The 72,089-nt window shown below is 40.2% G+C and overlaps 1 protein-coding gene across 1 annotated transcript; it reads left to right on the plus strand.

Moving 5' to 3' along the window:
• The first annotated feature begins 10,686 nt into the window (after positions 1 to 10,686).
• On the plus strand, positions 10,687 to 44,514 carry LOC138829680 (zinc finger protein 717-like). Its single transcript, XM_070026154.1, has 5 exons — positions 10,687 to 10,798; positions 12,779 to 12,837; positions 28,633 to 28,759; positions 37,997 to 38,086; positions 39,609 to 44,514. Exons 1-5 carry the CDS (start codon positions 10,792 to 10,794, stop codon positions 41,063 to 41,065), a joined length of 1,740 nt encoding a protein of 579 aa, XP_069882255.1. The 5' UTR covers positions 10,687 to 10,791; the 3' UTR covers positions 41,066 to 44,514.
• The last annotated feature ends 27,575 nt before the right edge of the window (positions 44,515 to 72,089 follow it).

The following is a 72,089-nucleotide window of genomic DNA, read 5'->3' on the forward strand; positions in this document are numbered from 1 at the left end:
TACTCAAGCTGATTCAAAACTTTGGGAAAGTAGCAGGTTATAAAATTAACCCCCAAAAATCAATGGCTTTTCTATATGCCAACAATGAGAAAAGTGTGGCTGAAATTAGGAAAGCAACTCCATTTCTAATAGCCCCACAAAAAATAAAATACCTAGGAATTAACTTAACCAAAGAAGTGAAGGACCTCTATGATGAAAACTTTAAAATCTTGAAAAAGGAAATCAACACAGAACTTAAAAAATGGCAAAACCTCCCATGCTCCTGGATTGGCAAGATTAACATCGTGAAAATGGCAATACTTCCCAAGGCTATCTACAAATTCAACGCGATACCTATCAAAATTCCACCCTCATTCTTCAAGGAAATAGAGGAGGCAATCCAAAAATTCATATGGAACAATAAAAGACCCCGAATAGCAAAAACACTCCTCAACGGAAAGAACACTGCTGGAGGAATATCAATACCAAATTTCAAACTCTACTATAAAGCCATAGTAATCAAAACAGCTTGGTATTGGCATAAGAACAGACCTCAGGACCAATGGAATAGAATTGAAAACCCAGAAATGAACCTACAGACCTATAGCCATCTAATCTTCGATAAGGAAGCTAAAACAATAGAATGGAAGAAAGACAGCCTCTTCAGTAAATGGTGCTGGCAAAATTGGTTAACTACATGTAGAAAACTAAAGCTAGATCCTTATATATCACCCTGCACCAGAATCAACTCCAAATGGATCAAAGACCTTGAACTCAAAGCAGACACTCTGAAAACATTACAGGATGGAATAGGAGAAACCCTAGGTCTCCTTGGCTCAGGTCGAAATTTTCTGAATAGAGACCCGGAAGCACAACAAATCAAAGAAAGGTTGGACAAATGGGATTGCATAAGATTGCAGAGCTTCTGCAGGGCAAATGACATAGCTGGCAAGATCAATAGAAAGCCCACCGATTGGGAGAAGATCTTTACTAGCCATACAACGGACAAGGGTCTCATATCTAAAATATACTTGGAACTCAAAAAATTAAACCACCCAACAACAAATCCTCAAAGAAACAACTGCCCAATAAATAAGTGGGCGAAAGACTTAAAGAGAAGCTTCTCTGAAGAAGAAAGAAGGATGGCCAATAGACACATGAAGAAATGTTCAACATCCCTAGCCATAAAAGAAATGCAAATCAAAACAACATTGAGATATCACCTCACTCCAGTTAGAACAGCAAAAATCAAGAACTCTAACAACAACAGATGCTGGAGGGGATGTGGACAGAAAGGAACCTTACTTCATTGTTGGTGGGAATGTAAACTTGTTCAACCACTTTGGAAAGCAGTATGGAGGTTCCTCAAAAGACTTCACATAGATCTCCCCTATGATCCAGCAATCCCACTTTTGGGCATTTACCCAAATGTTTACAAACAAGACCACACTAAAGCTACCAGCACAACTATGTTTATTGCAGCATTATTTACCATAGCTAAGATATGGAACCAACCCAGATGCCCCTCAGTAGATGAATGGATCAAGAAAATGTGGTATATATACACAATGGAATTCTATGCCTCCATCAGAAAGAATGACATTTCCCCATTTGTTAGGAAATGGAAAGGTTTGGAAAAAATTATATTAAGTGAAGTAAGCCAGGCCCAAAGAAGCATAGGTCCCATGGTTTCCCTTATTTGCAATATCTAGTATAGGTATGAGTCAAGCGGAAAAGGTCAGATAATGTGATGTTAGGAAAATGAACCCTTAAATATGTATTTTAATGTTTTTTTTTCTTTCATGCATGTGTTTCTAACGCATTTATAAGATTATTTCTTTGTTGCTTTGTATGTCCCTCCCCCACAGTGTAACCCCCGCTTTCACTATATTTGATGTCAGTATAACATGTGGAGGAGATGGGGACAAACAAGTCGTTTAAGGATTCAGGTGGACCTGTTGCAACAATGAGAAGTACAAAATGTCATGTCAAAACCAGCTTTACAATGTCGGTGTGGGGGGGGAGGGGGGTAAAATTGGGTGGGGGGAGGGGGGAGGCGGGGAAGGGAAGTGAAGGGTAAACAAAGGAGGAGGCTGCAATGCTTGGTAAGAAATGTATGCATTATCCTGCCCATGTAATTGTAGCCCCTCTGTACAGTATGTTCTCAAATAAAATAAAATACAATTAAAAAAAAAAAAAAGAAAACTGGAAGTGGCACTGTAGCTCAAGTGGTAGAGCGCTCGCCTTGAGCTGAAGAGCTGAGGGACAGTGCCCAGGCCCAGAGTTCAAGCCCCATGACCAACAAAAAAGAAAAAAGAAAAAGAAAAGAAAAAGCTGGAAGTGGTGCTGGGGCTCAAGTGGTAGGGTGATAGCCTTGAGCTGAAGAGCTCAGAGACAGTGCCAAGGCCCAGATTTCAGGCCCCACAACCAACAAAAAAATATGGATCCCTGAGTTCAAACCTGAGGACTTCTAACATGAACAATACAAACAATAAAGTCTTGAAAATATTCTATATGGGCATCTGAATATGGTTTATGGAATGATAGAAAAATACACCTTTCTTCTGAATTGATACTGTGTAGATTATAATATGATGGCGGGATGTACTGTTCTGTTCTGGTCTATTTGGGCTTCTAAAAGCTGCTTGTATCTGAATAGGCCTATCTTTGTGCATGTTTGGGAAGTTCTCTGCTAGGATCCTATTAAACAAATTTCCTAGACCATTAACTTCTGCCTCTAGGTGCTCCTCTACACCCATTATCCTGAGATTAGGCCTTCTGATTGTGTCTTCCAAATGTTGAATAGATCATATTTCTTGGATTTGTCTTGGACAATTGTATGTTCTTTCTCGATAATATGTAGGCTGGGGGCTGGGAAAGTGGCTCAGCGGTAGAGTGCTTGCCTTGCATCCATGAGGCCCTGGGTTCAATTTCTCAGCACCACATAAGCAGAAATAGCTGGAAGTGGTGCTGTGGCTCAAGTGGTAGAGCGCTCACCTAGAGCTGAAGAGCTGAGGGAGAGTGCCCAGGCCCAGAGTTCAGGCCCCATGACTGACAAAAAAAAAAATCTAGGCTGTCTTCAATCCCTGAGATTCGATCTTCTGCATGATCTAACCTACTATCAAGACTTTCCACTTTCTCCCGTTCATGCCATTCTTGTAGTTCTCTTTGAGTGTTCTCAGCCTGTTTACGCCATTCCTGCCTTAATCTTTGAGTATTCTCCAGCTGCTCAGGCAAATCCTGTATCAGTTTTTGAGTAACTTCCTCACGCTCATGATATTCCTGTATAAACCTTTGGATTGCCTCCTCTCTCTCCCTATCACGCTCATACAGAGTCCTTTGTATATTTTCAATCTTTTCATTTATCATGTTTGCCAGCAGTGTTTGTAGAGCTATTTGGGAACTCTCCTCTGGATTATTCATTATCTGTTCTGTCCCCTGATTATCATGGGTAGGAGTTGAGATACCCGGACTTGCCATTTCTCTTGTGTTTTTTTGGCTTACTCTGCCCATTTGGGATGAAAATAACACCAGTTTTGTGCTAGAACACTACCTTAAGGCAAGCATCAACCAAAGTCTGGATTTGCACAGTTAATAGTCTGCAGATACAATCTAGTTCAACAGATACACTCTATTCAACATCAAGCAACTATGGATTAATGGGCTAAGAACAGCAAAGAAGAATTTGGAAAACCAGAAATTATTAGGTTTAGTGAGAAATGTGGCGGGAAATAGGATGAGAGGGATGTGGAGAAGTAAAAGGAGAGTGAATTTAACCAAGTCCTAATCTCAGAGAGGAAAACGGATTGGACAGAATGATAGGAGTGAGATTTAAAAAAAAAAAAAACATGAAAAAAATGGAAAAAGAAAAATTTATAGTTAAAAAGTAAAACATTGAAAAAGTATGTAAGTTTAAAGAAATGATATTGAGAGAAGAAGGATGGGATGAGAGGAGGGGAGGGATAGAAAGGAGACATGAAAAACTAAAAAATAAAAATTCTTAAATTTAGTTACTTGAAAATTTTAAAGAGATAATGCTGCTATGAAAGAAGTTAAGCCTAAGAGGCTATGAACTGAGTAATACATTTCTGCATTAAGTGTGTACACAATGGGGTATGAGGTCTAATAATCGACAGTATATATCTGGGGATGTGCAAAACAGCAATTAAGTATTGTAGGGGCAGCAGGGAAATGGGAAGATCCTGTATTTCCCCTGTGTCCGTAACCAGTCTCTTGCTGGAGTCTCTGGTCTGCTTGTGGAGTTTGATTTTCCTGTGGCTTGATTGGTTTCTTAAGTCAGTTTGTTTGAGCAGGCATAAAAATGCTCTGCATTACCCAAGATTTTGTGATCCTCCTCCCAGGCTACTTCAGTGGGAGGGAGATCTGCTTTGAGTATCACAAAAGAGGGAAGATGGTTGTTTCCTCTAGTTTGGAGATGCTGTGATGAGGCTAGGTTCTGGGCAGGTTTGAGGCCTCTCAACAGACAGTAGCTTTTCCCTGAGGGGCTAGTTCTTGAGACACTCACAGAGCCCAGCCTGGAGCCATTCTCTGGGTTTATGTTGACTGAATTTCAATTGATGTCTAGGCTGCTGTAGGAAGGGGCAGCCTCTGGATCTGTTTACCCAGTGAAGAAAGTCACTCCTCTGGGGGTGGAGCTTTTCTGCTTGGGCGGGGTGACTTTCCCCTGGTGGAACTGAGCCTGGCAGGTCAATTCAGGTTCCTGTGACCTGCTAAATGGCTCTTTTATTTTCTTCCAAGGCCTGAGTTGGAACTAGCTGCTCAGCCAGGCCTTTGTCAGTATCAAAGATGGAGATCTCCTCTGCTGTGGGAGGGCCGGCCTTCCCTCCTCTGCTTGCTGAGGAGTGAGGATGCCAGGGTTCTACTCATGCCAGAGTCTTGGTTCCTGGGCTGTCACTGGTCTGCTCCTTGTCAATTCTTGCTGGTGTTGAATAGAATCCGCTCCCACACTGTGTCTGGCACCTTTGTCCCAGACTTCTCTCTGTTGTAGGTATTGCGGCTATGCCCACCACCCCTGCCGCCTCAGACACCTCAGACACCGCTACTTACAACTGCTCAGGTCTGTCTCCTTGCCTGGATTTTTCCCTCTCTGGCCAACCTCTCTGTACTGTGATGGCATACTTGATGTGATTCTCTAGCCTAGGACTGTTCACTGGAACACTAAAACTGCTTTCTATGCTAGAGCTTTTAGCCTCCAGCTTCTCTTCCACCATCTTCCTCCAAACTCCATGCCTCATATTTCAAATATACTTAGAGCTCAAAAAATTATGCCCTCTCAAAAACATATCCTCAAATATTCAACAACCACATTACTAAAAGGGCTAAGAGAAAACATAGGAGGAAATGTACTACATCTTTGACCATAAATGAAGTTCAAACCAAACAACATGAGTCTGACAATGTGGCCTAGTAGTACAGTGCTTGCCCACCATACATGAAGCCCTTGTTTAGTGTTCAGTACCACATATACGGAAAAAACTAGAAATGGCCCTGTGGCTAAAATACTAGAGTACTAGTCTGCGAAGAAGCTTAGGGACAATGCCCAGGCCCTGAATTCAAGCCCCAGGACTAGCAAAACAAAACAAAAACACAAAATAAACACTGAGATTCCATCTCACTATAGTTACAATGGCCATTATCAAGAAATCAAATAACATATGCTAGCGGGGATGTGGACCAACGGAAATGCTACTACATTCCTGATGGGAACATAAACTTATTCAACCATGCTGGAAAGCAGCATGGAAGTTCCTCAAAAGGCTAACTGTAGGGCTTCCATATGACCCAGGAATCCCACTCCTGAGCATTTACCCAAATGACCACAACCAAGGGCATACTAAAGCTACAGTACAACCATGATCACTACAGCATTACTTATTATAGCTAAAATATGGAATAAATCCAGATGTCTCTCCTTAGATGAGTTCATTAATAATTGTGGTATATATACACAATAGATTTCTATGCTTGCATCAGAAAGAATAACATTGCTCATCCATAGGAAATGGAAAGAATTGAAAACAATTATACTGAGGGAAGTAAGCGAGACCCAAAGAATCACTGGGTGCGTGCTTCCACTTATTAGTAATAATTAGAATATATCTAGGATATAACGGTCCTGTCTTTCTATTGTCACTATACTCCCTAAATTTCCAGTCAAGCAATATCATTTCAAACATTTACTCAACAATTATGGATAAATATTCCATTCAATGCCAGGTACTACTCTCATACTAGAAGACAGAAAAACACATTTAAAAAATAGACCTGGGGGGGCTGGGAAGGTGGCTCAGTGGTAGAGCGCTTGCCTTGCATGTATGAGGCCCTGGGTTCAATTTCTCAGCACCACATAAGCAAAAAGAAAAAAAGCCGGAAGTGGTTCTGTGGCTCAAGTGGTAGAGCGCTGGCCTTGAACTTAAGAGCTGAGGGACAGCGCCCAAGCCCAGAGTTCAGGCCACACAACTGGACCACCCCCAAAAAAATTAGACCTGGGAGCTTATCTCAGAGTAGCAAGAAGTAAGCAACCATTATACCTGCTCTGGCTTATGAAGGTCCAAGATAAGGGACTCTTTCCCCCTGAAATGACTCAGTCCTGCATTTCCCTGTTGAGGTAGGAAATATCAGTAGGTTAGTAGTGGTCGGTGTGGAGTTTATGAAATACATGGGGCATACCACAATATTTATACAATACCAGAAATACCATTTATTGCCAGGGAGTAACCTAAGGACATACAGCAAAAGAAGAAAACACTAAAGCTTTGTAAGAACTCCTGAGTTGTTTAAGAGCATTTAAAGAACATAATGGAAAACAAAAAAATCATTTATGCAACAGAAATAACCACTTATATTCTCCCTCTTCAGAAATTCCACAGAGCAGTGGGAGATAGGTCCAGAGGCTTATCCTCCCCATATCTGCAATTGTACAAATGTCTGCCTGCCAAGAGTGGGAACAGGTATCTCTCACCTTCCTAGGCCCCCATTTTCTCTCACAAACAATAATCAGCTAGTGTTAGTGGAACTTCTCAGTGTGCTGAGGGCAATAGAAGCAGCAGCTTGCCTGGTAAACCCTGAAGAGCCTGTGTACATGTTCAGGTTTGGCCCTGGAACAGCTCTGTACAAAAGCAGAATTCTCCAAGAGTCTTGATGTAAGCAGAGAAATAAACAAGTGCTATCCACAGTTGCTACACTATGTCATTTCATTTTTATTAAAAATAATGAGATATGCAAAGTGTCAGTAAGCGTGACAACCAGGGAAAAAAGTAGCTGTTGTTAGAGGATCCAAACATCAGATTTGAAAGAAAGATTTCAAAGGAAAGAAAAGACAATAATAATCACATACAGGAAACATAGTCTCAGTGAGAAGATGAGCTCAGTGGTAGAGTTAGGGAAAATGGTGAGAGTGATTGAGTGTAAAATGGATATATAAAAATATATATATGAGCCACCATGTTCTGGTGTCTCATGTCATAATTCTAGCTCTTCAAGAGGCTGAGATCTGAGGATCGGGGATTATAGCCAGTCTACCCAGAAATCTAAGACACCCTAATCTCCAATTAACTAATCCAAGTGCTGGAGGTGGAGGTGAGATCGAAGTGGTAGGCAGCAAGACTTGAGGGGGATAAAAAGCTCAGAAATACTGCCAAGACTAGAACACAAGAAAATGTATACATTCTACTATACTTCGGATTGCATTATGATATTTGCATAAATGTTTATAATCTATTCTATTCACCATCACCCCAATGTCATTTTCCCTGCATCATCTGGTAATTTTAATATGTTTCATTGTTATATTTTCATATATTCAAATGATCAATATCAACTGTTTCCTTTCTTCCTGTCAAAGTACTGTATAAGCATATAAATAAGCAGATCAATGAAAGCTATTGAAATTATTTTAGGAAAGAGAGGGGATGAGAAAGAATAATTGAGTGAGTTCAATAAAGTTATATTCTTGTATTAAATTTTCAACATGAATCTCCCCTATGCAACTAAAATATGTTAATAAAAACACTTGGTTTTACATGAGTAGTTGATAGCCAGTATCCTACTTAATGGTGAAATCATGTGTACTTATAGTCTAAGATCAGCCAAAAGATAAATACATCTACTCTCACCACGTTTAACTTGCACTGTACTGCAGTTGCTAGCAAGGTCAATTTGACAATACAAACACAAGTATCTATGTAAATAGGAAGGGGTGTTATTATCTTTATGTGCAGGTAACATTAACTTTCTATTTGTGCCATCCTGGGGTTTTAAGTCAGGGACTGTGTGCTGTCCCTGTGCTTTTTCACTCAATGCTAGAGCTCTACCACTAGAGCTGCAGCTCTACTTCTGGCTTTCTGATGGTTAACTGGCAATAAGATTCCCATATACTTCCATGCCCAGGCTAGCTTCCAAGACCAAAGCTCTGAAGTCAGACTGCTGAGTAGCTAGGATGACAGGTAGCAGTCAGCTTTGGGAAAAGCTGACATTATTTTTAATTAGAAAATCACAAGAATACACTGAAAGTTATTGTAGTCACCAGTGGAGGTCAATGCACTAACAGCATATAATTTTTGTATAAAAATAATTGGACATATATGTGAGCAATGAACAATTTTAAATTAATGTAGGAAATCAAGACTATTTATACTACTTTAAAGAAATGAAAAATGCATTTATGGGTTGGGAAGGTGGCTAGAGGTAGGGTGCTTGCTTAGCATGCATGAAGCCCTGGGTTCAAGTCTTCAGTACCACATCCACAGAAAAAGCAGAAAGCACTGCTATGACTTAAATTAGTAAAGTGCTAGTCTTGAGCAAAAGAAGCTCATAGACAGTGCCTGGGCCCTGAGTTGAAGTCCTAGGACTGGTAAAGGAAAAGAAAAAAAGAAAGAGAATAAGAGATATTGATCAGAAATATAACCTTGAACAATGAAAAGTACAGGACAAAGCTAGTCTTGGAAGCACTCCCCTTTTTACTTGATCCTTATCGCCTTGCCTCTGAAGGATTGACTTTTACAGAATATATTTATTGGTTTTTCTTTATATTATTATATATGCTCCTCAGTTGAAGTCCATACACCTATTTATGTTCTATGATCTCCACTTTCACGAGGAATAACTCAGGTCTACTAAAGAGGCCTGGAGAACCCAAACACTGGAGGACTGAATATTAGGCACAAAAGTTTCCTCCCAAACCTTGCCTGAACCAATGTACAGGTTCAGCAAATATCACAGTAAACCTTTAAGAGAGATGAATAGGATCTCAGATATGAGGGAAGGAGACAACAGATGTATTCCACAGTCTAATGGATAAGGTCTGGGAAGACCAGTCTGAGGTTTCCTAGGTATGCAGCCTTGAGTTACCTAGAGGAACATTTAGGATCACAGAAGAGATAGCAATTCAAAACGAAGGATGGAAACTCGGAAACAGACTGGTTTGGGGCAAATGATCAGGCATCCCATCAACACAGACCTACCTTAAACTTCACTCCTCTACCCAAACCCACATTGATCCTGATCCTCCAAACCACCATCTCTTTGAAGAGTAAGGGAGGTGTGGATCCATGGTCTAAGAAAGCCCTGTGAGGGAACGTGTCAGGAGTTACCTGAATAAACTATTAAAGAAAAAGTAAGGGGGCTGGGAAGGTGGCTCAGTGGTAGAGCGCTTGCCTTGCATGCATGAGGCCCTGGATTCGATTCCTCAGCACCACATAAACAAAAAAAAAAGCCAGAAGTGACACTGTGGCTCAAGTGGTAGAGTGCTAGCCTTGAGCTGAAGAGCTGAGGGAAAGAGCCCAGGCCCAGAGTTAGGCTCCACCAGCAGACCCCCCCCCCAAAAAAAAAAGAAAGAAAAAGAAAAAGAAAATGGAGCATAGCAAAAACTCACAGATGGTGCCCAAGCTCTGAGTTCAAGCCACAGGACCAACAGCAAAAAAGGAAAAGAAAATAAAAATTTCTTAACGGAAAGACAAAATTCAGAAACAAACAACCAAAAACTCCTTAAGATTTCATAGGTGGAGTTTGGGAGTTTCAGGGAAATCAATTTTGAGAAATCCAAGTTGAGAAAAGAATTATGTTGCCTATCTACCTATTTTATTCCATTACATTACATTTATTACATTCCATTACATTTATTACATTACAGCAGTGTAAAATGGTAGGGGCTGCGAATACCGTTTTAAAGTGAGAGGAGAGATATTCAAAAACTGAAGGCAAAACGGAGATGTAACATATATTCAGGAGAACATAAGAGAAGAACAAAACGAAAACAACAACCCAGTCTCATCACCTCAACTGCATGATTAGAACTAAGAATTAAAAAGCCAACTTATGCAATGCTCCTAACACATTTCCATCTTCGGATTGGTCGTTGAATATTTCAGGAGCCAGACAGTGATTTTCAGGAAGGAACTCGCATTTGCTCCCTGGGCTTGGAGAGGAAGGTCTGCAGACTTACTCGGAGTCCTGGGAACTGGGATCTGGCACTGGTCGGAATCCCAGAATCAAGCCCACTTCCTGCACATGGCGCCTTGCATTGTGGGAATTGTAGTCTGCGTTGGGGCACAGATCCTTGGAAAGTGATGGTTTGGGGGAGGAGGCGGGAAGTTCTTTCTGCGCATGCGCCTCTCCACCCACTGTTGATTTTTTTTCTGTCGGCTAATTCCGGGTTCTTTCCTTCCGCTTCTGCGGGAAGTGCTTGGAAGTTCGGTGTTGCTTTCCCGAGGTCTGAGCCCCGAGGCAGGCGCCCAGCTGCTCTTCAGGGGACCTTGGGAGCTGTAACTTGAAGGAATCTCAGGCTGCGGAACCATGTCAGGTATGAATGCAAGCTGGGTGCAGGACGGAGTCAGCCCCACGTGTGCCTCCTGTCTGGGCTTGGTGATTTGTTTGGGGTTCGGGTGTTTGTGCTGCCATTGGCCCGCGAGCCTCCAGAAGCCGGACACTGGCTCCCGGAACCCCAAGAGCAAGCTGGGTGGCTCTCCAGACGAGGAGAGCCGGGAGCTGTGCGTGTGAACGCCACGACTGAGAGATGCTGCCGGCACCCACGCCACCTGATTCACTTTGCCCAGCTGTAAGCTGAGCACGGAAACGGTTGGGTACTCTCTCCCCAACTCTCTCAAATCATTTGGTGGTGTTGGAAGATTTCGACCCTCTTTCAGGAGGGGACGGCATCTGGATTGAGGATTAAGCCAGAGCCTAGTGATCAGAGGGGGCATGAGACTATGTACTGATCCCTAATCCTAGTCTCACTGGTTTATTCAACCTCTTCCCACTGTCAGTTCTAGTATGGGATCCCTCAGACTTATTCTAGATGTCGCATCAATGGATTTCCTGACGCTACTTCTAACATGTTAGTTTTTCCTGGCCGTTTAGGAAGTGCTGATCTAGAAAAAAGTTGGAGGGAATGTATATTGCTCAAGGATATATGATGCATAGATATAACCTGTCCTGAAGATTTAGCTAGTGTTACCCGTTTTGTCACAATCTGCTCAAAGAAGTATTATTTTACATAGAAAATTCTTTTTGCCATTTGAAGTCAGTGAATCATAAATAGTCCTTTAAAATATCAAATAGAAAAATGTTGATCCTATTTTCATCCTCTTCACGTCCTATGGCTTCTGCAACTTCAAAATGTTATGGATATTCCCCACTTGATTTGTTTCTGAGAAATTGCAATTTCTCTATATACTAATGAGTCTATTTTACATCACTTAAAATGAGAGAGACTGCCTAAACATGCATTCCTAAAAACTTGATAGATCATTTAATAATATAGAAAATTAAGTTAATATATAATCTATTAATATAATTTAAACGCAATTCTACATAATTGTGCAAAGAAACAAAAGAGCTGTGGATAATAGCATTTCCTGTGTAAGAAACCAACCAGCAAGTACCAGCCAAATCACATAGCTATTTGATTTAAGTTTTGTGGATCTACATTTTGGGGTGCCTTCAACTTGCTATTTTGTGTTAATATTGTTTAAATCACATATAAGACTTTAATCTTCTAATTCCTTCCCTGAGGATAGTTGATTGGAATTGTGTCTCTCCTATGACCCAGTATTTTATGTTCATCTTATTAGGCCTTGTACCTTCAGCATTATGGCCAAGGTTCTTCATATGACTGTTTAGGAAAGTGAGCATTACTGACATAAGATCTTTAGTGATGTCTATTTGGCCAAAGTAGGTTAAATGGCAAATTGCAAGTCCTTGCATAAGGGTGCTCTGAGTATTTGGATACAAGGAAATGTGTCATTTCACAACCATTATTGAAACATTATAGCACTAGAAACATGCATTGCATATGTGCTTCCTGTATAACTTTTGTGAAAAATGCTGAGCTATACTATACATGTAAATATGGAAATGAATGAGGGGGAGTACAAATGCCCAGTGGAGTGCTAGGATCCCTTTGCATTAAAATAAACATAGTTCATGCATCCCTAAGTGTATTTCAGTAATGAAATACATGAATGAATACATACCACATTAATGAAATGTGGTATGTTTTTATTTTTCAATTATTTTTGTGGGATGTTAGTTTTTTTAGTACTACATGTATATTAACCTAGAAATGAATTGCTTTTATACTATCTATCTACCAATTAATCAACTATAGATTCATCTTTAGTGGAGTGTTTGATTAATGCTCTACTTGAGACATAAAAGATACTGGTTCTCCCATAAGAAGGCTTTATGCTTTTCCAGCCCATGTATAATGTTTTAAGCAGGAAAATCTGGGGCAAAATCCCATAGGTTCTTTCCTGACTATCTCATTTGCCTTGTCTCCCAGCCATGCTTCCAGAATCTTCTGTCCATTGTCAACAACAAGAAAGAATGAAAGGATCTCTGGTGAGTTGCTTTTGATTTCTCTGTTTTACATTCCATTTCATGAACCTAATAGTGGACAAGATTGAAAAACAGAAAAACAGATTCAACTTCAGGAACATGCTCCTGAATCAGATAAAGATGGCTTGTAGACTTTGTACATTCTAAATCTGACATTCTGGCTGAGTTGAGTAGAGATTTGCTTCAGTTTGTTTCTAGTTTTTCTGATGTTGTTAGAAGTAGTCAAACTTGTTAAGGGATTCACTGACACCAAGGAGGTGACTTCTCATGGAACAACTGGTCAGAGATCACATCCCCGTGAATAACATTAAACTGTCCTAATAAAATTTTTACTATAGTTGCTAAAAAGTGTGGTCACTTATACCTTCAACTATTGAAGAGTACTGAGTAAGGTATGTGTACTTACATTACTCTTCATACATACTTATTGGACTGCTTCATAGCCTTTTTCTACTTGAAACTTAGGCTATATATGACCATATATATAGTCTATGTCCTTTCTAGAAATCCCCTCTATGTTTCTCAAAGGTCTCCTGACTAGCTTTTTTTTTTTCTGTATTTTTTTTATTCTTTCTGTTTCTTGCTTACTAGCTTTCTTTCTCTCTTCTCTCTGTTTTCATCTGTTTTACTCTCTCTTTTTATCATTGTTTCTTTCAGACCCTCCTCCCTCCAAAAATTTCTCTTCCTTTTTTCCTTGCTTCACATGCTCTTATCTGGGAGCTAGTATTTCTTTTTTTCTTTTTCTTTTTCTTTTTTTTTGTCCATTGTAAGGCTTGAATTCTTGGGCCTGGGTACTGTCTCTCAGCTCTTCAGCTCAAGGCAAGTACTCTACCACTTGAGCCACAGTGCCTTGTCCAATTTTGTGGTAGTTTATTGGAGCTAAGAATCTCACGTACTTTCCTGCCCAAGCTGGCTTTGAACCGTGATCCTCAGATCTCAGCCTCCTGAGTAGCTAGGATTCCAGGCATGAGCCAACAGGACCTAACTAGAACTAGTTTTTCGTACTGATCACTTTTCCTTTGCTGACATGGCTCTTAGAATTGACATTTTTACCCATTATATAGGAAAATTGTTGCTAAATGTAAGCCGAGGTACTTCTATGAAGAGTCCAGAGCTAAAGAAAATTAGAAAAACACAAAAACATAGACAGATAGGGAGAAGGAGAGGTGCTAAGGCTCACTGCCAGTTGGGCCCCGAGTTTCTTCAACTAAGCATTTTTATTTGGGTTCCCACAGGGAAGGTTACCATGAGTACATGCAAAATAAATAAATAAAAGTAAAACATCTCTATTAATATTACAATCAGAACCAAAAAGAGTTTGTGAAAGACACTTGTTGCCTTATTCTTTTGAGACAGGAGACTGTAGCCCAGACAAAGTTCAGACATGAAGTCCATCTTACCTAGCCTTCAAGGTCAACAGCATCCAAAGTTCATTCAGCTCCAGCCTTTCTAGCACTAAGGCAGGGGGTTGGCACTCCAGTCTCTTAACCAGCTCCAGAGTTGTCTGTTTTAAGTTTTCCATGGCCAGCTCTCAGTGTACTAAGTGTAGTGTGGGTGGAGTTCCAACCTCTCAAACCTTTTCCACTTTCAGCTCAGCTTCCCTACAGATAATTAAAACCTTATACCCATCAATACACAGCAAAAAAAAAAAAAAATTGATGAGCCTGATCCTATTGCCTTTATCTGATCTAACTTCATATGATATGGTGGTGTAGTTTTATATTTTCTTCTTGCTCCATTTGAATAGTTTCATTCACTGCCAGTATTAGATAGAAGCTGGTTTTTATAATAAACAATACAGTGACCAGGTTTTTTACATTTGAAATATCACTGGTAGCAAAAGGTGACCAACATCTGCTCAGTGATAGACTTTGATCTCTGAAGAACTCCCTACTCGGTAATATATTTGGAAAATATTCTTGGGAATCCACCTGGAGAACTAATTCAGCACTATGTGATACACTTGAAAAATAGTCAGTGAAAAGATATACAAAAATTGAAAGTAAGATGCACAGATTAGAATAATTTGCATTTTTGTACAGGCGCCAGTCGCTCAGGCCTGTCATCCTAGCTACTCAGGAGGCTGAGATCTGAGGATCATGGTTCAAAGACAGCCAGAACAGGAAAGTCCATGAGACTCTTATCTCCAATAAACCACTCAGAAAAACGGAAGTGGCACAGTGGCTCAAGTGGTAGAGCATTAGCCTTTAGTTGAAGAGCTGAGGGACACTGCCCAGGCCCAGAGTTCAAGCCACACAACCAACAAAAAAAAAAACATGAATACTTTGCATTTTTGGTCCATGTATGTTTGTTATTAATGCTATTTGCTAAAATGTGGTTTAACATTTGTTCATGAATTTTATTTTGATTTTTCCATGTTCCTTTTTTCAAACAGTTTTATTATTATCAGCTTTAAGTAGTTGTACAAAGAAGTTGCCATTCTACAAAACAATATGTCTGACAACATTGTCACCCATTGCTCCTAACCTACCCCTTCTCACTTTTTTTTTTGTTAAAATTGAGATTGGGTGATTACATAAATCATAGTATTGTGGAATAGAGATGCTTAGTTGAAGTCACACATTTTTACCTTCACAAGACAAATTGTCATTATCATGGTCTGTAAAGTTTGTGAATTTTATGAGCTTTGTCAATACAAATCATTCCATATTCCTTTTGAAGACAGGTCTTATTATGTTGTCCAGCATACTCTTGAACTTGTTATGTAACCTAGCCTGGCTGGTCATCCTTTTTGAATTTCCCAAGTTCAGGGTGTATGGTGTGTTCCATCCAGTGTGGCTACATCAACCATTTTCAATTCAGAGTTCACTAATAGTACATATGGCTGCATTGTTGTGCAGCCATCTCTTCCATCCATGTACAGCATGTTTCATTTTCCATGTATGAAGCTGTATAATCATTAATAGCTCCTTTTCCTCTCTACCCCAGTCTCTGGAACCATCTTACTTTTTGGCTCTATGACTTTGTTCATCCTTGGAAGCTCAGTAAGGGAAATCATACCATGGCTGTGCTTTTATGACTGCTGTATTTTACTTAGCTTAATGTATTCAAAGATCATCCCTGCTGTAAAATGTAGTAAACTTGTCTTCCTTTTCAATGTCTTTATCTATTCTTTTACCTGTGTCTAACTTTTGGTTGTTGTCAGTACTTGCTGTGAAGTGATTATCCAAATACTTCTTCTCATCCCTGCTTTCTCTTCTGCTGGGTACAAATCTAGAAGTAGAAGTGCTGGACCATATTCCTATGTAATTCTCTATTTAGTTCTTTTTAGGGCTGTCCATACCATCTTTGATTGTTTTACATTCCTGCCAGACATGCACCAAGGTTCAAATTGAATTCACATCCTTCCCAGTCTTTGTTAGACTTTTGAAAGATTTTTGTTGTTTTTGTTTAAAACTCTGTGCATGCTAACATGATAAAGTAGTTATTTCTGTAGAATTTTGATTTGAATTTTTCTCATGACTATTGATACTGAACTTTTTTATATTTTAATCAATTATTTCCAGATATTTTTTTAAAGTGTCTTCAATCGTTTTTTCTCATTTTAAAATCAGATTTTGTGTGTGGCAGTTTATTGTATAATTTTGTTTAATATTTTAGACATCATTCCAATTGTTAGTGATATTTGGAAATCTTTTCACTCATTCCATGCTTTTGCTTCTTTGTTGATCATGCCTTTTGATGGACTTCATCTTGCTTGGTTTGCATCAGGACTTTTGGTGTTCTATCCAAGTAGTAACTGTCAAATCTAATGTCATGAAGCTTTCCTGCCCTCCACTCTTCTCCTCCTCCTTTCCCTTTCCCTCTTTTTCCCTCTACTCCCCTCCTCTCTTGTCCTTTCTTCTTCCTTCTTTTCCCTGCCCTTTTGTTCCCCTTCTCTCAGCCCTCCACTCATTCTCTTTTCTCTTTATGTGTCAGATGAGGACTTGCTGTGTTGCCACAATTGGTGTCTATCTTAGAAACTCATGTGCTACATCTACTTTACCCTCCACCATGCCTTTGTTGTGTAGTGCTGGAGCTTGAACTCCAGGTCTGCTTCCTCATTCACTGTTGGCGCTGTCACTTGAGCCAGCTCCCACCTTTTGTCTAAATGCTTAATTAGAGTTGTCTACCCCGGCTGGCTTCCAAACCTCAGCATCCTTCACAGCTGGGGAAGGAGAACAGTCTTGTGCCTGAAGCCCTGCTTTTATTTTTCTTGTCTGGAACATTTAACATTAACAATTAATTGGATACTACAATGAAACAAGATGATCATGTAGAACTCATGTTCAACTTAAACTCAGATACTTCAGTTTCAAATTAAGTGTTGCATTTTATATCTAATAATTGTAAGTGTTCTTCTAACTATGGGAGATTTTGTTCACTCAGCAAATGGATTATGCTAGCACAACTCCACATAGCAATTGTTTTATAATTAATTTACTGTTTTTATAGAGGTGATGTACAGAGAGATGAAAATTCCATGAGTCAGGTAATAAGTGCATTTCTTCTCTTACAGAGTGTTCCATTCCCTCACTCTCACTCAATCACTCCCTTACATCTCTACTCATGTGTTGTTCTATAGTTTACTTTCATCAGTTTCTCCTAATCATCCTCTGCTGCACTTTTCCACCCTATTTCCCTCCAGTTCTCTGACTTTTGCCCAGTCTCTACAAGATCTACATATGAATACAGCAAACATAATTTAAAATATTTATTTTTGTTTCAAAGGTGAAGTAAGAAACTGGCTGCCTTTAGTATTCTATAAATTACAGTGTTAATGCCAGGCACCAGTGGCTCACATTTGTAATCTTAGTGACTCAGGAGGCTGAAATCTGAAGATTGCAGTTCAAAGCCAGCCCAGGCAGAAAAGTCCATGAGACTCTAATCTCCAATAAACCATCTGAAAACTGGAAGTGGTACCGGGGCTCAAGTGGTAGAGCCCTGGCCTTCAGCTGAAGAGCTCAGCAACAGTGCCCATGCCTAGAGTTCAAGCCACATGATCAACAACAACAAAAAAAATTCACAATAATGCTTGTCATTTCTTTCAGATCCATTCTAATTTCCCTGTGTTTATTTCACTTACAGATTACTAGAAATACACTATTTAACTTTATTTATAACATATAGTTCTATTTCTCATGTTGATTTCTATACAGTTTGTCTTGAGATTTATTCTCAGTGTTCTGTCTTGGTAAATTTAATGACATCGCTTTAAACACACCATTTAGTTTAAGATAATGCTATCGATGTGTGTGTCCCTGCTAAGTTTTGGTCTGCTTGTTCTATCAGTAAGAGCTGTATTACTTCTCCAGTGACAATGGTGGATTAAAAAATTAGAATTCTGGGCTGGGTAGTTGGCTCAGTGGTAGAGTGCTTGCCTCATATGCATGAGGCCCTGGGTTCAATTCCTGAGCACCACATAAGCAGAAAAAGCCGGAAGTGGCACTGTGGCTCAAGTGGTAGAGCACTAACTAGCCTCGTAACTAACTAGCCTTGAGCTGAAGAGCTGAGGGACAGTGCTCAGGCCCAGAGTTCAGGCCCCACAACTAGCAAAAAACAAAAAAAAAAAGGAATTCTATGTCTTTTTTCTGTAACTGGAACTCAGGCCTGTGTACTCTCCTTAAACTTCTTCTGCTCAAGTCTAGCACTCTACCGGAGTAGTTAGGATGACAGGCATGAGTCACCAGCACCTGACTGACTGAACATTTCTATAAAATACCTTGGATATGTTATTTTACACACACACACACACACACACACACACACACACACACATACATTTTTATATACATATATGTATGTATATATATGTATGTATGTATGTATATATATATAATATATATGATAGTGTCCAGAGGGGTTGCAGTTACATGAGCAAGGTAATGAGTCATTTCTTATAGAGCATTTGTTTCCCCCTCCTTTGTTTTTCCCCTACCATCACTTTACTCCCCACTTCCCCAAGTCTTCCCACCCCACCAAAGTTGTAAATTTCCTTTTCAACATAGTTCCTTGTACAAGTCATTGTTACAATGGGCCATCCTGTATCCTTATTTCAGAATTTTGTTATTCCCTTCCCCTCCTCAATTAGAAATATGTATATACAAGATGCAAGACACCAGAATCAAAGACATTGACAAAAAGGTTTATGCTATGGCAGAAGAACATACAAAGAAACAAAAAGAAATCATATAGTACATTGTAAGCCCATCAAAAAGAACAGCAAGAAAAAATAAAATCTCTTGTGTCCCTGTCTTGGGCTTCATTTCCTTTAGCATCAGCTTATATGGCCATATGTACATAGCTTTTGACCTCTTCTGCTTGTCCTAGACATAGATTAGTTTTTGCAGATAAGGGAAACTATGATTTCCCTTACATTTAATTAGTGTATATTTGTTGAACAAAGGAGGTTCATTGTGCTATTTCCATTATGTATGTGAATGCACACTCATTCTCTTTCTTTAACAACCAGTGGGGTGGGAAGGCCAAGCCTCGCAGTGATGTCATCACCTAACGGTCTGGGCCACTGAAAGGGGCAGGGTGTACAAAATGGTTGAGTGGGTGGCTTGGTAGAGGAGGGTGAGTGGCAGTTGAAACTGTTGGAGGCGGGGAGGTGACATAGCCTATATACAGGCTGCATGTTTCCCATTAGCTGGGGTGGAGATTGAGATGGCAGAGTAAAGGACAGTAAGAGGAGCCTATTGCAACAGATCAGGGCCTGTGGAGAAGCCTGGAGCCTCTGGTGAGATGTCTGGAGAGGAAAGTGGCAAGGCTTAAGGCCTGCAAAGAGGCCTGTGTGGAGTGGAGAGGCCCGCAGAGAAGGAGGAAGGAAGCAAAAGGAAAAGCCTTCCCCTTTGGAGCTTGGCAGCTTTGGAGCATTGGAGCTTTGGAAATTTTCAGACTGACTAATAGGAGGTTTGCAGTCCAACTAGTAAGGTTGGGGCTGCCCATTGGAGGCTTGGAGGTTGAGGCTGCTCTTGGTTCTGGGTACCCAGCCATGCACAAGGTAGTTGCAGGCCCCTTTCTGGTGTAAGTAGTGTAAATAACATTCCTTTGTCACCTTTAACTGTGCTTTGATGGATTGTCATCACATTCCCTTCCTCATCCCCTTTCTCAAAACAATATGAACACATTCCATTGTTACATTTGCACAAACATATATAAGGTTTGTTTCATCATTCGGCCCTCTTTATCCTATCTTCCCTGCTCCTACTGGTACTCCTATCCTCAACAGAAACTGTTTTATGTTCCTAGTACTTGTTTATTCTTTTTAATTTTTACCATAAAGGTGATGTACAGACAGATCATAGTTCAATAGTCATGCATTGAGAACATTTCTTTTTGAACTGGGCTATTATTTGTTTTTTTATTTTTGTTAGCCCCGACCTTACTAGTTGGACTGCAGACCTCCTATTAGTCAGTCTGAAAATCTCCAAAGCTCCAAATTGTGCAAATTGGTTTCACCTTGGGACAGAGCCCACCCCAACAAAGTTGTTAATAAAGAAGCAACATTTTTGAGAAGGTTCCTACACTGATTGGTGAGGGCCACAGCACAGACTCGGGAGCTGATACTGCGACCTGGAGCAGCCCCATTCTTTGTTTTTTAAAGGCAAAATCCATGAGGTCGATCCTAGTCACTCGCAGGTGACTAGTGGGATTGTAACACTGGAAGGATTGTACACTCCTGCCAGACCACAAACAGGTGGCCAATAGCCAGAGTTTACCAAAAGCATGTGCAAAAGACAGGGTTATCTTAAGCACCTGGTGTCACCAGTTGGAGCCAGTTTACAATGTATCTGTCTCATGGGTGAGTCTTTAACTCAACAATCAATGGTCAGTTAGGTTGTTAAAGGAAGGGGGACCAGATGCATTTTTTCATTCTGGGAACTAGCCCCATCAAGTCTAAAATCCCTAAAACAAAGGCAAAGCTCAAAATGGCATCATACCAGCTGGGGCCTCATCTCAGGGTCCACTTCAATATTACAATTTTGGTTTAAGGATGTGATTATACACATATGCATACCTGTGTGGAAAAGGCACTGTGGCTCAAGTGATAGAGTGCTAGTCTTGAGCAAAAGAACTTCATGTACAATGCCAAGGCCCTGAGTTCAAATCCCAGGACTGGCAAAAAAAAAAAAATAGAATCTGTCATAAAATTATTCAGATACCTAAATGCCTTACACTGTTACTTCATATACATCTGCTATGAGACTAAGACCTATACAGTCCTTGTTCTCCAGATAGCTGATTTTTATATTGAATTGGCTCATGCCTATTTGTTGGTGAAATACTTAAAATTATGCAAATTTTAAAACGTTAATATTCAGAGAAAAACCTAGACAGGATAAGAGAAGAAGAGGGATAGAAAGGAGACTTGAACAAATTAAAAATAAAAATGCTTACAATATTATATGGGTATAAAGAGGTTGTACTGCTATTAAGTAATTTAAGTCTAAGAGGTTTTGAATTGAGTAATAAATTTCCGGATTAAGTGTGTACACAATGGGGGATAAGGTCTAATAATCGACTACGGGTATATCTGAGGATGAGCAGAACAGCAATTAAGTCACACAAAGAAGATCGAAAGAGAAGAAAAAATGAAGAGAATGAGAAGGAAAGAAAAAAAGGATCAAAAGGTCAGTAGAGCTAAATAAGAAAAAATTTTTAAAAGAAAAAAAAAGCTCACACATGTACTCCTAAAATAAAAATTATGAGAGTAAAAAAAAAAGTTAATAGAAAACAATTTTTTAAGTTAAAAATTTTAAAACTTTTAGAAAAAAAATTTTATGGAGGGTACAAAAAAAGAGTTTTTTTTTTATTTTTGGGGGGGAGAGGATGGGAAGATCCCTTTTGCCCTTAACCAGTCTCTTGTTACAGTCTGGTCCACTTGTGGTGTTTGATTTTCCTGTGGCTTGGTTGGTTTCTTAAGTCAGTTTGAGCAGGCAGAAAAATGCTCTGCTTTACCCGGGAGTTTGTGATCCTCCTCCCAGGCTAGTTCAATTGGAGGGAGATCTGCTTTGAGTATCACAAAAGAGGGAGATGTCTGTTTCCTCTAGTTTGGAGATGCTGTGATAAGCCTAGGTTCTGGGTAGGGTTGAGGCCTTTCAGCAAACAGTAGCTTTTCCTTGAGAGGAGGCTAGCTTCTGAGAGACTCACAGAGCCCAGCCTGGAGCCATTCTCAGGGTTTATGTTTACTGAATTTCAATTGATTGTCCAGGCTGCTGTAGGGAGGGGCAGCCTCTGTCTCTTTACCCAGTGAAGAAAGCCACTCCTGGGGCTGGGGCCCTGGGTGGAGCTGAACCTAGAAGGTCAGGTTAGGTTCCTGTGACCTGCTAAATGACTCTTTTGTTTTCTTCCAAGGCCTGAGTTGGAGCTGGCAGCTCAGCCAGGCCTTTGTCAGTATCAAAGATGGAGTGGGGGAGGGAGGGGTGGCCTTCCCTCCTCTGCTCCCTGAGAAGGAGTTAGGATGTCAGGCTTCTACTCACGCTGGAGTCTTGGTTCCTGAGTCATCTATGGTCTGCGAACTGCACAATGAAGATGTCTGCTCCTTTTCAGTTCTTACTGGTATTGAGTAGAATCCACTCAATCCGCCACATCTGGCGCCTTTGTCCCAGACTCTCTGTGTTGCAGGTATGGTGGCTACAGCCTCCGGCCTCCACTGCCACAGCCCCGGCTGCTGGCTAATGCTCAGATCTGTCTCCTTGCCTGAATTTTCCCTCTCTGGCATAACTCTCTGTACTGTGATGGCACACTTGGTGTGATTCTCTGGCTTAGGACTGTTCACTGGAACACTAAAACTGCTTTCTTTGCGACAGCTTGTTTAGCCTCCACCTTCTCCTCTGCCATCTTCCCAGAACTCTCCTCCAAACTTCTATTTTTTAAAGTTTTTCATTATGAAAATACTGTACAGAGGGGTTACAGGACATAATGAGTGCATTTCTTATCAAGCATTACCTCCTCCTTTTCTGTGTTATACTTTTGAGACAGGAGACTGCATCCCAGACATATTCCAGGCATGAAGTCCATCTTACCTAGCCTTCAAGGTCAACAGCATCCAAAGTTCATTCAGCTCCAGCCTTTCTAGCACTAAGGCAGGGGGTTGGCACTCCAGTCTCTTAACCAGCTCCAGAGTTGTCTGTTTTAAGTTTTCAATGGCCAGCTCTCAGTGTACTAAGTGCAGTGTGGGTGGAGTTCCAACCTCTCAAACCTTTTCCACTTTCAGCTCAGCTTCAGCATTCCCTACAGATAATTAAAACCTTCTACCTATCAATACACAGCAAAAAAAAAAAAAAAAAAAAATTGATGAGCCTGATCCTATTGTCTTTATCTGATCTAACTTCATTTGATGTGGTAGTGTAGTTTTATATCTTCTTCTTGCTCCATTTGAATAGTTTCATTCACTGCCAGTATAAGATAGAAGCTGGTTTTATATAATAAACAATGCAGTCACCAGGTTTTTTACATTTGAAATATCACTGGTAGCAAAAGGTGACCAACATCTGCTCAGTGATAGACTTTGATCTCTGAGGAACTCGCTACTAGATATTATATTTAGCAAAATGTCCTTGGGAAGCTACCTGGAGAACTGATTCAGAACATCGGAAGTGGCACACTGGCTCAAGTGGTAGAGCATTAGCCTTTAGTTGAAGACCTGAGGGACAGTGCCCAGGCCTAGAGTTCAAGCCACAAAACCGACAAAAAAAAAATACTTTGCATTTTTGGTCCCATGTGTGTTTGTTATTAATGCTATTTGTAGTTGTATGTTTCCACCTGAAATGTGGCTTAACGTTTGTTCATAAATTTTAATTTGTAATTTCAAGTGGAAAAATAGACACATATGGCACTTCTATCTCTGATCCAATTCAGAGTCTAAAATTTGATTTTTCCATATTCCTTTTTTCAAACAAGTTTTATTATTATTAGGTGTAAGTAGTTGTAAAAAGAAGTTGCCATTCCCCACCCCTTCTTTTTTTTTTTGTTTAAATTGAGATTAAGTGATTACATAAATTTCACATATGTCACAGTATTGTGAAACAGAGATGCTTAGTTGAAGTCAAAAACACATTTTCACCTTCACAAGGCAAATTGTCATTGTCATGGTCTATAAAGTTGGGGAATTTTATGAGCTTTGTCAATACAAATCATTCCATATTCCTTTTGAAGACAGGTCTTGGTAAGTAGTCCCGCATGCCCTTGAACTTGTTATGTAACCTAGCCTGGCTGGTCATCCTTTTTGAATTTCCCAAGTTCAGGGTGTATGGTGTGTTCCATCCAGTGTGGCTACATTAACCATTTTCAGTTCAGAGTTCACTGATAGTACATATGGCTGCATTGTTGTGCAGCCATCTCTTCCATCCATGTACAGCATGTTTCATTTTCCATGTATGAAGCTGTATAATCATTAATAGCTCCTTTTCCTCTCTACCCCAGTCTCTGGAACCATCTTACTTTTTGGCTCTATGACTTTGTTCATCCTTGGAAGCTCAGTAAGGGAAATCATACCATGGCTGTGCTTTTATGACTGCTGTATTTTACTTAGCTTAATGTATTCAAAGATCATCCCTGCTGTAAAATGTAGTAAACTTGTCTTCCTTTTCAATGACTTTATCTATTCTTTTATCTGTGTCTGTCTTTTGGTTCTTGTCAGTACTTGCTGACAAGTACTTCTCTTGCTTTCTCTTCTGCTGGGTACAAATCTAGAAATAGAAGTGCTGGACCATATTCCTATGTAATTCTCTATTTAGTTCTTTTTAGCTCTGTCCATACCATCTTTGATTGTTTTACATTCCTGCCAGACATGCACCAAGGTTCAAATTGAATTCACATCCTTCCCAGTCTTTGTTAGACTTTTGAAAGATTTTTGTTGTTTTTGTTTAAACCTGTCTATACTAACATATATAAAGTAGTTATTTCCGTAGAATTTTGATTTGAATTCTCCTGACTATTGATACTGAGCTTTGTATATTTCAATGAATTATTTGCAGTTTTGTGGGGTTTTTTTGAAGTGTTTTCAATCGTTTTCCCCATTTTAAAATCAGATTTTGTGTGTGGCAGTTTGTTGTAGAATTTTGTTTCATATTTTAGAAATTATTCCAATTGTTAGTGATATTTGGAAATATTTTCACTCAATCCATGCTTTTGCCTCTTTGTTGATCATGCCTTTTGATGGACCTAATCTTGTTTGGTTTTGCATCAGAACTTTTGGTGTCCTATCCAAGTAATAACTGTCAACTCTAATGTCATGAAGCTTTCCTGCCCTCCACTTTTCTCCTCCTCCTTTCCCTTTCCCTCTTTTTCCCTCTACTCCACTCCTCTCTTGTCCTTTCTTCTTCCTTCTTTTCCCTGCCCTTTTGTTCCCCTTCTCTCAGCCCTCCACTCATTCTCTTTTCTCTTTATGTGTCAGATGAGGACTTGCTGTGTTGCCACAATTGGTGTCTATCTTAGAAACTCATTTGCCACATCTACTTTACCCTCCACCATGCCTTTGTTGTGTAGTGCTGGAGCTTGAACTCCAGGTCTGCTTCCTCAGTCACTGTTGGCGCTGTCACTTGAGCCAGCTCCCACCTGTTGTCTAAATGTTTAATTAGAGTTGTCTATCCCGGCTGGCTTCCAAACCTCAGCATCCTTCACAGCTGGGGAAGGAGAACAGTCTTGTGCCTGAAGCCCTGCTTTTGTTTTTCTTGTCTGGAACATTTAACATTAACAACTAATTGGATACTACAATGAAACAAGATGATCATGTAGAACTAATATTCAACTTAAACTCAAATACTTCAGTTTCAAATTAGGTGTTTTATTTCTAATACTTGTAAGTGTTCTTCTAACTATGGAGATTTTGTTCACTCAGCAAATGGATTACACTAGCACAACTCCATGTAGCAATTATTTTATATTAATTTACTGTTTTCATAGAGGTGATGTACAGAGAGATGAAAATTCCATGAGTCAGGTAATAAGTATATTCCTTCACTTACAGAGTGCTCCATTCCCTTACTCACTCTCAATCACTCCCTTTCATCTCTACTTATGAGTTGTTCTATAGTTTACTTTCATCAGTTTCTCCTAACTATCCTCTGCTGCACTTTTCCACCTTATTTCCCTCCAGTTCTCTTTTGCCCTGTCTTTACAAGATGTACATATGAATACAGCATACATAACTTAAAATATTTATTTTTATTGCAAAGGTGAAGTAAGAAAGTGGCTGCCTTTATTATTCTATAAATTACAGTGTTAATGCCAGCTGCCGGTGCCTCACACGTTAATCTTTGTGACTCAGGAGGCTGAGATCTGATGTTCATGGTTCAAAGCCAGCCCAGGCAGAAAAGTCCATGAGACTCTAATCTCCAATAAACCACCTGAAAACTGGAAGTGCTGCTGGCCTTGAGCTGAATAGCTCAGCCACAGTGCCCATTCCCACAGTTCAAGCCCCATGACAAACAAAAAAAAAAAATTCACAATAATATTTGTCATTTCTTCCAGATCCATTCTGATTTCCCTATGTTTATTTCACTTACAGATTACTAGAAGTGCAATATTTAACTTTATTTTTATCATGTAGCTTTATTTCTCATGTTGATTTCTATAGTTTGTCTTGAGATTTATTCTTAATGTACTGTCTTGGAAAATGTAATGACATTGCTTTAAACACACCATTTAGGTTAAGATAATGCCATCAATGTGTGTGTCCATGCCAATTTTTGGTCTGCTTGTTCTATCAGTTAGTAAGAACTGTATTACTTCTCCAGTGACAATGGTGGATTAAAGAATTAGAATTCTATGCCTTTTTTTGGGTCTGGAACTCAGGGCCAGCACACTTCCTTGCTCAAGTCTAGCACTCTACCACTTGAGCCACATCTCCATTTCTAGTTTTCCTGTTCACATGGAACTAAAAAATTGAACCCGTGCATGCTAGCCAAGCACTCTGGAGTAAGCCACATTCCCAGCCCTAAATCTAGTACCCTGTTTTTTGGTACAATTAATTCTTTGAACGGAGGCCTTCCTATTTGCCTGGCAATTGCAATATTTATTGATGCATATGAGTATTCTACATACTTTTCTTTTAATAAAGTGATGAGTTTATATATTGGATCTTCATGCATTGTGAATCATGAATATGGTACTATAAGTTTTATTTCAACAAACTATTACAGAAATATTACATAAAATATATGACCAATATATTCCTTTATACTTACCTACACATTTACCATTTTAGTTTCTTTGTCCTACGTGTATATGTATGTGCACTCCTTTTGCTCTTCTCTTGAAGCACTTCTCTTGTAACACTCTTAAAATGTAGATGTGTAATGAATCAATTCTCTTTCCCTGATGATATCTTCAATCTACATTTTTAGAAGAGTTCCTCTGCCCAATGGATTGTAAATTGAATGTTATTTTCTTTCAATTCTTCACATATATATTTCCCTTTTGTGTGTTAGTCAGCATTCACCTCTGGTATAGCCAAGCATGGCTAGCTTGGCCATTCATCATTTGTAATAGGGTTCAGTGTGGTAGTCCAAAACCTCTCCATTTAGCCTCTGCAGGCAAATTAGCACTCTTATTTCCTTCCAACTTGTAAATTTTTCTTCTGTATTTTTAGATCACATCCCTCTTCTAATTTTTCTCTGTCTTGCTTGTCGTGGTCCTATTTTTCATTTTTTGTCATCTTGAATGTTCCTTAAGCCTCTATCCATCCTCCATCCTTCCATGAAGGCATATTTATGTGGACACTTACTTTTCATGAATCAGTAATCTGCTATGTATTCCATGTGATGTCCTAAATGTGTCGTGATTACTTATGAGATACCGTGTGTGTGTGTGTGTGTGTGTGTGTGTGTGTGTGTGTGTGTGTCTGTGTGTCTGTGTGTCTGTGTGTGTCTGTGTGTGTGTGTATTGGTTGGTTGTGAGGTTTGATTTCGGGACCTGAGCACTGTCCCTGAATTCTTCACCTCAAGACTAGTGCTCTACCACATGAGCCACATCGCCACTTCCGGTTTTCTGCTGGTGGTTCCTTGGTGATGAGTCCCACAGACAGTCCTGACTGGGTTGACTTTGAGCTGTGATCCTCACATCTCAGCCTCCTGAGCCACTGGGCCCTGGCTGAAATCATTGTTTTGTTGTTGTTTGGTTTTGTTTTTCATGTGGCTTGGACTCTGGGCCTGGGAGCTGTCCTTCAGCTCTTCAGCTCAAGGCTAGCACTCTACCACTTGAACTACAGCGCCACTTCCAGTTTTCTGGTGGTTTATTGAACATAAAGAGTTTCAGGGACTTTCTTGCCAGGCTGCTTTGAACCGCCATCCTCAAATCTCAGCCTCCTGAATAACTAGAATTATAGGCATGAGCCAGCAACGCCTAGCTGAGATCTCTTTTTAATAGAAGATCTAAATAGGGTTTTAAATGAGGCAGAATATGAAAATTCAGGAAAAATTATTTTTGTAATTCATTGTTACCCTGATCAGTACTAAACTTTACCAAAATGAGCTAAACACTCTTTCACACACCTACTTAGACTTTACTTTTGTCATGCCAGAACACTGTCTCCTTAGAATTATTATCTTGTCTCAATTGTTAGCAGCACAAATGTGTTCTCATATATCAGGGAAACTTTGTATTTTAATAACAAAGATGATAAGGTGGAAAATATTTCTGCTTTGATTTTCAGTTCCCCTAGTGTACAGGTAACACAAGAAGCTCCAAACATTTATGTAGACAAAAGCGTACCATATAGAAGAATGAAATTCCATATTTGGTGTTCTTATGACTCAGGGCTAAATACTTGATGGAAATGTGCCATTACAGAAGCTGGTGTCATTTGATGATGTGGCTGTGGACTTCAGCTGGGAGGAGTGGCAGGACCTGGATCTTGCTCAGAGGACCCTGCATAGAGATGTAATGCTGGAGACCTACAGCAACCTCTTGTCTTTAGGTGAGCAAAAGTCATTTTAACATACAAAATCAAGTGCCGTTTTCTTTTTTAAGTAGATATATAAATATGTTTCTTCAGTAGTGGATTCCAGTCCGTGGAATATAAGATTCCTGTCCATTTTTTCTTTTTTTTGTTTATTTATTTATTTATTTTGTGCTGGTCCTAGGTCTTTTTTTTTTTTTTTACTGTGAAAATACTGTACAGAGGGGTTACAATTACATGGGCAAAATAATGAGTACATTTCTTATCAAGCATTGTAGCCTACTCCTTTGTTTCCCCATCGCTTCCCACACTCCACCCACCCTCCCACGCAATCCTCCCCCCCCCCCACGCACCAAAGTTGTAAAGTTCGTTTTCTACATAACGACTTGTACATCTCATTGTTGCAATGGGTCCACCTGTATCCCTATTTAAATGATTTGTTTTTCCCCTTCCCCTCCACACATTATACCAACATCAAATACATTGAAAGCACGCCTTATACTGTGGGGGAGGGACATACAAAGGAACAAAGAAATAATCTTATAAATGTGTTAGAAACAATCGCATGAAAGAAAAAAAAACATTTGAATACATATCTTAGGGTTCATTTCCCTAATACCAACTTATCTGACCTTTTCTGCTTGACTCAGACGTATACTAGATATTGCAAATAAGGGAAACCATGGGACCTCTGTTTCTTTAGGCCTGGCTTACTTCACTTAATATAATTTTTTCAAAGTCTTTCCATTTCCTAACAAATGGGGCAATGTCATTCTTCTGATGGAGGCATAGAATTCCATTGTGTATATATACATTTTCTTGATCCATTCATCCACTGAGGGGCATCTGGGTTGGTTCCATATCTTAGCTATAGTAAATAATGCTGCAGTAAACATAGTCATGCTGGTAGCTTTAGTGTGGTCTTGTTTGTGAACATTTGGGTAAATGTCCAAAAGTGGGATTGCTGGGTCATAGGGGAGCTCTATGTAGTCTTTTGAGGAACCTCCATACTGCTTTCCAAAGCGGTTGAACAAGTTTACATTCCCACTAACAATGCAGTAAGGTTCCCTTCTGTCTACATTCCCTCCAGCATCTGTTGTTATTAGAGTTCTTGATTTTAGCCATTCTAACTGGAGTGAGGTGCTATCTCAATGTTGATTTGATTTGCATTTCTTTTATGGCTAGGGAGATTGAGCATTTCTTCATGTGTCTATTGGCCATCCTTCTTTCCTCTTCAGAGAAGTTTCTCTTAATCTTTAAGCCCACTTATTTATTGGGCAGTTATTTCGTTGAAGATTTGCTGTTGGGGGATTTAATTTTTTGAATTCCAGGTATATTTTAGATATGAGACCCTTGTCCATTGTATGGCTAGTAAAGATCTTCTCCCAATCTGTGGGCTTTCTATTGATCTTGCTAGCTATGTCCCTTCACATGCAGAAGCTCTGCAATTTCATGCAATCCCACTTGTCCAACCTTTCTTTGATTTGTTGTGTTTCTGGGTCTCTATTAAGAAAATTTGGGCCTGTGCCAAGGAGACCTAGGTTTTCTCCTATTCTATCCTGTAATGTTTACAGAGTGTCTGCTTTGACGCTGAGGTCTTTGACCCATTTGGAGTTGATTCTGGTGCAGGGTGATACATAAGGATCTAGCTTTAGTTTTCTACAAGTAGTTAACCAATTTTGCCAGTACCATTTACTGAAGAGGCTGTCTTTCTTCCATTCTATTTTTTTAGCCCCCTTATCGAAGATTAGATGGCTATAGGTCTGTAGGTTCATTTCTGGGTTTTCAATTCTATTCCATTGGTCCTGAGGTCTGTTCTTATGCCAATACCAAGCTGTTTTGATTACTATGGCTTTATAGTAGAGTTTGAAATTTGGTGTTGATATTCCTCCAGCAATGTTCTTTCTGTTGAGGATCGTTTTTGCTATTCAGGGTTTGTATTGTTCCGTATGAGTTTTTGGATTGCCTCTTCTGTTTCCTTGAAGAATGAGGTTGGAATATTGATAGGTATCTCATTGAATTTGTAGATAGCCTTGGGAAGTATTGCCATTTTTACGACGTTAATCTTTCCAATCCAGGAGCATTGAGTTTTTGCCACTTTCTAAGTTCTGTTTTAATTTCCTTTTTCAAGTTCTTAAACTTTTCATCATACAGGTCCTTCACTTGTTTGGTTAAGTTAATTCCTAGGTATTTTATTTTTTGTGGGGCTGTTACGAATGGAGTTGCTTTCCTAATTTCAGCCACACTTTTCTTATTGTTGGCATACAGAAAAGCCATTGATTTTTGAGGGTTTATTTTATACCCTGCTACTTTGCCAAAGTTTTGAATCAGCTTGAGTAATTTGGGAGTAGAATCTGTAGTATTCTTTAAATACAAAATCATGTAATCTGCAAGGTGGGAGAGTTTTACTTCCTCTTTCCCTATTTGGATCCCCTTTGTGTTTGCATCTTGTCTTATTGCTGTAGCTAGGCATTCTAATACTAGATTGAAGAGAAGTGAAGAGAGTGGACATCCTTGTGTCGTTCCTGAGTTAAGAGGAAATGGCTTTAGTTTTTCACCATTAAGTATAATGCTGGCTGTAGGTTTGTCATATACAGCCGTTATTGTATTGAGGAATGTTCCATTGGTTCCTAATTTTTCCAGAACCTTCATCATAAAGGGGTGTTGGATCTTGTCAAATGCTTTTTCTGCATCTATCGAGATAACCATGTGGTTCTTATCCTTGCTCCTGTTTTTGTGATGAATTATATTAATTGATTTGCGTATATTGAACCAGCTTTGCATCCCTGAAATGAATCCTGTTTGATTGTGGTGTGTGATTTTTTTTGGATGATTTTTTTGTTGAAGTCGATTGGCCAAAATTTTGTTGAGAAGTTTTGCAACAACGTTCATCAAAGAAATCGGTCTATAGTTCTCTTTCTTTGAAGAGTCCCTGCCTGGTTTTGGGATGAGGGTTATGAGGGCTTCATAGAATGTGTTCGGTAGTGAACTTTCTCTTTCAATTTCATTGAAGAGTTGGAGGAGTATTGGTGTGAGCTCTGCTTTGAAGGCCTTGTAAAATTGCACTGTAAAACCATCTGGTCCTAGACTTTTCTTAGATGAGAGGTCTCTTATTGCTGTTTCTATTTCAATGCTTGATATGGACCTGTTAAGATGGTTTAACTCATCCTGGTTTACTTTCAGCATGGCAGTATTTGCTAGGAAAAGGTCCATTTCTGCCAAGTTCTCAAACTTATTAGCATAAAGTTTTGAGAAGTATTCCCTTATAATGTTCTGAATCTTGGTTGTTTCTGTGGTGATGTTTCCATTCTCATCTCTGAGTTTATTTATTTGGGTGTGTTCTCTTCTTTTTCTGAGAAGATTTGCTAAGGGTCTGTCAATTTTGTTAATCTTTTCGAAGAACCAACTCTTCATTTTGTTCTTTCAATAGTCATTTGGGATTCTAATTCATTTAAGTCTGATTTAATTTTAATTATTTCTTTCATCTACTGGATTGGGGTTTATCTTGCTGCTCTTTTTCAAAGTGGTTCTGATGTCTCATTAAATTGTTGGTTTCGCGTAGGAACTCAGATCTATAAACTTGCCCCTGAGTACTGCCTTTGCTGTGTGCCAGAGGAGCTGGTAATTTGTGTGCTCATTTTTGTTGAATATCATGAACCTTTGAATTTCCTTTGTAATCTCTTCCATGACCCACTCGTGATTCAGCAGTGTGTTGTTCAGCCTCCATGTGTTACAGGACTTTCTTTGGTGGCTTTTGGTGTTCAGTTCTAATTTTATTCCTTTGTGGTCTTTGAAAATGCTGGGTATAACTTCAATGTTTCTGAATTTGGACAAGTTTGCTTTGTGGCCTGAAATGTGTTCTATTTTGGAAAATGTTCCACGTGCTTCTGAGAAAACGTGTATTCTGATGCTGCTGGATGAAATATTCGGTAGATGTCTGTTAAATCTAGTTGATCTATGCAGTTGTTTAGATCTGTGGTTTCTCTGTTGATTTTTTGCCGAGTTGATCTATCTAGTGGGAAAAGTGGTGTGTTAAAGTCCCCAACAATTAATGTCTTTGGATCTATGTGGATTTTGAGGGAAAGTAGTGTTTCTTGGATAAACTTGGGTGCTCCATTGTTTGGCGAATAGATGTTTAGAATTGTAATATCCTCCTGAAGGAGAGATCCCTTAATTAATATGTCGCGACCTTCTTTATCTCTTCTCACGAATTTTAATTTGAAGTCTATTTTATCTGATATTAGGATTGCAACTCCCGCCTGTTTATTGGGACCGTTTGCTTGGTACATTTTGTTCCAGCCTTTCACATTGAAAATGTGTTTGTTTTTATGGGCAAAATGTGATTCCTGAAGGCAGCAGATAGAAGGATCTTGCTTTTTAATCCAACTAGACAGTCTATGTTGCTTAATTGGAGAGTTAAGTCCATTAATGTTGAGAGATAGGACTGAAAGATATTTGGGAGTTCCTGCCATTTTATCCACCTTCTTGGGGGCTGCAGCTACTGGGTTCTTCCTATGGTTCTTGGATTCTGTTTGGGTGCGGTTTCTTGGCCTTTATTGTGGTCTTGTTGGTTTTCTATGTGTAGGACATCTTTAAATATCTTTTGTAGGGCTGGTTTGGAGGAGATATATTGTTTCAATTTTTGTTTGCTATGGAAGGTTTTTATTTGGCCTTCAGTTATGAAGGAGAATTTAGCTGGGTACAGTATTCTTGGTTGATCGTTGTTTCTCTTTTTGGCAGGACATACATCATTCCAGTCTCTTCTTTGCTTTAATTGTCTCTGCTGAGAAATCTGAGGTGATTCTAATTGGTTTCCCTTTATAGGTGATTGATCTTTTTTCCTTGACAGCTTTAAGGTCTTTTCCTTGGTCTGAATTGATCCTGTGTGGATTATAATGTGACAGTGGGATGTCATATTCTGTTCTGGTCTATATTTGGAGTTCTAAAAGCTTCTTGTATCTGAATAGGCCTATCTCTTTGCATGTTTGGGAAGTTCTCTGCTATGATCCTGTTATACAAATTTGGTAGACCGGAAGTGGCGCTGTGGCTCAAGTGGTAGAGCGCTAGCCTTGAGCTGAAATGCTGAGGGATAGCACCCAGGCCCAGAGTTCAAGCCCCACAACCGACAAAAAAAAAAAAAAAAAAAGTCCTGGATTAACAAATTTGGTAGACCAATAACTTCTGCCTTTAGGTGCTCCTCTACACCCATTATCCTCAGATTAGGCGTTCTGATGGTGTCTTCCAAGTGTTGAATAGATCTATCATATTTCTTGGATTTGTCTTGGATGGTTGTATGTTCTTTCTCTATAATATCTAGGCTGTCTTCAATCCCCGAGATTCCATCTTCTGTATGGTGTAACCTACTGTCAAGACTTTCTACATTGTTTTTTCATTTCCTTCTAGTTGTTCAGCTTTGATGGCTTCAAATTCTTTCTTGGAGCTTTGTTTTAGATCTTGTATGAACCACTTTGCTTCCTTAATTTAGTGTTCAATGTTTATTCTCAAATCACTTAGTTGATTGGTTATGGTTTCCTTGGACTCCCATTCCTTCTGTTGGGTTCCATTCAACATTCCCTTTGTGGTCTCCCTGACTTCCTTCAGCTCTTTGTTAATGGATTCCATGAATCCCTTTAGTGATCTTTGTGTGTTGTCATCCTGCTCTTTCAATTCCTGTATTATTCTTTGCATAGCTTCTCACGTTTACGCAATTCCTGTAGTTCTCTTTGAGTGTTCTCAGCCTGCTCATGCCATTCCTGCCTTTCTCTTTGAGTGTTCTCCAGCAGCTCATGCAATTCCTGTATCAGTTTTTGAGTAGCTTCCTCATGCTCATGATATTCCTGTATTAACCTTTGGTTTGCCTCCTCTCTCTCCCTGTCATACTCATACAGAATCCTTTGTAGGTTTTCAGTCTTTTCATTTACCATATTTACCAGCAGTGTTTGTAGAGCTATTTGGCAACTCTCCTCTGGATTATTCATTATCTGTTCTGTCCCCTGATTATCATGAGTGGGAGTTGAGATACCCAGACTTGCCATTTTTCTTGTGTTTTTTTGGATTACTCTACCCATTTGGGATGAAAGTTAACACCAGTTTTGTGCTAGAACACTATCTTAAGGCAAGCATCAACCAAAGTCTGTAGTTGCACAGTCAAAAGTCTGCAGATACAATCTAGTTCAACAGATATATCTATTCAACATCAAACAACTGTATATTAATGGGCTACAAACTGCAAAGAAGAATTTGGCAAAGCAGAAATTATTGAGTTTAGAGAGAGATGTGGGTAAAAATAGGAATATAGGGATGTGGGGAGGCACAGGAAGAATTAACTTAACTAAGTCCTAATCTCAAACCAGGAAATAGGTTGGATAGAATGAAAGTAGAAAGAGAGGGAAAAAGAAGAAAGAGACAAGAAAAAATAGAAAAGCAAAAATTAAAAATTGCAATGCTTAAAAATTACTCAAAGTTAAAAACAAAATGTTCAGAAAAGAACGTGGATATAATGAGAGAATGGGAGGGATATAAAGGAAACGTGAAAACCTTAAAAATAAAAATGCTTAAAATATTATATTGGTATAAAGAGGTAGTACTGCTATTAAGGAATTTAAGTCTAAGAGGTTTTGAATTGATTAATAAATTTCTGGATTAAGTGTGTACACAATGGAGGATAAGGTCTAATAATCGACTACGGGTATATCTGAGGATGTGCAGAACAGCAATTAAGTCACACAAAGAACGAAAGAGAAGAAAAGGTGAAAAGAATGAGAAAGAAAAAAAAGATCAAAAGTTCAGTAGAGCTAACAGAAAACAAAAAATAACATTTTTTTAATTTAATTTTATTTTATTTGTGAACATACTGTACAGAGGGGTTACAATTACATGGGCAGGATAATGCGTACATTTCTTACCAAGCATTGCACCCTCCTCCTTTGGTTTACCCTTCACATCCCTTCCCAGCCTCCCCCCTCCCACCCAATCCCAATTCTTCTCCTCCCCCCCCCCCCCCCCCCCGCACCGACGTTGTAAAGCTCATTTTGGACATGACAACTTGTACTTCTCATTGTTGCAACAGGTCCACCTGTATCCTTAAACAACTGGTTTTTCCCCATCTCCTCCACAAGTTATACTGACATCAAATATAGTGAAAGCAGGGGATATACTGTGGGGGAGGGACATACAAAGCAACAAAGAGATAATCTTATAAATGAATTAGAAACACATGCATGAAAGAAAAAAACATTAGAATACATATCTAAGGGTTCATTTTCCTGACCTCACATTATCTGACCTTTTCTGCTTGACTCATACATATACTAGATATTGCAAATAAGGGAAACCATGGGACCTATGTTTCTTTGGGCCTGGCTTACTTCACTTAATATAATTTTTCCAAGTTTTTCCATTTCCTAACAAATGGGGTAATGTCATTCTTTCTGATGGAGGCATAGAATTCCATTGTGTATATATACCACATTTTCTTGATCCATTCATCTGTTGAGGGACATCTGGGTTGGTTCCATATCTTAGCTATGGTAAATAATGCTGCAATAAACATTGTTGTGCTGGTAGCTTTAGTGTGGTCTTGTTTGTAAACATTTGGGTAAATGCCCAAAAGTGGGATTGTTGGGTCATAGGGGAGATCTATGTGAAGTGTTTTGAGGAACCTCCATACTGCTTTCCAAAGTGGTTGAACAAGTTTACATTCCCACCAACAATGAAGTAAGGTTCCTTTCTGTCCACATCCCCTCCAGCATCTGTTGTTCTTAGAGTTCTTGATTTTTGCCGTTCTAACTGGGGTGAGGTGATATCTCAATGTTGTTTTGATTTGCATTTCTTTTATGGCTAGGGATGTTGAACATTTCTTCATGTGTCTATTGGCCATCCTTCTTTCTTCTTCAGAGAAGTTTCTCTTTAAGTCTTTCGCCCACTTATTTATTGGGCAGTTGTTTCTTTGAGGATTTGTTGTTGGGGGGTTTAATTTTTTGAGTTCCAAGTATATTTTAGATATGAGACCCTTGTCCGTTGTATGGCTAGTAAAGATCTTCTCCCAATCTGTGGGCTTTCTATTGATCTTGCTAGCTATGTCATTTGCCCTGCAAAAGCTCTGCAACTTTATGCAATCCCATTTGTCCAACCTTTCTTTGATTTGTTGTGTTTCCGGGTCTCTATTCCAAAAATTTCGGCCTGAGCCAAGGAGACCTAGGGTTTCTCCTATTCCATCCTGTAATGTTTTCAGAGTGTCTGCTTTGACTTCAAGGTCTTTGATCCATTTGGATTTGATTCTGGTGCAGGGTGATATATAAGGATCTAGCTTTAGTTTTCTACATGTAGTTAACCCATTTTGCCAGCACCATTTACTGAAGAGGCTGTCTTTCTTCCATTCTATTGTTTTAGCTCCCTTATCGAAGATTAGATGGCTATAGGTCTGTAGGTTCATTTCTGGGTTTTCAATTCTATTCCATTGGTCCTGAGGTCTGTTCTTATGCCAATACCAAGCTGTTTTGATTACTATGGCTTTATAGTAGAGTTTGAAATTTGGTATTGATATTCCTCCAGCAATGTTCTTTCTGTTGAGGATCGTTTTTGCTATTCAGGGTTTGTATTGTTCCGTATGAGTTTTTGGATTGCCTCTTCTATTTCCTTGAAGAATGAGGTTGGAATATTGATAGGTATCTCATTGAATTTGTAGATAGCCTTGGGAAGTATTGCCATTTTCATGATGTTAATCCTTCCAATCCAGGAGCATGGGAGGCTTTGCCATTTTTTTAGTTCTGTGTTGATTTCCTTTAAAAAATAAAATTTTTAAAAGGAAAAAAAAGAAAGAAAAACGCACACACACATATACCCCTAAAATAAAAATTATAACAGGAAGAAAAAAAAGTTACTAGAAAACAATTTTTTAAGTTAAAAATTAAAAATTTTAAAAAGTTTTAGAAAAAAATTTTTTATAAAAGGTACAAAAAAAGTCGATTGGGGGGGGGCGGGGATAGGAAGATCCTGTATCTCCCTTGTGTCTGTAACCAGTCTCTTGTTGTAGTCTCTTGTCTGCTTGTGGTGTTTGATTTTCCTGTGGCTTGGTTGGTTTCTTAAGTCAGTTTGTTTGAGCTGGCAGAAAAATGCTCTGCTTTACCCAGGATTTTGTGATCCTCCTCCCAGGCTAGTTCAATGGGAGGGAGATCTGCTTTGAGTATAACAAAAGAGGGAGATGTCTGTTTTCTCTAGTTTGGAGATGCTGTGATCTCTACTTTTTAATAACAGGACACTGTGTTCCTAAGCCTATATTGATTGCCAAGCTGGAGCAAGGTGCAGAACCATGGATAAGAGAAGCCTCAGATAAGAATCTCACAGGTGAGATAAAGCATCTTGCATAATGATCTTGCAGCCAGAGCCCACTTGTAAGTTTAATGAGCTGTACTGAGCAATAATGTTCTTAGTTCCCTGAGTCATGTGTGGCAGAGAACTAGGTGATCCTTTGTCTCAAGGGCTTGTCAATCAAGAAGTCACATGGAGACAAACTGAATTTGGTGTCCCAGTATAGTTAAAGTGAGCGAATTTCTCTTTGTAGAAATCATTCTTAAACAGAAAAAGGAAATGAGAAATGTAGAAAATGAGGTCTCACTTTCTTTGAAACTAGCACTATGCAGGTATGAGGAAATAAGGAGTATGCCAGGACTGCTATCCTGTGATGAGGAAAATTGCTTCTTGGTGATGGTGGCAGTGAGTGAGATTCAGAAGCAAAGCTTTTGGTTCACAGGGGATGATTACCTGGGTGGTGAGCTGGAGTATCTTTGGTCTTTAATGGTTGTGAGGGGGTAGGAGTGTCAGAAGAGGAAATTTGATGAGAATTTGACTAAGGTAAAGAGAAACAAATTTTCAAAATGCCACCAATAGCCGGGAGCCAGTGGCTTATACCTCTAATCATAGCTACTCAGGAGCCTGAGATCTGAGGATCACAGTTCAAAGCCAGCTTGGCAGGAAAGTCCCTGAGATTCTTTTTTTTTTTTTTTTAACTCAGGACCTAGGTGCTGTCCCTGAGCTCTTCAGCTCAAGACTAGCACTCTACCACTTGAGCCACGGTGCCACTTCCAGCTTTTTTCTTTTTCTTATGTGGTGCTGAGGAATCAAACCCAGGACCTCAGGCATGCAAGGCAAGCACTCTACCACTGAGCCACCTTCCCAGCCCTACCCTGAGGCTCTTATCTCCAATAAACCACCAGAAAACCAGAAGTGGTGCTGTGGCTTAAGCAGTAGAGTGCTCGCCTTGAGCTGAAGAGCGCAAGGACAGCGCCCAAGCCCACAGTTCAAGCCCCCTGACTGACCAGAAAATAAAAAATGCCACCAATACCTAAAGTAATTCTTAGTGAGAAGTTAGAACTGAAGAGATGGAGTTATATATTCTTATTCTCAGGAACCTTTCCTGCTTATGTGAAACGCAAACAGATGTATAAAATACCCTAATGGTCTCTAATCATCTAATGGTTGAGAAGCAAAGCAGCAAAATATATAAATTATTTTCACAAATTAAAAGAAAAACAACAGCTATTCCCTTATGACCAAACCTCGAGGGTACTAAACCAGATGTTAAGTACTCAGCTTAAAACTAACTGTATAGTTGAATAATTTGAGTAATAAATTCCTTGAGAAAAAAAATATGAAACAGAAAAACATTTTTTACCATTGTTAAATGTCAGTACTACTTTGTTAACTAATACATTATGGAGAAAGGCATATATTCTGCATCAACAGTTCCTGCTTTGATATTTTAAAAATCTCATAACAGATATAATGGGAGAAAATGTCTTTACTTTTACATTAAGGGATCTTGAGGTCTCATTAATGTTTTTGTCTGTCTTTCTATATCTCATTGTAGATGTCCAAGAAATAGAGTACAGGACTAAGACGTGTCAGAAGAGTCCCTATGATTGTCTGTCTGAAGTAGGAGTCATGAATAGTAACACAGGGGAGGAAAATGTGAAATTAATAACAACTTTTAATTTGAGATCCAAACCTAAGTCAGAGCTGATTAGGAATAATGGGAACTCCTTAGGGATAAGGACAGAGGAGTTCAGGCAGTGTCAGAACATGCTTCTCTATGGTGAACCTGCTGAGATGTGTGCTGCTTATAGTCCCGGAGTATCTCCTGTAGTTAAAGAATCAAACCAACGTGGACATTCTTTCACCCGGAAGGCACAGCTTACTGTCCATCAGACAACACACACAGGAGAGAAACCTCATGAATGTAACCTGTGTGGAAAGTCTTTCGCCCGGAAGGAACACCTTTCTGTCCATCAGAAAACGCACACAAGAGAGAAACCTTATGAATGTAACGTGTGTGGAAAGTCTTTCATCCGGAAGGCAAACCTTACTTTTCATCAGACAACTCACACAGGAAAGAAACTTTATGAATGTAACATGTGTGGAAAATCTTTTCACTTGAAGGCATACGTTATTGTTCACGAGAGAACACACACAGGGGAGAAACCTTATGAATGTAATGTGTGTGGAAAGTGTTTCACCCAGAAGTCACAACTTACTGTCCATCAGACAACACACAGAGGAGAGAAACCTTATGAATGTAATGTGTGTAGAAAGTCTTTCACCCGGAAGGCACACCTTACTGTCCATCAGACAACACATACAGGAGAGAGACCTTATGAATGTAATGTGTGTGGAAAGTCTTTCACCCAGAAAATATGCCTTACTGTCCATGAGAGAATACACACAGGAGAGAAACCTTATGAATGTAATGTGTGTAGAAAGTCTTTCACCATGAAGGCACACCTTACTGCCCATCAGGCAACACATACAGGAGAGAGACCTTATGAATGTAGCAGGTGTGGAAAGTCTTTCACCCAGAAAATAAGCCTTAGTGTCCATGAGAGAATACACACGGGAGACAAACCTTATGGATGTAGCTGGTGTGGAAAGTCTTTCATCCGGAAGGCAGACCTTAAATCACATCAGAGAAGACACACAGGAGAGAAACCTTATGAATGTATGGAGTGTGGAAAGTCTTTCAGGTGGAAAGCAGGACTTAACATCCATCAGAGAATGCACACAGGAGACAAACGTTATGAATGTAGTAGTTGTGGAAAGTCTTTCATCCAGAAGACACACCTGAAAACACATCAGAGAAAACACACAGGAGAGAAACCTTATGAATGTATGAAGTGTGGAAAGTCTTTCATATGGAAGGCACGCCTTAATATCCATCAGAGAACACACACAGGGGTGAAACCTTTAGGATGTAACCTGTGTGGAAAGTCCTTTGCCCAGAAGGCACACCTTAACATCCATCAGAGAACACACAGGAGAGAAACCTTATGAATGTATCAGCTGTGGAAAGTCTTTCACCTGGAAGGAATACCTTATTGCCCATCAGAGAAACCCTTTGAATGCAACAGCTGTGGAAAGTCATTCGCCCAGAGGGGACAGCTTTCTGTCCATCAGGAAACACACAGGAGTGAAACCTTGTGAATGTAACAGCTGTGGAAAGAGTTTCACACAGAAGTCAACCCTCATTTTTCATCAGAGAGCGCAACACAGGAGAGAAGCCTTATGAATGCAACAAATGTGGAAAGAACCATCAACAGGAGACCACAGCCTAGCATATAAGAAAATTCACCCAAATGAGAAACCTCTGGAATGTAACAAGTGGGGAAAGTCTTTCATCTGGAAGAAAAGTCAGTTTGCAACAAAAAACCCACACAGGATACAAACCTTATCAAGGTAGCAAATGTGGAGTCCTTCAACCAGAAGGCACAGCTCAGGGTTCATCATTGAACACACACACATGAGAGAAATCATAGGAATGAAAAACATGTGGAAAGGTTTTCAAGAAAGTTCTCCATACTCTCAGTCATTCTTCCCTCGAAGTACATCTTCTACAATCCTTGAGTTCCATGTCCATGTCTAACATTCTTTATTGGGAGATCTACAAGAAGATGATAATGTCTAATTTCTGTTTCATTAAATTCTAGAATGATATTTACCTTTTTCCTTTTATTTTGCTGTTAGTTTCATTTGAACTTATAGCCCTTTAGTTCCCTTTGGCTTTTATACTCAAGCTTAGCACTCTACCCTTTGTGCCACATCTCTAATTTTGAGGTTGTTGTATTTAGTATCATGAGTCCTATCATTGGGAAGCAGTCTACTTTCTTCAAAGGTGTTTACAAAACTTATGTAAGTAAAACTGAAATGTTATAAATTAGGAAAATAAGTATTTTCATAGAATCTATAATACAAATTGAGTGATTTAATGGAATTTTGTAACACATTTTAAAATAATGAGAAATATTTGAGAATTAGATAAAGATGAGTAATAAAGTTAATTTAGTAAATACTTATGTTGTAAAATTCAATAAAAGTGACAGAGTCCATTCAGATTTTATGTGGACAGCAATTTTCATATTTTCTGTAAACTAACAATACCTTGTATAACATCAGTCTCTCCCCCCTGGAACTTAACAGTTCTATAATTTTTATAGAGCAGGTAGAAATTGGCATATATTCTATCACAACAGAATTGACGAAATACATTAAGGGTTAGAAGTATGGCTTAGCTGTTAGAGCACTAGCAAATGAGCAAAAGTATCATGTACTGAGTTTGAGTCCCAGTCTTGGAGCTAAAAAAACAAAAAAGAATATACACTTACTATTTCAAATGAAAATTTCAAATGAGTACTGAAAAAAAATGAGTAATATAGATAAAGTAACATTGCGCAACCCCATGTGTAAAAACAGCATTCAGGAGTTCCACATGAACATGTCTCCATAGCAACAGCTTATGAGGACTTTAGAGAGATACTTGAGAATGTCCCAACGGTTCATGAATGTGAACCTCTTGGCTTTGAGTGACAGATTTCAAGGCGAGGCATGCATCAGCATGTCACCAGGGTGTTTACATTGAGCACCTATCATTTTCCCACTGGACATTTTCATTTTACAAAACTAATCTGAAAACCAAAGATTATATTAATGCCTATACATGAAGTCATGTTTAAAAAGCAAACATTGTGAATCAAGGAACAAGGTAAAATGAAACAGTGAAAAGAATCTTATTTCCTTGATTTGAAATACCAACCTTACCAATTTCTTCTCTTCCTCAGTTTGATGTAGATGTAGAATAAAACTTTCAGTTCTTTCTGAGAAATATATGTATGTATGTATGTATGTATGTATATGTATGCAAACATACATATATATGTCTATATACTTAATGTATATAAGATATTGAGCTTTGACATATATAATTCATTTTCAGGTAGAGTAAGATTACAATCCATTCACTGGAAATATTATATCAGTGATATATATATATGTGTGTATAGATATCTATGTATGTATATATCTATGTATGTATACACATATATATCAGTACAAATTCATCCACTCACTTGAATCTACCCACCACTCTCCATAGCACCATTCATTGTATCAGAGCTTTTCCACAATCAGCTCATCTCAGGAGCAGCCATGGTGCAAAAGAGCACAGACCCATATCAGGCCCTAAGTACAGGCACATAAAGGAGGAAACTCATTTACTGTATAATCAAGTCCTCAAAGAAGGGATAGCAGTAAGGTTAAATTATTTGGAATTGAACACCCAAGAAATGAAGATTCTTAAAAAGAAGAGGATTAAAAGTCAAGGAATTTCATTGATTGAAAATAAAAGCACAATTCATCTCACCATGAATAGTTTATCTGACACATTAGCACCTAAGAATATTCCTAGTTCCCCAACTCATATTTTTTCTCCCTTTCACTCTGAAGTGTCTGAAACTCACCTGATGAAAACTGTTGGTCAGTGTAAAGTATTTGGCTGATTTTAAGAGGTCTCAGAACACTTATGAAGCAGCTGGGCACCTGTGGTTCACACATGTACTCCTATCTACTCAGGAAGCTGAGATCTGAGGATCATAGTTCAAAACCAGCCAAGCTAGGGAAGTCGTTGAAATTACTATATCCAATTCACCCAAAGGCGAACAGGTGGTTCAAGTGACACAGTGCTAGTCTTGAGCAAAAATGTTCAGGGACAGCACCTACGCCCTGAGTTCAAGCCCCAGGTCCAGCAAAAATGCAAATAAACATAGAAGCCCTGATTCAATACCAGAAATAATACAAAACATGTAAATTTCAATATGTAAAGCTGCTGGGCTCAGGCCGCTCATGCCTGCAGTTCTGAAGATCAATCTTTGAGGCTTACTTTGGCAAAATGAACATGAGACACTTATCGCCAATTAATGTAAAAGTCAAAAGTAGTAGATATGTGGCTCAAGTGGTAAAGGACTAGGCTTCAGCAAAGCTCAGGTACAGCACGTAGGCAATGAGATCAAGTGCTAACATTGGCATGTTTGACTGATGTGCAGAAATCAATGCCAGTTGTAATTGAACTTCATCTCATAATAATGCACACTTAAAGAATCCTCTTAGAAACAAAAAAGTAGGTTTCTATGATACAGTTGTGAAGCTAGTTCATCATTTGTTGAGAGCCGACAGTAAAGCTCAAAGGTCATCTTTGACCCCTGTGCTCACTTGAAGGCATGTACAAGAAACTGGTTTACTAGAATAACACCAGGTGCCCAGGATTGCTTTGCTATGTCTGCAGAGTTTGTTTTGCTTTCTACCAGTTGACCTTGTCTTGTTTTTACTGAAATTTTCCTTGTTTTTCTGGACTATTGTAACCTTATGTTACCTCTTGACTTCTAATAATATGTATTAGGGAAAGTTAAAAATAAACGGTGCTGCAGTCTTGAGCTGCAGACCTCCCAACCCCATCCTTTTTCTTGTGTCTTTATTTTTTCCTCATCCTCACCCGCTAATTCAGGATTCCCTCTCGTTGCCGGCAGGCTCCGGCAATCATTTAGTAGTTCCTCTAAATGTAATCATTCCTTAATAACTAGGAATTTGTTTGGTTTGAGGACAGCAGTGTATTCATCTCAAATAAAGTTAGTAAGCTAGGTGTGGTTGGGCAGGTTTATAATTCAAAATGTAGTGAAGGAAGACAGGATTTTCACTAGTTTGAGAGCAACACAGGCTACATAGTAAGGTTCTGCATCAGTTTGTATATGGATATATAGAGAGACATATCCACACATGCATATCTATACATACACACTTGCATAATCATGCATGTTATATGGTATATATTACTAATATATTACATATTTTATATATACATAAAGTACTTTGGTTTTTTATAAGGAATGTTAATGGCCATGGTTTCTCTGATGATGTCAAACTACAGACTGTAGTTTTCTCATATATGTATGTGTGTGTATGTTGCATGTCCCCAACTAATACTGGATATATATATTATATATATATATATATGCTTTATGTATTATATATAGTTAATATATAATTAGAATATATGTATGGTCCAAATAGATTGGGACATACTTTGTGGCATTTGAAAATTCATCTTATTTTCTATGGCAACATCCATAAAAGGAAAAAACCATGTAGGTACTGGTGGCTTGTGCCTGCACGGTATTGATGGATTTTGCCTGTAAGCCTAGATACCCAGGAAGCCAAGAACGGAGAATCAAGGAATAGAGCAAGCATAGACCAAAAAGACTACAAGACATTAGCTTCAATTAACTAGCAAAAAGCTGAGTGGGAGGCATGATTCATCTCCTTGACCTAGGAGAGAGGAAGCTGAACAAGCACAAAACCTGAGTTCTAGCTCAGGTACTGGCAAAAACAAACAAATAGGCATTAGCCAACTCAGTTTTTAAAAAATCAGCTATCTGGAGAACAAGGAGTGTATAGGTCTTAGTATCATAGAAATTCTCCAGCAGTTGTGGATTAAGTAACCGTGTATGGCCTTTAGATATTTGAATTTTTTTTTATTTTTTGGGGGGGGCTCAGGTTGTGGGGCCTGAACTCTGGGCCTGGGTGCTGTCCCTCTGCTCTTCAGCTCAAGGCTAGCGCTCTACCACTTGAGCCACAGCGCCACTTCCGACTTTTTTCTTTTTGCTTATGTGGTGCTGAGGAATCGAACCCAGGGCCTCAGGCATGCAAGGCAAGCACTCTACCACTGAGCCACTTTCCCAGCCCTAGATATTTGAATAATTTTATGACAGATTCTATTTTTTTTTTTTTACTAGTCCTGGGGTTTGAACTCAGGGCCTTGGCACTGTCCATGAGCTTCTTTTGCTCCAGACTAGCACTCTACCATTTGAGCCACAGTGCCACTTCCAGCTTTTTCTGTTTATGTGGTAATGAGGATCAAACCAAAGTTTTCATGCATGCTTGGCAAGCACTCTACCACTGAGCCTCATTCTCAACACATCACAGATTTTGATTTTTGGTTTTTTTTTTTTTTTTTTTTGCCGGTCATGGGGCCTGAACTCTGGGCCTGGGCGCTGTTCCTCAGCTCTTCTGCTCAAGGCTAGCGCTCTACCACTTGAGCCACAGTGCCACTTCCTGCTTTTTCTGTTTATTTGGTGCTGAGGAATCGAACCCAGGGCCTCATGTATGCAAGGCAAGCACTCTACCACTGAGCCACCTTCCCAGCCCCCACAGATTTTGATAAGTAGAATTAAAACACAGCATAATAGACTGCAGCATGGGAAAACATATTTGCCAGAAATACATCTGAAAACAGAATAAGATACAGAGAGAGCTCAAATATCTAAACTCCCAAAGAACCAATAAGCCAATTAATAAATACGTAAACTGACAGGACAAATGAGTGAACTTAATTCCCAAAGATATATAACTGAGAACATCTTTAGATGAAGCAATTCTCAACATCCTTGGCTAGAAAGGTAATGAAAAATGGAATGACATATAAATTTCATTTCAATCAATGCACATCAGCAAGTACACAAAAAGAAATAACTGCTGGTAAGAATATTTGTGTGCATTTAAATTATGGAAATATGGTATAGATGTCTCAAAAAGCTAAAAATAGAAGTACCATAGGATCCAGCAATACTACCCATGGACATACATCTGAAGGAATATAAGGAGAGAACACGGTCATGTTTACACCCACATTTATTGCACCTCTATTCCCAAGAGCCAAACTGGAAGCAGTCTAGAAGCACTACAGTTGAATAGACAAAATGTGGCTTAGACATGCCAAGTTCTAGGCAGTTTATATATTATATTATTCCCTTCTGCTAACAATGCTATCCTATCCAGATTACAGAGACATGGAATTATTTCTGCCATTGTATAGATGAGAAATCAAGATCCAAAGGGTTTTTTTAAACTATGCCCAACTGTTAATGAGTTACCAAAAAAAGTCAGCTTGCCTCAGTAAATGGTAATCTACACAGTCAGCTAATGACAGGAATGTTAAAGAATGTGGAGATGATTGAGAACTCTAGAATAGTTCGTGAAATTCCAAGCAATCAGTTGTGTGCTGAATGAGTGGGTTCTTATTTCTTGAATTAAGGATATGTGTCTGACCTCAGTCCCACAGTTTGAGGAGTTACACGCTTACAGATTAGTCTATCTCAGTTTATGTCAGTCACTTTAATGCAAAGCACTACAACTCAACTTCCATCTTGGTGTTAGGGTTTTATGAAACTTCTCCTGGTAGGCAGAAGGACTAACTGACAAAAATTAAGCAGAGGGGTTTCAACAGTTGTGAAAATTAGATTTTCAAAATTTTCACCAGGAAGTGGGTACTTGAAAAGGGTGAGATGGGTTTAAGGGGAAGGCAGTGAACAAATGAAGAAAATGCAGTCCGGATTCCAATGTGCATATCACAAAATTAAGAAAAGACAGAAAAGGGATACATAGGGGAGGGATGAGTGAGAATGTTGAACTTAGTGACATTGATCAAGAAACATTGTATTTGTAATTGCTTGGATAAAGGAAAAGTCCTTTGTACAACTGTCAGAGGCATAGATGCCTGTGACCCCATCTGAGGTCTTGTGTGCCATGAGGATGCTATATGCGGGCATGCATTCCCTTGGGCAGGGGAAAGGGGAACGCCCCTTCCAAGTCAGGGCGAAAGTCCCACGCCCAGCCACAAGTTTCAAGCGAAGGTTTGCAGGAAGTGCCGTTCTTGCCCCTCCTATTCATCCCATAGAACAAGACCTCTAGACTCCCTTTGTGTGTCTAAGGAAGCTCACCTGTGCCTTGCTTACTCTCAGTAACCTTTGATCACTGGAGCTACCTCACGTTTGTTGTCAAGGATTAATTCTTCCTGCTAACTGACTTAAACTCTCATTGTCTGTATTCCCGTAAAACTGTTTAAGATCAACTTTCTGCCTCCTGGCTGAAGATTTACTTTCCTGCCTGTATGCTGTATATAAGCATGTGATATCTCAATAAACTTTGTCTATGCCCACAAGGTGTAGTCCACTTTCTATCTACCAGATGTGTATTCCTAGGTCTTGCTGGTTGAACAGCAACATACAACTCCTTCAAGATAAATAAAAAGAAAATGTGGGGCTGGGAAGGTAGCTCAGTGTTAGAGTGCTTGCCTTGAATGTATGAGGCCCTTGGTTTGATTCCTCCGCACCACATAAGCAGAAAAAGCCAAAAGTGGGGCTGTGGCTCGAGTGGTAGACTGTTAGCCTTGAGCTGAAGAGTTGAGGGGTAGTACCCAGGCCCAGAGTTCAAGCCCCATGACCAAACGAAAAAAAAAAAGAAAAGAAAATGTGGCTTGCATAATCAAGGGACCCTTATTCAGCTACAGACAAGATAATACAGCATTCATTGGCAAAAGGATGTAACTGTATAGAGACTTGTTATTTGAACTAAATTAGGTTAATACAGGCAAATGTTATGTTTTTGTCTTATATAATGGAATGGAATGGGGTCCTAAAATATATTCATACCTATGTGTGTACATATGTATAATCACATCCTTAAACCAAAATTGTAATGTGTGGTCTATTTGGGGATTCCAAGGACTAGTCGTAGAGGGAACAGGGTGGACAAACCCTGAATAACACTGATCTACAAGATGTGAACCTATGAGGAATGCATACAAGAACTGATTGAAAGTAGTTGAATAATAGAAGTGGGGAAGGACGTAGTGGACAAGTGAAGAGGGGACCCCAGAATAAGTTCATCTGATTAAAGCAAATATATATATATATATATATATATATATATATATATATATGTTTTGAAATCCCTAGGTGAAACCAATTTGCACAACTAAAATAAAAAACAAATAATAGCACAATTAAAAAAGAAATGTACTCAATGCATGACTATGGAACTATGACCCCTCCATACATCACCTTTACGGTAAAAATTAAAAGGAAAAACAGAAACAAGTAACAGGAACATAAAACAGATTCTGTTGAGGATCTGAGTACCAGTAGGAGCTGAGAAGATAGGATAAGGAAGGCCATATGATGAAATAAACCGTGTATATGTTTGTGCAAATAGAATGATGCAATGCGTTGATACTGTTTTGAGAAAGGGGATGAGGAAGGGCATGTTGTAACCTGAGAGCGAGGCAATCCTTCAAGGCACAGTTAAAGGTGAAAGAAGGAATTTTTATTTATTTACACGAGAAAGGGAGCCTGTGACTACCTTGTGCTGGGCTGGCTACCCAGAACCAAGAGCAGCCTCAAACTCCAAGCCTCCAATGGGCAGCCCCGACCTTTTTAGTTGGATTGCAAACCTTCTCCTAGTCAGTCTGCAAAGCTTCAAAGCTCTAAACCTCCAAAGGGGAAGGCTTTTCCTTTGTTTCCTTCCTCCTCCTCTGCAGGCCTCTCCACTCTCCATAGGCCTCTTTGCAGGCTTCATGCCTCACCACTGGCCTCTCCCAAGGCTTCTCCAAAGGCCTCTCCAGAGGCTCCAGGCTTCTCCACAGGCCCTGCTCTGTTAGAATAGGCTCCTCTTACTCTCTTTCTCTCTGCCATCTCAGTCTCCACCCCTGTCCTGGGAATATGCAGCCTATATATAGGCTGTTCCCCCTCCCCCCTTCCAACAGTTTCAACTGCCATTCACGCTCCTCCCCCCAAGCCACCCACTCCCAACCACTATTGACAAGCTGGCCCTTCCAGCAGCCCAGCCCCTGGGGCGATGACATCACCCCCACTGATTATTAAAACAAAAGAGTGAAGGTGCATTCACATACATAATAGAAATAGCACAATCAACCTCCTTTGTTTAACTAATACATGCTAATTAAATGTAAGGGAAATAACATATCCAAGGCACTTTATAAAAATGTTCAGCCTGCCAGGTGCTGGTGACTCATGCCTGCCATCCTAACTACTCAGGATGCTAAGATCTGTGGATCATAATTCCAAATTATCCCTGTCAGGAAAGTCTAGAAGACCCTTATCTCCAATTCATTATGAAAGGATATAAGACAAACAAAAAATTTGAACGTTGAGCTGTGGCTCAAGGCATAGAGCACTAGCCTTGAACAAAAAAAAAAAAAAAAAAAAAAAAAAAAGCTCAAGGACAGCTCTCAAGCCCTGAATTCAAGCTGTAGGCCAAGCACACCCAAAAACATATTTGACCGTATTACAAAAATACCTGTCTACTACGAGACAGATGAGGATGGTGGCTTGGGGTGAAGCCTGTGCTCTGCATGTGTGAGGCCCAAAGTTTGAAATTTACTACTACAAATACAAATATCATAAGAAAAGAACGTAGTCTTATCAATACGTAAATAGTGATTCATGCTTAACAATACTAACCTGAAATTTCAAAAATGCATCTTGATATCATAGTTCATGATGTTACTTCATTAAAAATGAACTGATTATCCTATCTGACCACAGTGGAATCAAGCTAGCTCTCAATAACAAAGCATACCGCAGAAATTTCTCCAATACATGGAAATTGAACAGCACACTCCTTAACAATGCCTGGATAACAGAAGAGATCAGAGAAGAAATAAAGCATTTCCTACAACTCAATGAAAATGAAAACACCTCACAAAGAAACTTGTGGGACACAGCAAAAGCAGTCCTGAGGGGCAAATTTATTGCCCTCAGTGCCCACATCAAGAGAATGGAGACAGACCAAGTAAATAATCTCATGTTGCAATTAAAACAGCTAGAAAAACAGGAAAAAATGGGACCTAAAGCTATTAGAAGAAGCCAGATAACCAAATTAAAAGCAGAGATTAACCAATTAGAAAATCAGAAAACCATAACCAAAATAAACCAAACAAAAAGCTGGTTCTTTGAAAAAATAAACAAAATTGATGGCCCATTGGCTAGATTAATTAAAAAAAGAAGAGAGGAAACCCATATTAATAGGATTAGGGATGCCACGGGAAACATCACCACACGTACCCAAGATATCCAAACAATTCTAACAGACTACTTTCAAAAGCTATACTCTCTAAAGGAAGAAAATCGGGCAGAAATGGATGCATTTTTAGAGAAATACAAGTTGCCCAAACTGAGCAAAGAAGAAGTTAACCAATTAAATAAGCCAATATCCTATAATGAGATACAGGAAGCTATCAAAAGTCTTCCAACAAAAAAAAGCCCAGGACCAGATGGATTCACAGCAGAATTCTATAAGACCTTCAAACAAGAACTAATACCCATACTCCTCAAGCTCTTCAGAGAAACAGAGAAGGAAGGAGCTATCCCAAACTCATTCTACGAAGCCAATATCACACTCATCCCCAAACCAGGCAAAGACCCAACCAAAAAGGAGAATTACAGGCCAATCTCCTTGATGAACACAGATGCAAAGATCCTTAACAAGATTCTAGCTAACAGAATCCAGAAACACATAAAAAAAATAATTCACTATGACCAGGTAGGCTTCATCCCAGAGACACAGGGATGGTTTAACATACGTAAGTCAATAAATGTAATCCAACATATCAACAGAGCCAAGGTCAAGAATCACATGATTATCGCTACAGATGCAGAAAAGGCCTTTGACAAAATTCAACATTCATTCATGCTAAAAGCTCTGGAGAAAATAGGAATAGAAGGAACATTTCTAAAAACAATAAAAGCCATTTATGACAGACCAATAGCCAATATTATACTTAATGGGGAAAAGCTACAACCAATTCTCCTAAAATCAGGAACAAGGCAAGGATGCCCACTGTCTCCACTCCTCTTCAATATAGTCCTAGAACCCTTAGCCAGGGCAATAAGGCAAGAAAAAGACATTAAAGGGATCCGCATAGGAAAAGAAGAAGTTAAACTATCCCTTTTTGCAGACGACATGATACTATACCTCCAAGATCCCAAAAACTCCATCCCCAAACTCTTAGAAATCATAAATCACTTTGGCAAAATAGCAGGATACAAAATAAACCCACAAAAATCAGTTGCCTTCCTATACACTGATAATGTACAGGAAGAGAGGGAAATAAAGGGAGCAACCCCATTCACAATAACCTCCCGAAAAATAAAATATTTAGGAATTAACCTAACCAAAGATGTAAAAGAACTATTTAATGAGAACTATAAAAAGTTAAAGAAAGAAATTGCAGAAGACACTAGGAAATGGAAAGACCTCCCATGCTCCTGGATAGGCCGACTTAATATAGTAAAGATGGTAATACTTCCAAAACTAATATACAAATTCAACGCAATTCCTATTAAAATCCCAATGACGTACATCTCTGAAATACAGAAAACAGTCCAAAAATTCATATGGAACAACAAAAGACCTAGAATAGCCAAAACAATTCTAGGGGATAAAGACAATATGGGAGGGCTATCCATGCCGAACTTCAAACTCTACTACAGAGCTATAATAACAAAGACAGCATGGTACTGGCACAAAAACAGACCCGAAGACCAATGGAACAGAATAGAAGATCCAGAAATAAATCCACAGGCCTACAGCCAGCTGATATTCGACAAAGGAGCCAAAGACATACAATGGAAGAAACACAGCCTCTTCAACCGCTGGTGCTGGGAAAACTGGGCAGCCACATGCAGAAAACTAAAAGTGGACCCCAGCCTATCACCATGCACCAACATCAACTCAAAATGGATTAAAGACCTTAACATTAAACCTGAATCTCTGAAACTACTGCAGGACAGAGTAGGAGAGACACTTGAACTAATAGGCACAGGAAGGAACTTCCTGAACAGAGTCCCAGGGTCACAACAAATTGGAGAGAGACTCGACAAATGGGACTACCTTAAAATAAAAAGCTTCTGCACAGATAAAGCTATCGCAACCAAGCTAGAAAGACAACCAACTAATTGGGAAAAAATATTTACCAGCAATATATCAGACAAGGGGTTAACATCCTGTATATACAGGGAACTCAAGAAACTAATCCCTCCCAAACCTAACAAACCAATTACTAAATGGGCAAGGGAACTAAAGAGGGACTTCTCAAATGAAGAAATAAAAATGGCAAAGAAACACATGAGGAAATGTTCATCATCCCTGGTGGTGAAGGAAATGCAAATAAAGACAACCCTGAGATACCACCTTACCCCAGTCAGAATGTCCCACATCCACAAATCAGCCAACGACAAATGCTGGAGGGGATGTGGAGAACGAGGAACGCTATTACACTGCTGGTGGGAATGTACACTCATACAACCACTTTGGAAAGCAGTCTGGAGGGTCCTTAGAAAGCTAAAGATTGACCTCCCTTACGACCCAGTCATACCACTTCTAGGCATCTACCCTGAACAACAGGAACCAATATACAAGGACACGTGCACCTCCATGTTTATTGCAGCACTGTTCACAATAGCTAGGATATGGAAACAACCTAGATGCCCCACCACAGATGAATGGATCCAAAAATTGTGGTATCTATACACAATGGAATATTATGCAGCCATTAGAAATGACAAAATAATGGCATTTGCAGGGAAATGGATGGAGCTAGAAGGAATCATGTTGAGCGAGGTAAGCCAAGAACGAAGAGACAAACAGTACATGGTCTCCCTGATAAGCGGATGATAAATCCAAAATGTTAGGTGATATGACAAAACTAACAGGACTTAAGAAACAAAGAACTCCCACTCATCTGGTTGAACCACTACTAAATATCCCCATACTGCTGATCACGTGTATGGTATATAACATATGAACACCGTTATATATTACAGACTGTGATAGACAATTTGCTCCAGGAAAGTTAGAATGAACGTGTGACTTTAAATGAGCATCATTATTCCACAATACTGTGAATTTCCGGAAATTAAGTAATCACTTAATCACAATCAAAAAAAAAAAAAAAAACCTTGGGGAAGGGAGGGAGGGAGGGGATGGTAGGGAGAAAACAATGGAGGGGGTAACAATGTTCAAGAGGAAGTGTACTCATTACCCCACTCATGTAACTGTAACCCTCTGTATAGAATCTTTACAATAAAAAAATTAAAAAAAAAAATGAACTGATTACTGAAATAGCTGGTTTAGTAGAGATCAAATATAAAAATGAATTCCAGTCAGGTGTTAGTGGCTCACAGCTGTAATCCTAGTGACTCAGGAGGCTGAGATCTAAAGACTGTCGCTTTTTAAATACATTTTTATTGTAAAAATCTGTACAGAGGGGTTAAAGTTACATGAGTAAGGTAATGACTACATTTCCTATCAAGCATTATTGCCTCCTCTTTTGTTTTTCCCCTACCATCCTTTCCTTCCCACTTCCCTAACTATCCTCACACCTCCACCGAAGTTGTAAAGTTCGTTTTCAGCATAGTGTCTTGTACATCTCATTGTTACAATAGATCAACCTGTATCCCTATTTAAGCATTTTGCTTTTTCTTCCCCTCCCTGAATTAGAAAAATGTATATACAAGATGCAGAGCCAATAGAATCAAATACAGTGAAAACAGGGGTTATACTGTGGGGTGAGGAACATACCAAAGAAATAAAAAAAAATCACATAGTACATTATAAATACGTAAGAAATAGCAAGACAGAAAAAATCACTTGTGTCCCTGTCTTGAGGTTCATTTCGCTTGACATCTTATATGGTCATATGTATATAGCTTTTGACCTTTTCTCCTTGTCCTAGATCTATACTAGTTATTGCAAATAAGGGAAACCATGGGACCTATGTTTCTTTAGGCTGGAATACTTCATTTAATATAATTTTTCCAAGTCTTTCCATTTCCTAACGAATGGGGTGATGTCATTCTTTCTGATGGAGGCATAGAATTCCATTATATATATCTATATATAGATATATATAAATATATATATATATATATCAGGTGATATATATAATATATATAATGGAATCTATGTGTGGTGTGTGTCACATTTTCTTGATCCATTCATCTACTGAGGGGCATCTGGGTTGGTTCCATATCTTGGCTATGGTAAATACTGCTACGATAAACATGGTTGTACTGGTAGCTTTGGTATGACCTTGTTTGTGGTCGTTTGGGTAAATGCCCAAGAGTGAGATTGCTGAGTAGTAGGGGACAGACATCCACGTGTACTCTTTTAAGAAACCTCCATACTGCTTTCCAGAGTAGTTGAACAAATTTGCGTTCCCACCACCAATGCAGTAGGGTTCCCTCTTGGCCACATCCCCTCAAGCATCTGTTGTATTAGAGTTCTTGATTATAGCCATTCTAACTGGGGTGAGGTGGTATCTCAATGTTGATTTGATTTGCATTTCTTTTATGGCTAGAGAGGTTGAGTATTTCTTCATGTGCGTATTGGCCATTCTTATTTCCTCTTCACAGAAATTTGTCTTTTAGTCTTTAGCCCACTTATTTATTGGGCTGTTGTTTCTTTGAGGATTTGTTGTTGGGGAGTTTAATTTTTTGAATTCCAGGTATATTTTAGATATGAGACCCTTGTCCTTTGTATTGCTAGTGAAGATCTTCTCCCAATCTGTGGGCTTTCTATTGATCTTGCTAGCTATGTCCTTTGCCATGCAGAAGCTCTGCAGTTTCATGCAATACATTTGTCCAACATTTCTTTGGTTTGTTATGTTTCTTGGTCTGAATTAAGAAAATTTCGGCCTGTGCCAAGGAGCCTTAGAGTTTCTCCTATTCCTTTCTGTAATGTTTTCAGGGTGTCTGCTTTGACTTTGAGGTCATTGATCCATTTGGTGTTGATTCTGGTGCTGGGTGATATATAAGGAGCTAGTTTTAGTTTTCTACAGGTGTTTAACCAATTTTGCCAGCACCAATTACTGAAGAGGCTGCCTTTCTTCCATTCTATTTCTTTAGCTCCCTAGTCAAAGATTAAATGGCTATAGGTCTGTGGGACAAGGATGTCCACTGTCTCCACTTCTCTTCAATTTAGTATTAGAATGCCTAGCTACAACAATAAGACAAGATGCTGACATAAAGGGGATCTAAATAGGGAAGGATAAAGTAAAACTCTCCCACTTTGCAGATGACATGATCTTGCATTTAAAGGACCCTATGGAATCCACTCTCAAGTTACTTGAGCGGATCAGAAACTTTGGCAAAATAGCAGGGTACAAAATTAACCCTCAGAAACTAATGGTTTTCCTGTATGCCAATAATGAGAAGAATGCAGCTGAAATTAGGAAAACAACGCCTTTTCTAATAGCCCTACAAAAATTAAGATACTTGGATGTGAAGGACCTATATGATGAAAACTTTAAAAAAAAAACTGAAAAAGGAAATTAAAGGAGAACTAAGCAAGTGGAAAAACCTCCCATGCGCCTGGATTGGGAGGACTGCCATCGTGAAAATGGCAACACTACCAAAGGCTATCTACAAATTCAGTGTGATACCTATCAACATTCCAACCTCATTCTTCAATGAAATAGAAGAAGCAATCATATGGAACAATAAAAGACCCTGAATAGCAAAAACAATCAGTAGAAAGAACAGCGCTGGAAGCATACCAATTCCAAATTTCAAACTCTACTACAAAGCCATAGTAATCAGAACAGCCTGGTACTGGCACAAGAACAGACCTGAGAACCAATGGAATAGGACTGAAAACCCACAAATGAACCTACAGACCAATAGCCACTTAATCTTTGACTAGGGAGCTAAAGAAATAGAATGGAAGAAAGACAGCCTCTTCAGTAAATGGTGCCGGCAAAATTGGTTAAACACTTGTAGAAAACTAAAGCTACATCTTTATATATCACCCTGCACCATAATCAACTCTAAATGGATCAAAGACCTCAGAGTCAAAGCAGACACTCTGAAAACATTACAGGATGGAATAGGAGAAACCCTAGGTCTCCTTAGCACAGGCCCAAATTTTCTTAATAGAGACCCAGAAACACGACAAATCAAAGAAAGGTTGGGCAAATGGGATTGCATGAATTGCAGAGCTTCTGCATGGCAAAGGACATAGCTAGCAAGATCAATAGAAAGCCCACAGATTGGGAAAAGATCTTCACTAGCTATAAAATGGACAAGGGTTTCATATCTAAAATATACCTGGAATTCAAAACATTAAATCCCCCAACAACAAATCTTCAAAGAAACAACTGCCTAATAAATAAGTGGGCTAAAGACTCAAAGAGAAACTTCTCTGAAGAGGAAAGGATGGCCAATAGACACATGAAGAAATACTCTACCTCTATAGCCATAAAAGAAATGCAAATCAAATCAACATTGAGATACCACCTCACCCCAGTTAGAATGGCTATAATCAAGAACTCTAATACAACAGATACTGGAGGGGATGTGGACAGAAGGGAATCTTACTGCATTGTTGGTGGCAGTGTAAACTTGTTCAACCACTTTGGAAAGTAGTATGGAGGTTCCTCAAAAGACTCCACATAGAGCTCCCTTATGACCCAGCAATCTCACTTTTGGGCATTTACCCAAACGACCACAAACAAGGTCATACCAAAGCTACTAGCCAACCATGTTTATCGTAGCAGTATTTACCATAGATAAGATATGGAACCAACCCAGATGCCCCTCAGTAGATGAATGGATCAAGAAAATGTGATACATACACACACACACACACACACACACACACACACACACACACACACACACACACACACACACACACTGGAATTCTATGCCTCCGTCAGAAAGAATGGCATTGACTCTTTCCATAGGAAATGGAAAGACTTGGAAAAAATTATATTAAGTGAAGTAAGCCAGGCCCAAAGAAACATAGGTCCCATGGTTTCCCTTGTTTGCAGTGACTAGTACATGTCTAGGATGAGCAGAGTAGGTCAAAGGCTATGTACATATGACTGCATGAGATAGTGTTAAGCAAAATGTACCCAAGACAGGGACACAAGAGGTTTTTCTTTCTTGCTAGTGTTTTTAATGTGCTTCCAATACACTATGTGATTCTTTTATTTCTATTGTATGTTCTCCCCCCATGGTATAACCCCTGTTTTCACTGGGTTTGAGCCAGTGTTCTGCACCTTGTATATATATTTTTGTAATTTGGGGAGGAGAAGGTATATTGCAGAATGCTTAAATGGGGATGCAGGCTGACCCATTGTGACGATGAAATGTACAGAACATTATGTTGAAAATGAACTTTACAATGTTGGGGTGGGGGGTGGGAAGAGTTCGGGAGGTGGGGAGGGAAGTGATGGTAGGGGGAAAATAAAGGAGGAGGTAACAATGCTCGCTTTGAAATGTAACTGTAACTCATGTAACTGTAACCCCTCTGTACAACATTTTTATAACAAAAAAAATTCAAAGAAAAGAAATTCAATTTTATGAGAAGCTTTTTGAAGTTTAATGTATAATTGTATCTCTGATCTGGAAATGATGTGAGAAAGAAGACAGCAAAATAATAGCATCTCTTTATGCTGTTCCCTTCTCCTTTCCTTGGAAGTGCCTTTTTGGGAAGAGGGACAGGAAAGAGGACAAGTCTCAAAGAGGTGTTATTAGTTTTATTATCAAATCTTTTAATACACATAAAAGCAGAGATACAGAATGATTTGGACCTCTGATTTCAGATCCTCATTCCATCTTACAGCAAAGGTGGGCTCTGATACTCAAGGCCAAACCCACACTTCTCAGTAACTATTACATTGGCTGAAAGGAGGTGATCATGTGAATCTACTCTCAATAGATTCCATCTAGATTATAGGAATAAAATATTTCAATATGGCATCTGGTTTCTATGATTTTTTGGGGGGGTCCGGTCGTGGGCCTGAACTCTGGGCCTGGGCGCTGTCTCTCAGTTCTTCAACTCAAGGCTAGCGCTCTACCACTTGAGCCACAGCACCACTTCCGGCTTTTTTCTTTTTGCTTATGTGGTGCTGAGGAATCGAACCCAGGGCCTCATGCATGCAAGACAAGCGCCCTACCACTGAGCCATCTTCCCAGCCCGGTTTCTATGATTTTTATATGCAATAGTAGCAGGTAGCTTATTTAAATTCTTAGGTCAGTATCAGTGGGAATAGCAATTGCACATGAGATGGATAGAGATCGGATCAGCCTAGCTGGAATGGTCTATGGATCCAAAAGCAAAGACTGGACATAGAATCAAATGTTCAACCTTAGTAAAAGTGAAGTTCATCTGTGTCCTAAAGGTCATTAGTGATCACCAAGAGATGGATGGTATGAAAGCTACATAGGAGAGACTTGAGAACAAAACTGAAGAAGAAACGCTAAGAGAGTATGAACAACTTTATTCACAATTTTGGTTGTAAAGTTGATGAAATGTAGCAACAGGGTATTTGTTTTATGACAAAGATAGGAATTGTGTTTAAAAATTTAGTATTCTGATTTAATTTCGATTATTTGTTTCCATATACTGGATTGGGGTTTAGCTTGCTGCTCTTTTTCAAGGAGGTTCAGATGTCTCATTAAATTGTTGGTTTCAGATCTCTCCAATTTGTTGATGTGGGAACTCAGAGCTATAAACCTTGTCTCTGAGTACTGCCTTTTCTGTGTCCCAGAGGAGCTGGTAATTTGTGTGCTCATTTTTGTTGAATATCATGAACATTTGAATTTCCTTTCTAATCTCTTCCATGACCCACTGGTGGTTCAACAGTGTGTTGTTCATCCTCCATGTGTTACAGGACTTTCTTTGAGGCTTTTGGTGTTGAGTTCTAATTTTACTCCCTTGTGGTCTGAGAGAATGCAGGGGATAATTTTGATGTTTCTGAATTTGGACAAATCTGGTCTATTGTGGAGAATGTTCCATGTGCTGCTGAGAAGAACGTGTATTCTGATGCTGCTGGGTGAAATATTCAGTAGATATCTGGTATAGGCAGTTGTTTAGGTCTGTGGTTTCTCTGTTGAGTTTTTGCTGAGTTGATCTATCCAGTGGGGATAGTGGTGTGTTAAAATTCCCAACAATTAATGTCTTTGGATCTATGTGAGATTTGAGGGAAAGTAGTGTTTCTTGGATAAATTTTGGTGCTCCATTGTTTGATTAAAGATATTTAGAATTGTAATATCTTCCTGAAGGAGAGATCCTTTAATTAGTATGTAGCGACCTTCTTTATCTCTTCATACTAATTTTAATTTGAAGTCTATTTTATCTCATATTAGGATTGCAATTTCTGCCTGTTTATGGGGGCTGTTCACTTGGTAGATTTTATTCCAGCCTTTCATTTACAGAATATGTTTCTTTTTATGGGCAAGGTGTGACTCTTGAAGGCAGGAGGATCTTGGTTTTTAATCCAACTAGACAGTCTGTCACCTAATTGGAGAGTTAAGTTCATTGATGTTGAGAGTTAGGACTGAGAAGTGTTTGGTAGTTCTACCATGTTATCCACCTTCTTGGGGGCTTTGACAACTGGGTTCTTCCTATGATTCTTGGATTCTCAGTTTGGGTGAGCTTTCTTGGCCTTTATTGTTGTCTTGTTGGTTTTCTATGTGTAGGACATCTTTAAATATCTTTTGTAGGGCTAGTTTGGTGGAGATATATTGTTCCAGTTTTTCTTTGCTCTGGAAGGTTTATATTTAGCCTTCGGTTACAAAGGAGAGTTTAGCTGGGTACAGTATTTTTGGTTGATAGTTGTTTGTCTTTAGGGTATGGCATACATCATTCCAGGCTCTTCTTGCTTTAATGGTCTCTGCTGAGAAATCTGAGGTGATTCTATTTGCTTTCCCTTTATAGGTGATCTTTTCTCGACAGTTTTAAGGATCTTTTCCTTGGTCTGAATTGATCCTGTGTGGATTATAATGTGATGGTGGGATGTCCTGTTCTGGTCTGGTCTGTTTGGGGTTCTAAAAGCTGCTTGTATCTGAATAGGCCTATCTTTTTGCATGTTTGGGAAGTTCTCTGCTAGGATCCTGTTAAACAAATTTCCTAGACCATTAACTTCTGTCTCTAGGTGCTCCTCTACACCCATTATCCTCAGATTAGGCCTTCTGATTGTGGCTTCCAAATGTTGAATAGATCTATCATATTTCTTGGATTTGTCTTGGATAGTTGTATGTTCTTTCATTATAATGTCTAGATTGTCTTCAATCCCAGAGATTTGATCTTCTGTATGGTCTAAACTAATGTCAAGACTTTCTACTTTGTTTTTTATTTCCTTTCCTTCTAATTGGTTGGATTTGATGGCTTCAAATTCTTTGTTGGAGCTTTGTTTTAAATCTTGTATGGACTTCTTCCTTAATTTGGTTTTGTTTTCATTCCCAAATCACTTAGTTGATTGGTTATTGTTTCATTGGACTCCCCTTTCTTCTGATAGGCTCCATTCAGCATTCCCTTTGTGGCCTCCCTGGATTCCTTGAGCTGTCTGTTTGTGGATTCCATGAATGCCTCCATTGATCTTTGTCTATTTTCATCACTCTCACACAATTCCTGTGTTAATCTTTGATTAGCTTCTTCACCCTCATGAAATTCCTGTATTAATCTTTGGTTAGCCTCATCTCGCTCCCTATAACGTTCACATAGAGTCCTTTGCAAGCTTTCAAGCTTTTCTTTCAGCATGTTTACCAGTAGTGTTTGTAAAGCTTTTGGGGAACTCTCCTCTGGCTTATTCATTAACTGTTCAGTCACCTGATTATCATGAGTGGGAGTTGAGATACCTGGACTTCCCATTTTTCTTGTATTTCTCTGGCTTGTTCTGCCCATTTGGTATGAAAGCAAAACCAATTTTGTGCTAGAACACTATTTTAAGACAAGCATCCACCAGAGTCCTGTAGTTGCACCGATTGATTAACAAAGTCAAAATGAATACAGATACAATCTAGTTTAACAGATACAATCTAATTCAACATCTAACAACTATGGATTAATGGACTAAGAACATTAAAGAGGGAGTCAGCAGACCAGAAATTAAGAGGTTTAGGGAGAATTGTGGGGATGAAATAAGATGAGAGCAATGTGGAAAGGTAAAAGGAAAGAGGGAATTTAACCAAGCCCTAATTTCAGAGAAGAAGCAGATAGAACAAAAGGAGAGAGATAAGAAAAAAATGAAAAATTAACATTTAAATTTTGAAAATGGAACTTTAAAAATTATATAATTATAAAGAAATAATACTGATAGAAGGATAGAAGGATGGGAGGAGAGAGATAAAAAGGAAAAAGGAAAAATAAAAAAAATTTAAAATGGAGCTTAAAATTATATAAGTATAAAGAAATAATACTACTATTAAAGGAGTTAAGCCTAAGAGGTTGTGAATCGAGTAATCAATTTCTGAAATAAGTATGCACACAATGAAGGATAAGGTCTAATAATCAATGACAGGTATAGGATGAGCAGAACAGCAATTAAGAAAGAAAGAAAGAAGAAAAATTAAGGAAGAAAGAAAGAAGGAAAGAAGGAAGGAAGGAAGGGAAAGAAAGGGGATGGAAGGAAGGAAGGAAGGAAGGAAGGAAGGAAGGAAGGAAGGAAGAAAAGGAGGAAGGAAGGGAGGGAGGGAGGGAGGGAGGGACAGAGAGACAGAGAGACAGAGAGAGGGAAGGAGGTAAAGAGGGAACTAGAAGAGGAGTTGTGGCCCAAGTGGCAGAATGCTAAGCCTTGAACAACAACAAAAAAAAAAAAGCTCAGGGACAGTGCACAGGCCCTGAGTTCAGGCCTAGGACTGGGTGAGAGCAAAGGAAGTGGAGCGATATTGTCCAAAAAGAAATGGACTCATTGACTGACTTATGAAACTGTAACCTCTCTGTACACCACCTTTATAATAGCAATTAAGCAAAAGAAAAATTTTAAATTGACTAATCAAAATTACATTGAATCACTCTACTTAAAAAAACTGTATAGGGCTGGGAATGTGTCTTAGTGGTAGAGTGCTTGTCTTGCATGCTTGAGGCCCTGGGTTCAATTCCTCAGCACCACATAAGCAGAAAAAGCTGGAAGTGGCACTGTGGCTCAAGTGGTAGAGCACTAGCCTTGAGATGAAGAGCTGAGGTATAGTACCTCAGGCCCCATAATGGACAAAAGAAAAAAGGGGGAAAAAAGCTCAGAGATAGTGCCCAGGCCCTGAGTTCAAGCCCCAGGACTGGCAATAATAATAATAATAATAATAATAATAATAATATAAAATCCATCTAATGTAGGTCAGTAAAGAATACATATCCATGGGTATATATTAAAATAAAATGGTTTTTGAAGAGTAATATATGTTGGGGTGGTGAGGATGATAGAGTATCTTTAAGTTTTCCCTCATTATTGATGTTCTACCATTGATGTGACACACATTTTAAAGTGTATACATTAAGGGGAATTGCTGAATAACTACATCTTGTGCATTGAATTGTCATAGAATTGTCAACATAGAACACTAAAAACAAAGTGTTAGAAATTCTAAGTTCCAAGCTTTGTGCCAGTGGTCATGCCTGTCATCCAAGCTACTCAGGAGGCTGAGATCTGAAGATCATGGTTCAAAGCCAGCCCAGACAGGAAAGTCCATGAGACTCTTATCTCCAATGAGCCACCAAAAAACTAGAAGTGACGCTGTGGCTCAAAGAGATAGAGTGCTAGCCTTGAGCACAAGAGCTCAGGGACAGCGCCCAAGCCCTGAGTTCAAACCCAACAATCAACAAAAAAAAAAAAATCTAAATTCTTTCAAAATTCAGTTTCAAAGTGAATCATATCCTAGAAAGCTCTAGAAGTAGATGTCTATTGACAACTATATGCAGGTGCCCTGATGACATTTTGCCAATCAATGCTGGTACACACTAGTGTACACAGTTTGTAGCTCACACAGGGTGCTCAAGCACACAAGAACAACAACAAAAGGCCTATAAGAGATAGTGGATCACAGCCCTGCTACTTAAAAGAGAGGGACTGAGAATGTGGCTCAGTGGTAGAGCGCTCGCCTAGCATGCATGAAGCCCTGGGTTCGAATCCTCAGTACCACATACACAGAAAACGCCAGAGGTGGTGCTGTGGCTCAAGCAGTAGAGCGCTAGCCTTGAGCAAAAGCAGCTCAGGGTCAGCGCCCAGGTCCTGAGTTCAAGCCCCAGGACTGGCAAAACAAACAAAAATGCTTCAAAGTGCACTAGACACAAGAAAACTCCGTGGTTTGGTAGTTGGTCAATGGGGAGAAAAACTTACCCCTAAAACTTGTCAAGACAGCTACAAAACATTCCAGTGCATGTGGGAAAATGCACAGCTGCAACCCATCTGAGTGTGCGCTTCAACTGCCAATGCACTGGGGTGAACTGAGAAGGTGTGGTGCGGGAAGAGGACGGGAAGTGCGTCATAGACTGAAACACTCTGACGTTTGCCAGAGACAGTTGGCCTCTTGGTCATGGTCAAGCCAAGCGGATGAAGAAGCAAAATGCCCAGGCCTGACTACATTCATTCCACTCATCTGATTACTATTTGGGAACTGGAAGATCTAGTTGGCCTAGGCTTACCATCCAACAAACAAAAGTACACAGAGGAAAAGAAGAGAGGAACAAATTCAGGAACCAAGATAGGCGCGTGTGCACTTGATGGGGAAATGGATCCATGGAGTCGATGTGTCCATAAAGGGCTCTAAAACGATCTGAACCCAAACTAAACAAAGCCTGTGTCTTGGTTTGGGCTGCCAGGGCACCAGGGGGCGCTGCCCACGGTGGGGGGTCGGGAGGGGGCGGGGTGCACTCCCCTGGGCCGCTGACCTCTGACCCCACCCCCACCCCTGTGCTCCTTACCACCAATGGGGCTTGTACGAGGGTTTGCACAACCCCCAGGGCCCAGTCCCGCGTACGCCCTGGGAGAAGGGGGGGCGGGTAGGGGGCGGTCATCGCAGAACCCCAGGGGTGTCCGGACCTTCACCCCAAGGCCGAACAACTCCAATGGCGATCGCCAGACCCGGTCTCCACCTCGTCCCAACGCGACGCTAGGAGCCATCGGCCACTGCGCAGACTCAGGGAGCCTAAGCGTCCGCCGTTGCCAAGCAACGCGGGGAGGGGCGGGAGGGGAGGGGCCTAACAGACTTCTGAGGGCCCAGGAGTGAACGAGGACTCAAGTGTTGTGGAGCAGGCTGGCCAGCAGGTGGCGATCTCTCCCTGTAACTAACAACTTGCTCTGCTGCCTGATCAGCCCCAAGGGTAGACTTCCAACAGAATGAACACCGGCCCAGGAGAAAGAAAAGAAAATCTCCAGCTCTGTCCACCTCTCGGCAACTGGACAGGGAACTACGATGGACGTAGAGTTCAACGTAAGCTAGTTTATTTAGTTTTTTTTTAATTTTTTGCTGGTCCTGGGACTTAAACTCAGGGCCTGGGAGCTGTCCCTGAGCCTCTTTGTGTTCAAGGCTAGTGAGCCACAGTGCCACTTCTGGTTTTTGAGTGGTTCATTGGAAATAAAAGTCTCAGGGGACTTTTCTGCCAGGGCTGGCTTCGAACCTGAGTAGCTAGGATGACAGGAGTGAGCCACTGGCACCCAGCCCGCCCTCCTTCCCTCCTTCCCTCCCTCCCTCCCATCCTTCCTTCCTTCCTTCCTTCCTTCCTTCCTTCCTTCCTTCCTTCCTTCCTCCCTCTCTTCCTCCCTCCCTTCCTTCCTTTTTCCTTCCTTCCTTCTCCTTCTTTTCTGCCAGTCTTGGGGCTTAAGGTCCTGGGCGCTATCCCTGAGCTCTTCAGCTTAAGGTGCGCCCTCTACCACTTGAGCCACAGCGCCACTTTCAGTTTTCTGGCGGTTTATTGGAGATAAGAGTTTATGGACTTTCCTGCCCTGGCTGGTTTTGATCCCTGATCCTCAGATCTCTGCCTCCTGAGTAGCTAGGATGTCAGGCGTGAGCCACCAACACTTGATTCATACCACATTATTAAATAAGACACCAAGTACAGCAGAATAAAACACACACACACACACACACACACACACACACACACACACACACACACACGCCCAAAACAGCAAAAAGCCCAACCCAACAAGAAACAAAAACATAACAATAAAATATCCCTTCCCCAATAAACAAACAACACACACACAAAGCCATATACACAGGATGTAATGAAAATGAATTTAAAAAGTGCTTCCTAAGATGGTATGGGGAAAGGAAAAGACAGATGGGAGTAGCTGAGTGGTAGGCGGATGGCTGGACATGCAAGAACCTGAGCTCCATCATCAACCACACATGCACACAAACAGCAACCACAGGATGGGAGAAAATACTGTGGCTTCCATCTAGAATATATCACCAACCACTATGAGACACAGAACTCAATTTAAAAATGGCAAAAAGCTAGACGTTGGTGGCTCATGTCTATAATCCTAGCTACTCAGGAGGCTGAGATCTGAGGATCGTGGTTCAAAGCCAGCCCGGGCAGAAGAGTTCCTGAGACCCATCTCCGCCCCTCCTCCCCCTCCCAATGTCTCCAGTGAACCAGCAAAACTAAGAAATGGAGTCGTGGCTCAGGTGGTAGAGTGGAGGAAAAACTAAGCCAGAGCTTCAGGCCCTGAGTTCAATCCCTGGCACTAAACAAAAAAAGGCGGGGGGATGGAGTAAATATTTCTTCAGAACAGGTATGTATACGACCAATAAGCATAGGAAGAGGTGCAACTTAATCATTAGAGAAATGCAAATTAAAAAGCACTACAAGATAACCACTTTATACCCAGCAGATGGGCTATAAAAATAAATGGAAATCAGGTGGGTGCTGATAGTTCACACCTGTCATCCTTAGCTATTCAGGAGGTTGAGATATGAAGATCATAGTTCAAAGCCAGCCGGGGCTGGAAAGTCTGTGAGACTCTTATTTCCAATGAACCACTAGAAAACCAGAAGTGGCACTGTGGCTCAAAGTGATAGACTGCTAGCCTTGATAATAGCTTAAGGACAGCGTCTAGGCCTTGAGTTCAAGCCACATAACTGACCCCCCCTCCCAATCAACTAAACAAAAACTGTACTAAGATTCATCTGACCTCAGTGAAAATTATCAACAAAACAGCAGCAAATACAGCTGGAATGTGGAGACTTAGAAACTTTTATATACTCTTGTTGGGAATGTAAGCTAGTGAAATCATAATGAAAATCAGTAGAGAGATTCCTGAAGAATCTAAAATCTACCTTGCATGTGATCCAACCATACCATTCATAGACATGTAAAGAGTTTAGACCAATATACAAGAAAGACTCTGGCACACCTGTGTTTATCGCAGCTCTCAACAAGAGTCCAACTGGGGAATCAGTACAGTTTTCCACCAATTGATGAATGGATAAAGAAAACATGCTACATCTCTACAATAGAATATTACACAGCCATAGAGATAAATAAAATGACAGCATTTGCAGGGAGATGTATGTACCTGGAGGTCACGCTGTTGAGTAGGATAAACCCAGATCATTTGTGGAATCTAGAGCACACACACACACACACACACACACACACACACACACACACACACACACACACATGTTTTATGTGTCTATGGGATCTCCCTGTAAGCTATCTAACAACAGAATTAAGGAACTGAGGAAAAAAATAAAAGAGGTTAATCTGATTAAAGTACTACATGTGCAAGATACAAGGGTGAAACTCTTTGGTACAGTTAATATATACAAAATAATAACAACACAGTCATAGAATAACAGGAAAATAAAGAGGCTCTGGTGCCGGTGGCTCACTCCCATCATCCTAGCTACTCAGGTGGCTGAGATCTAAGGATCGTGGTTCAAAACCAGCCTGGGCAGGAAAGTCCATGACACTCTTATCTGTAATGAACTGCCAGAAAAACCAGAAGTGGTGTTTGTGGCTCAAGTGGTAGCTCAGAGACAGCACCCAGGTCCTGAGTTCAAGCCCCAGGATGGGCACACAAAACAAAAACAAAAGGAACCATAAGGGAAATGAGCGGACACAAAATTGAATTCACACCTTACAAATGAAATTGATCTTCCTGGGGTACTCACGGACCAAGCACAAAATGCATACCCACTCAAAGCTAATAAGAACCATTCAACTAAATGCAAAAGAAAGTAGAGGTAGGAATCAGTGGGTCATGCCTGGCTGTAGTCCTGGCTTCTCAGGAGGCTGAGATCAAAGAATTGAGATTTGAAGCCAACTTGGGTTAAAAAAAAAAAAAAGTTTATGAGACTCTTATCTCCAGTTAACCAGCAAAATGCTGGAAGTAGAGTTATGGCTCAAGTGGTAGAACACACACACACACACACACACACACACACACACACACACACACACACACACACACTGTTGCTCACAGGTCTGGAGGCCTGAGGTACAATGCCAGTCTTCATCTAACTCTGGTTCACCCCCAAGATCCCTCCTGGCCCATCTGGTGTGCACCACCAATCTTTTCCCAGGGGGATGGAAGGAACAGAGAAGTTCACCTCTCAGAGCCTGTTTTCTTCGGGCCCGGCCACTGTGAGAGGCCAGTGTGCGCATTGTTAGTGCACACTAAGTCAAGCCTTCCTGTCTGAGGGTCTGGGGCTGGCTCAGGCCCCGCCCGGCTCCTGCGACGCTGCCGCGCTCTGGCCACACGGGGGCGCGCGCCGCCGCCTCCTTCCCCATCGCCTCTCAGCTCTTCACCTCTTGGCAGTCAGGCCTCAGTGTTGGGGGGAATCCATCCCAAATTCAGCTCCATTGGCTGCTTCAGGGGGGCAGCCACCCTGCCCTGCCCCTGCTTTGGTGGTAAATCACAAGGCAGTCACTCCAGACCAGAAAGGCTTCTCCCCAGTGCCTGGACTGGGCGCAGTCTTGTGCTCTGGGCTCTGGGTGTAGACGGGGTGCAGGGAAGGGTGGGAAGGGCCGCTGGGGAGCCCCAGGGCGCAGAGCACAGAGGGGCTGTGCTGGTCCAAGGGCCGGTGTGAGGTCTCACGGCCCTGTGCCAGGCCTGGATGTGAGGGATGGCTCCCCGAGACTCTCCTAAGAGAAAGAGGAGGAAATGGGGGAAGAGAAATAGAACTTATTTTTTAACACCCCCCCACCCCTTGAAAAATGTATGATCACCAGAAAATACGATCTTCTTCCATTTGTAATCCCATTTTGGGCCTCTTTGGAGGTGTGGCTCTGTCGGTAGAACCCTAGCCAGTGAGGGAAAAACAGAAAGAACTGAGTTTGAGTTCTAGACTAGGACCATGAGAGACAGACAGACAGACAGACAGAGCTTGCCTAGTATACATGAAGTCCTGGGTTCAATTTCCCAGTACCACATAAACAGAAACAAAAAACAAAAACGGAAGTGGCACTGTGGCTCAAGTGGTAGAGTGCTAGCCTTGAGCAAAAGAAGCTCAAGGTCAGTGCCCAGGCTTTGAGTTTAAATCCAAGGATTGGCAAAGAAAGAAAGAAAGGGAGGGAAGGAGGGGAGAGGGAGGGAGGGACAAAGGAAGAGGGGGAAGGAAGGAAGGAAGGAAGGAAGGGAGGGAGGGAGGGGAAGGAAGGGGAGAAAGAGGAAGGAAGGAAGGAAGGAAGGAAGGAAGGAAGGAAGGAAGGAAGGAAGGAAGGAAGGAAAAAAGGAAAGGAGGGAGGGAGGGAGGGAGGGAGGGATTGTGGGAGGGAGAAAATCCACTTTGCTACTTAGGAGACTGAAATAAGATTTGAGGATCAAGATTTAAAGTCAGCCCAAACACGAAAGCCCAAAAGACGCTTATCTTTAATGAACCAGCAAAATTCCAGCAATGGAGCTGTGGCTCAAATGGTAGAGCACTGGCCTTGAGCAGAAAACAAAAACAAAGAACAAACAAAGAAAAAGAGCTCAGGGACAGCACCTCCAAGTCCTGAATTCAAGTTCCAGCACACACACACACACACACACACACACACACACACACACACACACACACACACACACACACACACACACACACACACACACACACACACACACACCTGAAGTAGCCCTGGGCCAGCACATTCAATCTGATCATATGCTACACTCACCATATTATGATACAACAGGGCCCTCCCCCAATTATCTTGGGCTTCCAGGCTGCAGAAACTATACGCCACAGTACTTTCTCTTGTGTAGGCATCACCTAGCCTCGGGTGTTGTGTTACAGTCACGGAAAAGAGATGAGAGGTTCATGCCACTAACTGCGCTCATGGATACAAAGCACGTGAACCGCTCCCCAGTGTTCTGATCTTGGGCATTGTTACTCAGAGGCAAGCTGAAGCTGGGTGGCTCAGGAAGGTGACCCTAGCTCCTTCCAGTGCAGATCAGGCCAGGATGGCCATCACTGTGGCAGTCCCATTCTTTTTTGTTGTTGTTGTTTTGGCCAGTCCTGGAGCTTGAACTCAGGGCCTGGGCACTGAACTTCTTTTACTCAAGGCTAGCACTCTACCCCTTGAGCCACAGCGCCACTTCCAACTTTTTCTGTGTCTGTGGTACTGAGGAATCGAACCCAGGGCTTCATGCATGCTAGGTGAGCACTCTACCTTTAAGCCACCTTCCCAGGCCTGCAGGCCCATTCTTGTGCACCTGCTGAACACCATCGCCCTTGGCCCTAATGGACAAGGGTTGAGAATAAAGGCCCCCGTCCTTTGTAGGAAGCCTATGGGTTCTGAGAGCAGTTGATGACGTCCAGAGTTTCCAGGCTCTGTTTCCAGACATTTCCAGAGCAAAGCAGGCTGGTTCTTCAGATGAGCAGGGGTGTGAGGCAAAGCTGCTATTTCAAGGCAGCTGCAGTGTTTCTTTTGTCAAAACCAAGAAGCAGACGAACTTTGATGGCGTGGTGGGGTGGGGACTCACCCACAAATCCAGGAAACCAAGAGAGACAGCATCCCGCCCCCCACCTGGAACAGAACGTTAATCTTTTTTTTTCCCTGGGACTCAAACTCAGGGACTGGGTGCTGTCCCTGAGCTGCTTTTGCTCAAGTCTAGCACTCTGTCACTTAAGCCACAGCGCCATTTCCAGCCTTTTCTGTGTATACTGGGGAATTGAATCCAGGGCCTCATGTGTGCTAGGCGAGCACTCTACCACTGAGCCACCTTCCCAGGCTCCAGAACTTGAATCTGAAGCCACCAGCTGGATGAGGTACTGTTGGCTTATGCCTGTCATCCTAGCTACTCAGGACACAGATCTGAAGATCAGGGTTCAAAGCCAGCCCAGGCAGAAAGTCTGAGACTTTTATCTTCAATGAACCACCAAAAAAAGAAGTCAGTAGCATTGTGATAGAGTGCTATCCTTGAACAAAAAGCTCAGTGTCACCACCCAAGACCCGAGTTCAAGTCCTAGGACACACACACACACACACACACACACACACACACACACACACACGTACACATACACACATAGTAAAAGGCTGTTGTACATGAACCTTTTCTCTCCTGGGTGTCAGACCCCATGAAACCCTAAACTCTTATATCTGAGATCTCTCCCAGGCCTCTCCCATATGTTGGATTTTGTAAAATACAGAAATCATCAGATGCTAATTAAAAGACATCCACCATAACCCAACATCGGCACTCACGCCTGTCATCCTAGCTACTCAGGAGGCTGAAATCTGAGGAGCATGGTTCAAAGCCAGCCTGGGCAGGAAAATCTATGAGCCGCTCATGTGCCATTAACCACCAAAAAGCCAGAAGTTGAGGTGTGGTTCAAGTAGTAAAGCATCAGCCTTGAGTGAGAAAGCTAAGGAACAGTGCTCAGGCCTGAATTCGATTGATCCCCATTACAGGCCCAAGCAATCTTTTCTTAAATTTCCCTTCACACGGATTTGAATTTTGAATTTTGTCATTTTGAAGCACAGAAATTCCTTTCAATTTCTCTTCATTTCCCAAGGATCCAACGGATATTCAAACAGTTACCTATTTTGAGTAAGTTATTTGCAGATGCCAAAAACATAAAAATAAATTTGAACCTGAATCTCATTCCCATAGTCTACCAAATTTTCCTGATCTAAAGATGGCATTTTTTTTCAGCCATAATCCTAAGGAAATGCACATGTGATTCCCCAAGAGAAAGAAAGAAAGAAAGAAAGAAAGAAAGAAAGAAAGAAAGAAAGAAAGAAAGAAAGAAAGAAAGAAAGAAAGAAAGAAAGAAAGAAAGAAAAAGGGCCAGGCACCAGTGGCTCACACCTGTCATCCTAGCTACTCAGGAGGCTGAGATCTGAGGATCGTGGTTCAAAGCCAGCCTGGGCAGGAAAGTCCATGAGACTCTTATCTACTCAGAGAAAGCCTAAAGTTATGCTGTAGTTGAAGCTGTAGAACACTAGCATTGAG

Source organism: Dipodomys merriami, unplaced genomic scaffold (genome assembly GCF_024711535.1).
Source record: "Dipodomys merriami isolate MVZ:Mamm:240054 unplaced genomic scaffold, mDipMer1.0.p SCAF_175, whole genome shotgun sequence".
NCBI lineage: Eukaryota > Metazoa > Chordata > Mammalia > Rodentia > Heteromyidae > Dipodomys > Dipodomys merriami.

Bases quoted from the DNA above. Each gene is read 5' to 3' on its own strand.
- LOC138829680 (XM_070026154.1), top strand. The intron at 12,838-28,632 runs GTGAGTTGCTTT...GTGCCATTACAG, and splicing joins AAAGAATGAAAGGATCTCTG to AAGCTGGTGTCATTTGATGA. The intron at 28,760-37,996 runs GTGAGCAAAAGT...TTTTAATAACAG, and splicing joins CAGCAACCTCTTGTCTTTAG to GACACTGTGTTCCTAAGCCT.